This window comes from Electrophorus electricus, chromosome 21, assembly GCF_013358815.1.
Source record: "Electrophorus electricus isolate fEleEle1 chromosome 21, fEleEle1.pri, whole genome shotgun sequence".
NCBI lineage: Eukaryota > Metazoa > Chordata > Actinopteri > Gymnotiformes > Gymnotidae > Electrophorus > Electrophorus electricus.
In genome coordinates, this window is record NC_049555.1 from 8,944,772 (window position 1) to 9,005,719 (window position 60,948).

Genomic DNA, 60,948 nt, shown 5'->3' on the forward strand with positions numbered 1-60,948 from the left:
AGCTCCTTAAGCAGATTCCACAGTGATCACAGTCTTGTATGCGCATTCCAGGCACAGCACAAGGTCTAACACACACACCTCCTTCTCCCGTTCTGGCAATTTTCTTCACTACCCTTCACTGACGTTTACAGCAGAATACAAGAAACATGAATTGTACCAATGCACGCAGTGCTTAGGAGAGGCCTTAGTGACAAGATCTATATAACTGTACATAAATGACTACATCTACCACCATGATACCATTTTAAATACTCTGCAGTGTCAGTATGTCAAAGTCTTCACTAGATCATGCCATGATGGCAGTAACTGCACTTACGTAGGGTATGTAACTAACTGGTACAGGTGTGCTTCAAAGGGACTGCTACTTCCCTCGCCACTCTCTCAATCATCTTCTGAATCTCTCAGGTAGAGGCACCCAGCCAAGGGTGGCAAATGACTACATCAAAGTGCCGCTTTAATCAAACTTAGCTTTTTGATCCTGCCATTTATTTTAATGACTCTGGTTAAGAAAAAGGAAATCAATTTCTGCTCTCTTTTCTTGATACATCCTGAGTGTAGTGTTTAAGGTGTTTATAAGCATACTGTATATGAGCTGACAAACATTTATGGGTCTCACAGTAGGTGCTCTACAAAATTCTTATTTTCTGTTGTAACTGCAGTTGTACCACTGTTTTAGGTGCGGGCTAAATTTCTAACATGTGACATTTGGAGTGCAGAAAACTCAATCAGTGCAATCATAAAACAAATATATCAGGTATACAGCGAAATCAGATGATATCAAACATCTGAATATATTAGACCATTTTGCTCAGTGTTGTTTATGCTTTTATGTGCATTTTTTTTTGTGCTGCAGTACAAAAATGGACATCCTAATTCAAAACTTAATTCAAAACAACGTCTTGCACTATCGAGGAACTCTGTGCGTCCTGTCCCACGCCCTGCGGCACCCGGGCCAGCAGCGTTACAGAATGATGAACACTCCACAGGACGCCTACCCCCTCGACACAAAACGGACTTCCTACTGGAAGGTACTTATGCACGTCCCAAACTGCTGCCAGGATCCCGGGAGATTGGGGAGAGTACTGCGACCGACGTTCGCGGAAACTCCAAAGGTGGAGAGGAACACCCCCTGGAAATATTTTGGGGGTGCCTAGGGCTATCAAGCTGAGGCCAAGGAAAGCCGAGGCGATCCACGAGGACTGTGGTGAGGGCGGTAAGGTGGACTCAGCGAGGTCTCCGGCCAAGGAGGGGAATGCCCGAGTTCTTCCGCTTCTGCAAACTCACCAAGAGAACTGAAAGGGTCTGTCCAAAGTCCTGGAGGGAGAGTTCCTCTGGAGCACTCCTAGAGCGGCAGGTGTAAGGAGGACCGTTAGGGGGTGTGCCACACTCGGAATTGGGGTGGACGTGCACCCCTGTGTGTCCATCGGGGCCAAGGACACATTTCCAGCACAGTGTTCCTTATGTGTTGGTTTAATGGCATACTTATTTGTGTGTATTCGTACCTTTTGTGTGTTTACAGGCCATCACGTTGCGGGGACGCATCACATCTCCCTGGTAGGCAGTTCCTAGCCTGCCTTGTGCTGGGTGGGTACCAGGCATTGCCGTGCAGTGTCTTGGGGTTCACTGTCCCAGAATGGGAGGCATCGGGAGCTGCGACCCTGGGAAGGGGTTATCGTCGAGGAATGCTTCCCCTCCACACATCACGTGGAGCATACTGGACTGCCCCGAGAGAGGCAGGGACTCTGCTTTTCTCCTTCTTTCAGAGAGGTCTCCCTGGCTGGCGGTTTGTGGCTGCCTTGTATTAGGTGGGCACCGGGCATTGCCGTGCGATGTCTGTATGTGTGCAGGGTGGCCTGGGATTCGCTGTCAAGGAATAGGATGCTTCAGGAGCCATGCCCCTAGGGAGGGGGTACTGTCACGGAATGCTCCTCACCCCACGAGTCACGTGGTACGGCCCGCCGTATGCAGGAGAATTCACATGTGTATTATTTGTAACCACGCCCCCCCGGGATTGCATACACCTGCACAGGGTTTAATGTTGAATGTTTGTCTGTCTATTTAAACCCTTGTCAGTGTGTGCACCCTCATTGGTCATTGTCGATACTTTGTGCAACTGCTGATATATGTGAACAACGCTGTAGCCGTAACGTCTGTTTGTGTTATCACCATTTCATGTGTATGTGTTAGTCGTCAAATGTTCAATGTGTTTATCATGTTCAGCGTAGCTAATGTATGTGAGTGCCACCTTTGTCATCTATGTTTATATTAATAAACATCTTGCACCGTCGAGGAAGTCTGTGCGTCCTGCCCCATGCCCTGCGGCACTCGGGCCAGCAGCGTTACAAAACTACAAAATTAAACCATGGACGAGTGTACCCTTTTTAGCACTGTTTAAGTGTAAAGAGTGTCAATGTTACTATAGGCAGTTTTTCAGAAGACTGAATAAATGTCTTTAGTGGAAAAACATTGCACACCCACGTACTTGTGCATTTTGAAATGCTTATTTTCTGACAATTCCTCTACATGTGTGACCTCCGTGAATGCAACCTGGAGCAAAACAAAAAGAGTGACATATATAGATAGATTCAAAATTTCAAAATTGTAGTAAAATACATGGACCTTTATCAGCTGTGCAAGCAAAGTGCTTCTCTTATATATTTATATATACACACAGTATATATACTGTATATACTGATATATAAATCACAAAAATGCTGTGTAGTGCACAATAGAAAAAAAGAAACAGGGGTTTCAGACAGAGATCCTTCATCAGCTGTGCAAGCAAAACTGGGAAGTTCCTTTGGATGTTTATATCACTTGGGACTGCCACATCTATTACCACTGCTGGTATCATAGTGTCTGGATGGTTCTCTGCTATTTGCTTATATGTGGATCTGGAAGTCCCAAAGAATCATAGCCTTGTTGTTCTCCAACAGTAAGTGTCCAGCTCATGTCTTGTGTATGCTACTATATGTGATCCCTGCCACTTGATGGTTGTTCCTCCCTGTCACTTTGGGCATTGGTTTTTGGGTGAGTGCCCATGTATTGTGGGTTTTCTGGTCTTGATGTTGGCAACTTCTATTACATTTATGACACTTAGCTTTTATCCAAGGCAACTTACAATTCTGACTGAACACAACTTGAGAAATTGAGGATTAAGGGCCTTGCTCAGGGGCCCAAAAGTGGCAACTTGGCATATCAAGTAACATATCCATTGAGCTACCACTGCCCCGGCATGCCCATCTTATTTTTTTCTGATGGGTTTCTAATGACTGGCAGGGCATATATGTTCATGGATTTGATCTTATTACTCTTATATTCCCATTATGCTCAACTGGCTCTAGAGGACATGCCTTACACTAAGAAGGTACTTGGCTGTTCTTCTACTTATTTCTGCCTTATGATTCCTGTGTGATTTGAGAGTCCCCAGGTATTTATAATTGGCTTACAGCCTTCCACCGAGTTCTGGATGAAAGGTTTTATGGTCTTATTTGGTTTACAAAGGCATTAGGTATCCAGGTGTGTGGCATTCATTCATATGCTTTTATATAATCCATCCATGCTTAGGTTGGTCTGATTCTTGATTGACAGTTCAACCTATCCGTAGGTGCTGCTTTGAGCCTCTGTTATTGTTTCCAATCCCGTTCTGTACAGAGCTTATATATTTGCAGACATTTTTAATCAGTTTGGTGACTAGAATGCCTGACAAGAGCTTCCATGTTGTAGACAGGCAGGTCTGTCATTGGTTGGTGTTTGGCCATTGTTGGGGTCCTTCATGACGAATAGGAGCTGGTAAAGCAGCTCATTCATTTGAGTTACTAATTAGCCATGCAGAACTGTTAGTTTCTTTAGTCAGTAGATCAAATCAGATCATATCAGATTTAGGTGCTGCCCAGTTCTTCTTGTTAGTGACCTACTCATGGACAATGCTGACAGGTTGCTGCTCTGGGAGCTGTCTTAATCACTCTGAGTTGCTATATTATGTGATGATTCATTCTCCAGTTTGCTCTATTTGTAGCCTATGGTCTCAAGACCTCTTCAGTGGCATATGCCAGTTTGCTGGTTTCATTTATAATTCTGGTTGGGATTGTTCTTATTGCTGCATTCATATATTCTACCATATTGTCTAAAGATAGCTTGCCACTAAATCAGGGGAGCCTACAGCGGTGGCTGACAATAGTTAGTTTAGACATGATCACCTTCCACATGTCCACAGCTGGGTCACACACCATGTCCATTATATACTCTGGTAATCCTGCATTCTTTTCACATTCTGACCATTTTGTCTCAGATGCTGTATTGTATTTGGGCAGTGCTATTTTTCCTATGCTTCATTCATCTCCAGCTGTGACAGGAGGTATCATTTGAACACTTACTAGATGCTTATTTGTGACTATGGATGAAGGTCTTTTTGTCATCCATAGTTCCCTTCTGTGCTTCTTGTAAATTCTTCCATTGGACTTGCTGCTATAGTAGTATTCTATTAATTCCATGTTATCCAACTTTATCCATCTATGGTTTGTTTCATATAGCCCACTTGCCATCAAAGTGTCCTGGTTAATTGACATTCGATGTGGAACTTAATCCAGGAAGCATTATATATGTATATATTACCTGACCATATTTCTTCTCAGATTAGGATCATTTAAATGTAATCCAGGGATTAAAACTCATGTCTGGGCGGACACAGAGGCTGATGGATTTGGCAGGTCTATAGAGTGTTGCTGAATATGAAGTGAGCTACACAGATCCATGAATTATTAAACAACACCTGCAGCAAATCCTGATCTTTTGTTCAACTGCCCGGGAAAGGCTAGAACCAAGTCATTGGGGCTTTAAGATTTCCACCCATAATGAAGGTGCAGCATGCAGAGTTGTCCCCAGCAGACATCCTCCCCAGCAGACATCCGCCCCTCTGGACAAATGCAATAGCTGTTATAACTAATTGAGTCTTCATCCCTTTGCAGCATATATCTAACAGTTTGCAGAGAGCTGTGATTTTTGGGACAGATGGGTGTTTTACAACAAGCTTGCTTGCTGTGGCTTGTCATATATACTTTAACAAAAACTTTGGCTACAAGTGCTGTCCAGTTTTCTGATCAGCTAAGCAGAGTATTAACTTTCATTTGATTTGCTAATAATTTAATAATTTAGTTGCTATCTCACAAATGTGTTCCTAAATAATAAAGCATTAAAATGTGGGAAAATTTCTGTCACATGTCTCTTGTAGTCCTAAGGACGTCTTGTTTGCTGTATATAAATATTCATATAGACATATATCATTTCAGACATGTTTAATTCCAGAGAGGATGATGGTAATATCTGCATTAAAATAATAAATATATGGCCAACCAGTCATGTTGTACTGTACATCGCAAGGCACAATCATTCTTTCCCATCATGCCAAGTTAGTTGGAAACCATGTCCGATCTATCAGAACTTCATTCCGCTCTTCATCATGCAGACAAACCACTCAGGGAGAAAACCCATGAAATGAACTCACAGAAATCACATGAGCCGTGACAGGCTGCCATTAGGGCAGACGCAGCTGGCGGTCCGGTCATTATGAGTCAGGTTCCCCGCCAGCCACCTTTTGTTCCTGAGCTGCCCTGTTCCACAGCTTCAGAGGACGACAAATTACCTCATTACGCATAGGGTGCAATATCTGTATCACCAAACAAAGGTTGCTTCGCACATGTGAGTCTCTTACAGCTCAGGTAATTTATGGATAAAACAGGCAAGTTGGACCTGCAAGTTGGACATTTCTAAAAAGCTTTTTTTTTCTGCAATAAATGCAGGAGCATTTTTTTGGTAAAGGCAAAGGCTAGATTTTTCATTCAAATGAAATGTCCTAATGGATGCTACTGTTCAGTAAGTTTTCCCTTAATAATTAAGACTTGGTTGACACTGAAATCAGATATCAACTTGGATGAAAATTTGGACTTAGTTAAGTGTGTAACAAATACGATGTAGTTATATCCCTTTAAGACAAACATATAGTTTATCTTACACAATGAAAAGGAAACATAAGACTGAGAGAGTGTTCTTTACAACTCGTGTGCTGTGAAGCTCAAGGTTTCAAAGTTTTCCTTCAATACGGTAGAAACCTATCTATCTGGTAATTTGGGGCAAAGCAGTATAAATGCCTTAACATGCACCAAGAGAGACGTTACTTGCCTGAGGCTCTGCACATTGCACACAATTTTAAGGTTGGATAATTGGTATTCTTAAGACCTAGAGAGTCTGAAAACTAGTAGGGGACCTAGAGGGCAAATGAAAAAATGGAAGCCTGTAGTAGCAGATGCTACACATTACAGGTTTGTATGAAAGCTCCGGCTGCGCAAATGTATGATGATACACAGAGGGAATGGTTCATCTGTACTTTCCTACTCTGCCTGAAAAAATAACCCACAAAGTTAGTTAGAGTCAGTGCTAGCTGTCTGCTTTTGTTATACAGTCATGTCAGTTTGGAGGTGAAAATTAACTGAAGTTGGTTGCTGCATATTAAAATGCATGAACTTTTAACCAGCCAAGGGATCTTTCCTAACTTTGATTCTCCTGCATATTTGATGCAAATTGATAAATAGTTATTTTGACTTCAGAAGCAAAGACCAACACTGTTCAAAACTTACATTTATTAGATGCCATATACTTTTTTAAAGGAAAATCATCATATAATTCTAATTTGCTTCTGCCCCTTTCATCAATTCAAAATAACCTCTGGTGCTCTTTAGAGATGAAGCAAAGACTTAGAGACTCTAGCAGGCTGATGACCTGGTAGTTGTGATTAGACTAGAGACTGAATGGCATAATGAGTGCTCAATGAGCACCAGGAAAAAAAAGCAACAAGCTGCAAAGGCCAGGCGACAGGGCTTGTGAACAAAAAGCCTAAAAGTGAAACAGCCACCAGTCAAGCGCAAAGGACTTCTCAACCATGTCCTGCAGAATGGACACAGTCAAGCGTTTCCATTCACTGATCTGCCCCTACATCGCTCTGCTCCTAGGCCATGCCCCCCTACATGAACAGCAGCAATTTATTATAACATTATTTATTATTATATATATACAGTGAAACAGTCATGATGTCCTAAAATAATAATAATAATAATATGTCCTAAAAATTATATTTGTCCCCTGCAGTGTGTCTATACTAGAAGCCAAAAGCCTTAACACATTGTCAATTTGTCTAATTGCCTTATCTTGCAACACTTTCTGTTTGACAATGTCTGATCATATAATTTTTAATCTGATTTAATCTGATGTTTAAACTGAATTACATCCTGATCTAGTGTCTTGATTTGCTGATCTTAGAGCTTGTAACAATGATTCCCCATGTAACGTGTGCCCGAGTGCCGAAGGGCAAGGGGCAGGATGCACAGATTCCAACAACTTGTACACACATTTATTCATAAAGACAACGACACTCACATATAACAAAAATGATGAACACAAATACATTTAACAATGATGACACTAACATAAACCTCAACACGCTACATCAATAATGACCAACAGCACTACATACACTGATGTGGGTTTAAATACACAAAGACAAACAAGGTGCAGATGTGTGCAGGCGTGGTAACAAACAAAACCCTCCCACTGCACGTGGTGGGCCAAACCACATGACTCACGAGAGGCAAGCATTCCGTGACACCCCAACACTCAATTATTAATATGAAGAAGTGCAAGAAATGCCCTGAGGAACTGTTCCACTAAGCATGACTTCTAAGAAATCTACAAATTCATCACCTCTATTTTAATATTAATTTTCTGTCTTTATAAAAAAATATCATTTTGTTATTTCCAGGCTCATGTGTATTTAAAAAAAAAAAAAATGTGTTAAGGGACATACCAAGTTACATACTAAGAAACTCTCATTCTAGAGTCCTTGGTTTTAGCATTCATATTATTGTGTGTACACAATAACGTGTGCCCGAGTGATGAAGGGCGAGGGGCAGGATGCACGGATTCCAACGACTTGTACACACATTTATTCATAAAGACAATGACACTCACATATAACAAAAACGATGAACACAAATACATTTAACAATGATGACACTAACATAAACCTCAGCACACTACATCAACAATGACCAACAGCACTACATACACTGATGCGGGTTTAAATACACAAAGACAACCAAGGTGCAGGTGTGTGCAGGCGTGGTAACAAACAAAACCCTCCCACTGCACGTGGTGGGCCAAACCACATGACTCACGAGAGGCGAGCATTCCGTGACACCCCAACACTCAATTATTAATATGAAGAAGTGCAAAAAATGCCCTGAGGAACTGTTCCACTAAGCGTGACTTCTAAGAAATCTACAAATTCATCACCTCTATTTAATATTAATTTTCTGTCTTTATAACAAAATATCATTTTGTTATTTCCAGGCTCAAGTGTATTTTTAAAAAAAACAAATGTGTTAAGGGACATACCAAGTTACACACTAAGAAACTCTCATTCTGGAGTCATTGGTTTTAGCATTCATATTATTGTGTGTACACTGCCTGCACACAGAGCACTGTGTAGTGGGCTTTGGCAATCATTTGCTTAGACAATTAATAGAAAACCAGATTCTAAAATTAAGATGCTTTAATGTGATTGTAGAGTATCATTTATATTTATGAGAAACTTGGTGATGTCTTTGGAAGAAATGAGGAAACACTATTTATTCATTGCTGTCCCAGTGAGCAGCTTCGTTATGCATCACATTTAAAATGGGGCACATTTACAGGAAGTGGCCATACTGAAGGAAATGGGGAATTAAGTCTGATAGACTGAACCATTTTTCAGCATCCTGTGCTGATGGCAGGGATCTGATTACCCAAGATGATAATGGAGGGATCACGGTTGGCCTTGGCTCCTAACACAGTGATAGAAAATCTCAGATTATACGTTGCTCTATCTGTCAGGTACCTTCGCCTCAGTGCCAAGATGATCAGTAAGAGTTGGATTCATCCAACGTCCTGCTGTGTTGGGAGATTTCCTAATTGTGCATGGATAGCATACTCAGCTAATAGGTTAGTCTTTGTCACCAAAAAAAACTAATTAATTAAATAAAAAGATTGGGGGTTTGTCTGAGAAAATATAATAGTATACCTGAGTATTATCTCCAGTTGACAAACTAAAGCGATAACAAATGGTGCAAACAGGGTTCGTAACATGGCAGACTATTTGTGATCAGTCAGAGCAGGGTCTGTATCACACCAGACTAATTGTGCACTATACACAACCCAGTGAAACGTCAGCATTCTTCATCCTCCTCCCCATTCATCGCGCCCCCCACCTCACACCCTCCCCCCTCCAGGCACCTTCACTTCAAGGCCCTCATACAACTAAACAGCCTCGTGTCTAGGAATGCCCACTTGCAAAGTAGACAAAGTGCAGGAAACAGGCAGAGAGAAAAAAAAAAGGAGTCCCTTGTCTCAACAGGAGCAAACATCATTTCTCATCCACCTCTGAACTTCTGTCTGAGCCAGACACACAAGCAGAGGAGGATCTGAGGACTCCCATGGCTGATCTCATACGAGTCCACATGCTTCTCACGACAGCTCTGTTCACCTGTGTTTCTTGTTTATTGAACCACTTGATTTATGTTCTCCGTCAAATTCTACTGCCCATTTAGAGGATTGAGTCAATCCTTTTTACAATGTTGTTTGTTCCTTAAAATTCTGTGTCAGGACTGAGCATTCTCAATTTTTTTTTTTTTTCAAACAATATTTCAGAGTGCTTGGTTGTTGCCACAGGTGAACTGGGAATCGATGGGACAGTAAGCTTTTAAAGGCCACTGGCACAAAAGAGGAATCATTTGGCCTCTACTGCTTTAGTGGAAAAATTAAACAGATGTTTAGGGCAATCACATTTATATTAATTTGTCATTTTTAATCATTGTGGACTATCACACACCCCCACAGAGCACCAGAAGGTCACAACAGAAGCTACAATGTAAAAAGATGAAGTTTCTCAAAACACATTATCTGCTTGTTGAAAATGCCTCATTCATACAGTAATTGATTGAAGCATGTGAATCAATATTCTATAGCTCTTCCCTGGCAGTTTGCGGGTATTTGCTTTAATTCTCCGTTGCATATCACTAATGCACAAATGGGCACAAACATGGTGCAGTGGTGTCCACAAACAAACAAATTCTGCCTTGCCAACATTGAGACAAATATGGTGCTCCAAACATTAACTAAAGCACTTATTCTCCCTATACCAAATCATTCTTCTTCAGCAGATCTTGTTCAGCATCTTGTTCAGCAGAGAAATGTTGTACAGTAGCACAGTGAGAAACAAAAAACCTTCATTAATAATGCACTAAGAAATGTCCTTGATATAGACTTGCCAAAAACATATGTAATGAATATCTATAGAAGAGCACACGAGTAGAACAAAACTCTGAAAATAAGGTTTGGAGCCAAACAATGAATGACAAATAGATATGTTCTTATTCATGACTCCTAAGAAAAAAAGGAAATGTGACAGACCCAGGAACAGATGACAAACATCAGAACCGGTCAAAAGAAGCAAATCTGAAACATCATGGAAGGGAATGCATCATAGCATGAGGCCCTTGGAGATCATTTGTGGATGATCAAAGAGCAAATGTTCTTAAGTTAGTATGTCAAGTATGAACAGAGGCTGGTCGACATCATTTATGACTGGCATGTTTGTTACTTGGCAAAAGAACTGATCTTGGAGATGCTGACTGAAATCAAACCTAACTTCTATAAATAGCTCGTAATGTTCTTATTATTACAAATTATTTGAGACATGGAAAAGCCACAAGAAGTAAAGTATACATCAGATAGACTTGCATACTATGAGAATACATAACGTTAATAATATAACAGACAGATCAATTCATAAATAAGGGTTTCCACTAAAGTGTGTTGTGAGCCAAAGTTTGGACTGCAGAGCACAATTTGTTTTACATTATAAAACTATTCAATTAGCCAAGGGTCATAGACTTATGTCAGTGATCTTGAACCTCATAAGTGATAATGTAATTTGGCAGAGGACTCAGACTTATGCCAACGAAGCTATCTTATTATGCTATGACAGGGACCACAAGCCATAGCGTTTGCAATTTGTCTCCATCTGCTGATGGGTATGGCAGTTCTTCGCTACTCTCCAGAATTCCCTGGGGATTCATTATAATATAAAAACCGGTGGTGACACGCTATTTATTAGCCATTATAGCTATCTTTGGATTATCAGAAAGATACATTATTTTTAAAAAGGACCTGGTCACCTGTTGTCAATTTCTGTTTGCTTGAAATCACCACATTGGTGATTTAATCCAACCAAGTTCGTCGTCCAAGTCCAATAAAACGATGCATTTATGATTGTCTTATATCCCATCGACCAGAGCCTTTTCTAAAACCTAGTTGGAGGACTTCAGAGACGGATCTTAAAGCTTCTTTTCATAGTAAAAATAATTTAACTACTTTATTATCAATTGTAAACTTTACATTTTAAAAGCAAAACAAAATAGGATAAACTTCATTTTAACTAAGTAATTTTAGTAACCACCTTGTGTGATAGGTTGCAGACATAGAAAATACTCGCCATTCTATAGCCCTAGAAACGTCATTCCATATGCGTCTTAAGCCAGTTAATTCATTTCAATATAATTCGATTCAATTCAACTCAGTTCAATTCAATTCAATTTTATTGTCATTCACAATGTGCAAGCACATGTGTAAACGAAAAGAGGGAAAATGAACATGAAACAGCGTCTTTTAGCTTTTCATTATAGTTTAAATTACAGTAGCAATTACTACATCCGCAGCACATTTATGCTAGGTCCTATTTCAATTTTAAAAGGCACAAAGATGAAAGCAGATGACAAAACGATGCGCGCGTCTGTCCAGTGCTTAAGTTAAACATCTGAACTTGTAAAATACTTTGGATGTCTGAAAATATTTATCACTCTTGCAAAGGTGCGATTATGTTAGTCTTTCTACTCTTCGAGCGAAACTTGTGTAAATTTGATACGAATCTAACCACGAATAAGGTCATAAGGTTCAAATATACCCAATCATGTTGTGGGGGGGGGGGGAGTTACTATCGTCTCTAAGGATACGCCCATTTCAAAGCCACGCCTCCCGTTGAAAAACCTACTGAGGTTGTTTTCCGATGTTAGCCAATTAGCAGCTTAGCATGTAATTGGAGGTCTGGCGCTTTGGATGGATGGTTAGTACACTGTTATTTTGGCATTTAGATTTCAGACTTTACGCTGTTTAACGTTTTAGAACAATTTTATTTGTCCAGATTTTTTGGGGAGTAATACTGGAGTGATTAAACGTGGACTGACTAGGAGACTTTGTTGTCTCAGGTCACACTTGTGAGGTGAGTTTTCTATTTACTAGCTAGCTATGCCATTCTAGATTTTGCTTGAAAGCAGAGCATTATGTAAACTAGAAACAACGGGGTGATCTTTGCCTTTTATTCATTTAGCGAAGACTAATTTACTCTTGGAAAAACAGTAGGTAATACACAGAACCTAAAGATAAATGCAAACTAGAGACCTATTGCTAGCTAGTTATCTAGCTAGCTATCAAGCTAACGCGTTTTAAATTGAGCTTGCCTGAACATATGCCCAATCATATAACCTAGCTGGCTAGCTAATGATTGGCTAACTGTAATTACAACAAGTAATTCCTGAATTACTTTATACAATTGTACAACACGAACACAGCAGTCTGACTGTCTAGCTGGCATTGTTTTGTTGATTCGGTCGTAGACCGGTAAAAGTCATTCATCGGGACTTCCTGATTTTAAAAAACACAGTTAGCTAGCTAGCTGAATAGCAAGCCAGCTAACGTTAGCCAACTAAGGCAGCGTTTCTTGCCCATTTAATTAAGTATATATGTATATACATGTATTACTTGATGCAGTGCGAGGCATTCTTTACCATTCCGTAAAACGCTTGGCAAAAATAACAAGTCACGCTTCACGTGTAGCCAGCGTAAACGATGGTAGCTCAGATAAGATATGGTAGCTAATAGTCGCCTTGTAGTTAGCTCGTGCTAGGTAGCTCGTGTTAGGTAGCTCGTGTGTGCGATTGGTATACGGTGGCCAGCTCGCGGTCACAGCCAGGCCTGGCGCGGGGGGGAGGGGAAAGAAGCGGAGTCAGTGTAAAGATATGAAGCTCAAAGTTTGGCCAAACTTGGTGTATTTTAAATGAATTCTGTGCAGTTTAAAGCGAAGTACTGACAGCTTCCGTTGTTTAAGACAGCTGTAGGTACTTAAAATCGAAGCTGTAGTGGGTAGCTAGTTACCAAGACTGCTAACTTCGCTAGCAATCCTTGTTTTGACATTGGCTATTGCGTTAATGGCAGATACAGTCTAGAGAGCGAGTTAACGGCGCAAAACCGTCTCCAAAAAGATCGGCGTAGCTGTATTCCCTCTCGTGAAAAGCAGACACTTTTTGCAACAAACAGATTGTGCTTGTTGAATATTCGTGTGTTTATAAGGTGATTTCCCTAAATGTCCAAATGTCGACAGCTGTCATAATATCTGAACGCATTATACCGTAACAAAAATAAGTATACAAAGTCGCACTAATCTGTCGTACTAATTTGAAAGGTGCTGCCATTGATTCATTGTCGCTACGTGGATTTTTTTTTATTCTGTGGTTGTTTTTCGGTTTTTTTTTGGTTGGTTTTTTTTTCATTTTCAGTCTGCCTTTGCCAGACGCTTTACACAGAGCGACTTAAATATATTTTTCAGTATGACGGTGCGTGTGCTTTCTGGCTATCGAACCCTTGAGCTTGGTGTTGTTAGCACTTTGCTCTACCTGCTCTACCAGGTGAGCTGTAGCATAAAGTTGTACACAGTGCGCTGCAGTCTTTTTAGTATTTGTTTAAGAACTGATCTGCAAAATATAGATGTTCAGCAACCATGTGACAGGCTTTTATGTTTCTGCATTGAACAGACAAAACTAAACACCATGAATCCGCACAGCTGTTCAGTGTTTTCAGTACTCTGAGTAAAACATTGCTCTTTTTTAATGCCATATTTATGTAGTAATAGATATGGCTTGTTTTTTGATAATGTAACTTACAATTTTCTTGGTAAAAATATGTACCTTGCATTTTACAAGAGTCTCCCTGCACTGTTTGTTCAGTTATTTCTCAGCTGCCTCAGATCCACTGCTTCTTTGCGCTGGGTCCTGTTAAGCCGTGGAGCATGAGTACATAATGAAGCGACGTTTGGAGGATCAGGATACAGCGTTTGGGTCTCAGCGGAGGCTTCCAGGGGGTGCAGAGGGCTTTCAGCACCGCGTCCTTTCCTCTGCATCGTCCGTGTATGAGGCTGCCTCAGACAACATGCAGCCCTCTACCACTGTGCAGTACTCCCCAGTCCCACAGACCTATCAGGTATGTGGCAGTCATAAAAAAGGTTTTAAGTAGCCTTTTCTCTACTTGCTAGCAATTTCATAGGAACAAAATCTAGAATATGTAATTCCTTCCATAATTTATTCCCCCTTTCTAAATAACTGGTGAATATAGTAGTGCAAGAATAAAATAAAAAAACAACTGAAAAGAATACAGCTTGGCATAATGTCACATCTGAGACACAAACAGATGCTTCAACCAGTTATATTATTAAAACTGCAGTTAATGCACTGCACAGCTGCAGCTTATCCATGTGCAAGATCAGTCACAAAAGACTGCAAGATTAGCTTTTCCATAGACATTTTTTGTTCGGCAAAAAAATCTTTATGCTAAGAGTACCTTGGATTTGCTTTCTTTTGTCCATTGCCCTTGCAGGTACCCTTGACACAGAACTCTGGAGGACACGGGCACACAAGCAGCCCCACCGTACATGGTGGCTCACACCACCACAGCCCTGCGGTCCAGCCCACGGGAGCTCCTGTAGGACAGGGCCATTCTCAGGCTCCCCCTGCTGCCTCTGCCCCACCTTCAGGCCAGCAACAATTTCAGAGACTTAAAGTATGACCCCTTTTCCCAGATGTTATCAGTGTAATTTAGGAACAGCACAGTAAACGCAAAAGTTAAACAAACAAATGAATAAATAAGTAACCTTATGTTGTGTCTGACAACGTAAATGGCAGTCATTTGCTGGTTATTTGTGATTTCTGTTTAGTATTACAACCCTGTGTTTGTGGGCTGACAGGTTGAAGATGCCCTTTCCTACCTTGATCAAGTGAAGCTCCAGTTTGGAAATCAGCCACAAGTGTACAATGATTTTCTGGATATAATGAAAGAATTCAAATCTCAAAGGTCAGTATGATGTCTGTGCTGTCATTAAATGTTTTCAAGATTATTTTGTTTAAAAGAAAATGCTATATTTATTTTTATTGCACACCTTTCATAGAATAAGCTATTTATGCTGTACTACTGTGTTAGGAAAGTGGTAAATAGGTAATTACTGTGCAATTACTTGATAAACTTGCACATAGTACACTGTTAATGAGAGGTCATGCAATTTTGTTTCTGAAAACTGTTGACTTTCTTTTTCCCCTGAGTTAATATGACCTATGTGTTTCCAGCATCGATACTCCAGGCGTGATTAACAGAGTCTCGCAGCTGTTTAAAGGCCACCCAGATCTCATCATGGGATTCAACACCTTCCTGCCTCCCGGCTACAAGATAGAAGTGCAGACCAACGACCTGGTCAACGTCACGACCCCAGGCCAGATCCACCACATCACCCCACATGGCATCTCAGTCCAGAACATCCCCTACACACAGCAGGCTCAGGCACAACCCCAGACCCAGACCCCAGCTCCCACCAGCACCGCTGCACTCACCATGCCTAGTCAGCCAACTCCTGCCAAGATCAGTAAGGTAAGCAGTACTTGTACTACATACACTTCATTCAAATGTAGTATTTTTACTTTGGGACAGTGACATTTTTTGCGCTGTTTTCCTGTTGTGGCACATTGATTTTGAAATGGAATCTTTCTAGGGCCTATTGACTCATGTACTAAGTAAAGCGTGCAGGACTTTCAGCCCTTTCTATACATAGTCCCCATTTTACAGAACGATGGTGATGCACAAGCCTGTAGTGAGTGCAGTCATTTTTAGTTCCCTTTTGTTCTTCAGTACTTTGGCCTTTCTTCTTGTCTTCAATACCAAAGACACTTTTCAGTAGGATTCAGGTCAAATGATTTATTTGGTCAGTCAAGAACATTCTACTTCTTGACCTTAACAACCACCAAAGTTGTTTTAACAGTATGCTGGTGCTCATTGTCCTGCTGCAAGGTTGAAATTCGTCCCAATGAGTTATGAGGCATTTGGTTGGATTTGCTGTTGTACACTTCAGACTTTGTAATGCTTTTGCTGTCATGATGTCACGTTCATTATCAGTCAAAGACAAATGAGCCAGCAACACCAGTAGCCATACATGTTCAGGCAATGACATTCGCTCCACCATGTCTTACAGGTGATGTGATGCTATGTACCATTTGTACTTTCTTTTCCTCCATTATTTCCTCTTTCCAACACTTTCTGTGTATTTGTTTAAGAAACTGTAACCTGTAACCCTCTGATTTTGAGGGTTATCAGTGGTTGGTATCTTCCATGTTCATCTTGACCACTTGACATTGCTAAGATCACAAGTTCTTTTGTCTTACCTTCTTAAAAGCTGCCTTTGAAGCACCATATGTGTTGGCCATGACTGTGACTACTTAGACTACATTAGTACCAACTACATAGACTTGGCTCTGGTGTCCCTTGTACATGACAAAGCAACAAAGTAATAACACATAGTCAGCCAAGATCCAACTGAGTAGACAGTTGTCCAATTATTTTTGGAGCCCTAAAATGAGAGCACTATGTATAAAAATTGTTGTAATTTCCACACAGTTCACTTCTTGTATCTAGAGTTGTGCGTGTGCATCTGTTGAAGACTGCATTTGTTTAATTACGTGTGCTGGAGCATACAGGCAGAAATTATGGTCACTTATGGATGGAATTGATGGCAACCGAGACAGTTGTCACATACCTAGTGCTGTTTTAATACTAATATAGAATCTTTGCATTTGCCACAGCCAATGCAGTCTCCTGCACTGACCCCAACCAGCCAGCCCAATCCATCCATACCCTCGTATGCTTCACCCCGCTCCCCATCGGTGCAGTCTCACACTCCGCTGAGCAGCACACCTGCCAGTGCCCCCCCGCTGCAGAACAACCAGCCCGTGGAGTTCAACCATGCCATCAACTACGTGAACAAGATCAAGAACCGCTTTCAGGGGCAGCCAGACATCTACAAAGCCTTCCTGGAGATTCTGCACACGTACCAGGTAAGATACGATGCAGATGAAACGGACAAGAAGCAGCTTTGAAGAAAAAAGACATTATTTATGGGAGAGTGTCCTTTATAGCTTGATGTTTTAAAAAAAATCTTTGCTTATTTAACATGTTGTAGACTCTTCGAACAGATAAATCGGCCTTTGAACAAAGTAGTATACTTGGCCTACCAGCTAGTTTCTGGGAAGGATCTAAGAGAGGGCTTGTTTGTGTAGAAGGAGCAGCGGAATGCTAAGGAAGCAGGGGGGAACTACACTCCAGCTCTCACTGAGCAGGAAGTGTACGCTCAGGTGGCTAGACTTTTCAAGAACCAGGAGGACCTTCTATCTGAGTTTGGGCAGTTTCTGCCAGATGCCAACAGTTCTGTGGTAAGCAGTCTGATGATAAACTTAAGTTGCACTTAAATTGGTTAGAAAAACCAAACATCTTCTAATTAAAATTCTAACTGTGGTCTGGTTTGCATTGTAATACCTTTCTTTGCATTGTAATGCTTTTCTATTCTGTACAGTTACTGAGCAAAACAGCCGCCGATAAGGCAGAGTCTGTGCGTATAGACCCTGGAAGTGTGCTGAAGAGGCCTCAGCTCAACAACAAGCAACGGTTTAACCAGAATGGCTGTCAGATCCGCAGACATACTGGGCCTGGTGCTACTCCACCTGTAAAGGTAAATACTGCAATATGCTTTCCCTTTCCCCCTGCTGTTTGAGCTTTTGCAGAGTAGTGGGCCGGGTTATTTTGGTGGATGCATAAATGTGTGTGGGTGAGTGTGTATTATTTTTATTTATATATATATATTGTGTGTGTGGGTGTGTGTGTGTGGGTGTCATGTTAGGAGTCCACTTAGTTGCTTTGTTTACCAGCTTGAAAACCTGCTGTTTTATTCTTATTACCAGAAGAAACCAAAGTTTATGGGGAAAGAGCATCCAATGGCAGAAGGCAGCAAATATGGAATTGGCACTGAATCGTTGTTTTTTGAAAAGGTAAGTACATACATGGTTGCTTTGTCACTCTGCAGTTTTCTGTTCTTTTGATTGATTTATTGGTGCAGTACCAGTAAAAGGTTGGACACATTCAAATTCATTTTAAATGCCCCCTCAGCAAATAGTTTTCATGCAGAATCTGTCAACCTGCATGTTTTCAGCATGTGAGAGAATTTCTTCAAGACTGATGGAGCAGAGGTGGCTGCCTCATTAAACTAGTTAAGAGAACACCAAACGTGCAAAACAGTCATCAAAGTAAAGGTGGCTACTTTGAAAGAAGACAGTCAGTATTTGTTTAACACTGCACAATCGCATGTGTTATTTCAATTTTATAACCTTCACCCATTTTCTAAAATGTAGAAAACAATAAAAATCACCGAAGAGTAGGTGTGTCCAAACTTGTGACTGGTAGTGTATTTTATTTGTATATGAAAATGGGACCAAATTGAGATGCAGAGGAGCTTAAAGGAGTACTAAATTACAGAAATTTGATTCACGTGAATGGTTATCGCATTTATGGTAATTTATCTCAGGTGAGGAAAGCACTGCGGAGTGCAGAAGCCTATGACAATTTCCTGCGTTGTTTGATGATCTTCAATCAAGAGGTGATCTCCCGAGCAGAGCTGGTGCAACTGGTGCTACCTTTCTTAGGGTGAGTCAGAAGTTGCTAAACATTAGATAAAAGGGCATGTGTTAAAATCCTTACTAGAATGGCTCCTTACATTGAGAAGACACAATCAAAAATTGAAACCATAAACCAAGTGTTAATTCCTCCCCACTAAAACCAAAAAACCAAGTAGATTTTATTTTGTACTGAGCATTTTAACTTTTTAATCCTTAAATTCGTCAATATAATTTATAAATGTAACTTTTTAATTCATAAAAATAAACAAACTAAACCAAACCTTAACATTTTGTAAATAACTCTAACTCGGTGTTGAAGTACATCATGCTGGTGGGGGTTTTTTTGTTTTTTTTTTTCTCTCTTTTTCAAAGTGACGAGCACAATGTGTGCTGCCGTTTCTTGGCAGAATTACAAGTATAAATGCATCTGGAATTTTTTGTCACATCTAGTAAGACTATTGTTTATAATACGGCTATGACAGTGCTGTAAAATGTTCATAAATGGCATGACAACGGTGTGCTTAAGATATGTAAATCAGGATGCAGGGAAACGGATCAGGTCGTGACGCAGTCTGTAATTTTGCTTGTGCTCTATTGAATGTGCCTGCAAAAATAAAAACAAGAGAGAACAGGAAGCAATAGGAATGTTTCTCTCATTACCATTGAAGTCATTTGCAAAGTATTATATTTTAATATGTTACTTAAAAATATAGTATTAATATTAAAATCTTAAAAGTTGGCATGGCTTCATCTGTTTGGTCAACAAATAAATTTTTATAAACTTTTGATGGCAGAAATACCAGCCCATCTGTTAAAGGAGCAAGGAGTCATTTTTCCAATGTTTCCAATCCTTCTTTGCTTTTTGGCACAGCCGTTATACTGACATCTAGTGGCCTGGATGATTTTAAACATGGCTGCCTCCAGTCATGGGGGGGGGGGGACGACTAGTATAGGGAGCATAAATTGTGTGTGGGGCGTGGTGGTTTGTTTGTTGTATTTTGAGGTCTACAGTGCAGTTTAATTCTTCATCTCATGTCAAATGCATTTTATTGTAAAAAAAATTTTAAATAATAATCACTTTCATAAATATTGTTTGCTCCTTTTTGGTGGTAAAAATATTTATTGCTAATTTAATAAGGGTAATCATAGAACCAGATCAATGCTAAGCAAAACCTTTATTTTTGAGAAACATGACCCTGTTTATTTCTACTGTGGTTCTGACATTTGATTGCCAAAAAATTATTTGTTGCAGGAAATTCCCAGAGCTGTTTACCTGGTTCAAGAACTTCCTGGGCTACAAAGAGTGTACCCACATTGAGAGCTATCCCAAAGAGCGGGCCACAGAGGGCATTGCCATGGAGATTGACTATTCGTCCTGCAAGAGACTAGGTTTCAGTTACAGAGCTCTGCCCAAGACCTTCCAGCAGCCCAAGTGCACAGGAAGAACTCCACTCTGTAAGGAGGTGAGGACAGTGATTTATGTGAATTATGGCTTCCTTCCATTCAGACATCTTGTTAAAGAGTCTGTTTTAATATATACTTCCTTATTTGATTAGCCTTGATTTACTTAAATTCGAATGTTGTTCTTTATTGATGTACTTTTTGCAACAATGTTGTTAAATTAATCATCGGAACAAAGAAAGAATCAGGTCATATAATTAATACAAAATGTTTAAATCATCTTAAATGCTGATTTTAATGAATTGATTTAAAAACATTTTCAGGTGCTGAACGACACATGGGTTTCATTCCCATCCTGGTCTGAGGACTCAACTTTTGTCAGCTCCAAAAAGACCCAGTATGAAGAGCACATATACAGATGTGAAGACGAGCGCTTCGAGGTAAGAGAAGGCCCATAATGTCTACCTATTTGCATTGAATGTATTTGATGCCAGGCACTGGTCAGGTTGTACTATACAATATGCGCATGTATATTTTTGGGTAGCTTGATGTAGTCTTGGAGACGAACCTGGCCACCATCCGTGTGCTGGAGACCGTTCAGAAGAAACTGTCACGGATGTCTGCGGAGGAGCAGGCCAGATTTAGGTTGGACAACACTATCGGAGGCTCTTCTGAGGTCATTCACCGCAAAGCTATCCAAAGGATATATGGGGACAAGGCTGCTGACATCATTGATGGTTTAAAAAGGAATCCTTCAGTCTCTGTACCCATTGTCTTAAGAAGGTAAGCCTAAAATAATCAGTCAAAATGAATACATTTGGTTTTACTGTTTTTAGTACCATTTTTTTTGGGCAAGTTTTTCTTCTATTTGATGCTTGGTGAGGTGCATACTGACACTGTGTTTTCAGAATGAAAATGAAAGAGGAAGAGTGGCGTGAGGCTCAGAGGGGATTCAACAAGATCTGGAGGGAGCAGAATGAGAAGTATTACCTCAAGTCATTAGACCACCAGGGCATTAACTTCAAGCAGAATGACACGAAAGTATTGCGCTCGAAGACACTGCTCAACGAAATTGAGGCTCAGTACGATGAGGTGAGAGTACGGAGCTGAATTTCTGTTTCTCTTTTGTCTGTATGTTTGTACATTGTATGTTTGTGTACATGCTCATTCTTTGTCCAGCCACCTTTGGTGTTACTGTGATGGTTAACTGCTGTGTGATCCATGTAGCGACAGGAGCAGGCATCAGAGGACAGTGCCGCCCCTCCATCCGGCCCTCACATGACCTTGCCGTACGAGGACAGCCAGATCCTGGAGGACGCAGCCTCTCTCATCATCCACCATGTCAAGAGGCAATCCAGCATCCACAAGGATGACAAGTACAAGATAAAGCAAGTCATCTACCACTTCATCCCCGACATGCTGTTCGCCAGGCGAGGCGAGCTCTCCGACGTCGAGGAGGAAGAGGAGGAGGATGAGGAGGCAGCAGAGGCGGATGTGGACAGTGCCAAGAGGCCTAACGGAACGGCATCGGCCAAGTCCAAGCTGCTGTTCGGCCCCGGGCCAGTGGTGCCAGTGCAGCAGACGCAGCAGCAGAATGCAAGCACCGTCGACGAGGCTTACAACTTGTTCTATGTCAACAACAACTGGTATGTCTTCCTGCGGCTGCACCACATGCTCTGCTCACGACTGCTGCGCATCTACGAGCAGGCCGAGCGGCAGATCGAGGAGGAGGTGCGTGAGAGGGAGTGGGAGCGCAATGTGCTCGGTCTCAAGAGAGAGAAGAACGACAGCCCCGCCGTCCAGCTCCGGCTCAGGGAACCCAGTAAGTGCGGCCTCTGACGAACATCACAGTATGATGAATACTGATAAATTTAAATACCCTTGTGTCTCAAACCCATGAGCTTGTTGTTGCTAGCACTTTGCTCTACCTGCTCCAGCAGGCGAGCTATAGGTGTTTTGGACAAAGGTTGTTCATCAGCTGTGCAAGCAATTTAAATATATATTTTAAGTTTACACTATCGTGGGGGATGTAAGTACCGGATCGGTAATGACCCGAGACGTGTACACGCATATGGTGAAATGAGCATGTGTTGGAGGGTTGAGTCATTCTCAGCTGTGAACGAGGTTTCCTAGGGGGGGAGGGGGGGTTTCCTGGCTGGAAAACCACTTCTGTTGCATCATGTCCTTCGTTACTCTTTTACAGTGGACATTGAAGTTGAGGACTACTACTCGGCCTTTCTGGAGATGGTACGCAATCTTCTGGATGGGAACATGGAGACGTGTCAGTACGAGGACCAGCTGAGGGAGATGTTCACCATCCATGCCTACATCGCATTCACCATGGACAAGCTTATCCAGAGCATCGTCCGGCAGGTGGGGGACACTCGCATAACCACATATAAATGACAATTGTCTGGGTTCTAGACAGCCCCTCAACAGTCTTCCTACACATCTTCCTTAGTGTTCAGCATGGGCTCAGCTCCTTGTCCTTTAACGCCCTCGATATTTCTGTCCAAGGCGTTGGGCTGGAGCCTGACTTGGAGCTGAATACTTCCTCTCCTCTTCCCCTTACACCCCACCCCCCACCCCCCTCCACAGCTCCAGCACATTGTGAGCGATGAGATCTGCATTCAGGTGACAGACCTGTTTCTCAGCGAATGCAGCACTAAAGCGTCCGGTGGGAGTGTGGCCACTCAGGCGAACAGGGCAAGTGCTGAGGTGGTCTACCAGCGCAAAGCTGAGCAGCTGATGGCAGATGAGAACTGCTTCAAGGTACGGCGTGCTCTAGATGATGGCAGTTTTTTTGAGCCTGTCAGCAGCAGGGGCTACAGGGAGAACTTCTGCTGCACTCTGTAACTGAAAATGATGCAGAAGGTTTGATTTAACACGTACGGTAGAAGATGGAGTTTGAGGATATCGTTTCTGTGTAGGCGATTTCAGTTTGCCCCATGCTACCTGTCCTTCAATTAAACTAATTGTTAGTCAGCTGAAAACACTGTGCAGGCTGTATCTCTGTGTCATTGTTTGTGTGTGTGTGGTTTCTCTGCAGTTACTGTTTCAAAAGAGTAAAGGGAGTGTACAGGTAGCTGTGGAGCTCCTGGATACAGAGGAGGAAAACTCGGACGAGCCCGTGGAGGCCGAGGTTCAGAACACCGTATTAACCCTGTGTTCAAAACACTGCATCACTCTCCCCACTACACTCTCAGCACCGACATCACTGCACTGCTTCTTTTACTTTGTTGATCTCATTTGTTATAAACATTCATTTGAAATTCCCCACAATCCAAACCTATCTTTGGATGTCTTTATAAGGCAATGAGCTATTACTGCTGACATTCTAAGAGGTGTGTCTGTTTGATTCGCACAGCGTTGGTCCGATTATGTGGAGCGGTACCTGAACACGGACTCTGCATCCCCGGAACTGCGGGAGCACCTCTCCCAGAAGCCCGTGTTTCTGCCCAGGTGAGGCTCGGCCCCGACCTGTCTCCTGAGCCCAGAGCCGTGAGCGGCTTTCCTAACCGAAGCCCCTCCTGCGAACCCCTGCCTTCAGCCTGATAGATAGACTATTCAAAACTCCGGCCATCGTTTAGGGAGGCCCTCTGGGTCTGGTCAGAAGAACGTCAGGGCACAGTATGATGTTGCAGTATGTCAAGTGATGCATTTCACCCAAAGTGTAATCACTGTTATGGATGTGTAGAACACCATGCCACACACAGGTTTGCTGGCATGCATCAGTTTCGATGGTGTAATGGAACAGATGCAATGTAGGCACGTTCAGTGGTTATGTCTGCTGTGGTGGAATGTTTGGGGAACCATTTTGAAAACTGCCTCTGTTTATAATCACCTCACTGGTTTCCCACTCAAACACAAACCTTTTCTCTCATTGCCACTGCACTTTACTGAAATTTATTTAAGGGACAGGGGAGTTGTTAGGCTGTTTCTTTTTGCTCAGGGGATGCTATGGAACATTAATATTGGTGTGTACTTTATTTATGAACTGCATTGTAAGTAGAGGAGTGATTATTTATTTCAGATATTTTTGGTCAGAAACATTTGAAACCTTTTTTGGTTTTTAGATACAAACCATGGTGCATTTCATTATTCAATTCTGACTGCTTATTATAACTGTGATGTTGAAAATAACTGACATGCAGGAAGCAAATGCATATGATTTTAATCTTTGTACTTCATATGTAAGTATGGAAAAAATATTTTTTATACCACTACTCTTAATAAGGAATTGTTGGGTAAGCATGTTCCTTTGAAGTTCATCTTTGCATTGGGGAATGAAATGATAAATAGACTGAGATTAGATCAACAGGCTGATTCACTCAGTACCCTCAACAGATCCACAGGTCCTTTCAGTAGATTTTCCATAACCTTTTTTTAAATGGCATAAGGCTTACAGATTGAAAGCCTTCGATTATACTATTTATCAGATATAAAAACATTTTTTGTGCTGTTCTGTTCGTGCAATGACTTTCACATAAATGATTCTGTAGTGACCAGAATTGATCAATGTATGGAAGCTTTTCATGTTCTTATAAATGGTTGTATGGTCTTTATAATTTGAGTGTTGGTCTTTCCTCAGCAGACACTGTGTATTACACATTTCATAGATACAGTGCGCCTCCGGCTGTAGTTTGTGCTTCTGGGTGCAGTTGTCAGTTTACAGGGTGGTGCTGTGGGCAAAAGTGTAACTCTCCACTGTGTGTGACTGACTCCCATACAGCTGTATTTGAGATTTGGGGGGAGAGGGGCTTGTCAAAATAAAATGCTGGTCTGAACTGTATCCTCAAATCTGCGTGCATTTCTTTCCCAAAGCTCAAGCACTTGCACTTGCATGGGAAGATGTTTCTTGGCTTGTTCTCATCAATTATTTTTGTGGTTTGGTTTGGCATGCATGTTTCAGTGTGTGCAGTGCTGGATAGCTTTTACATTGATCGTACATGAACTGGCAACAGGTTTTTGATATGTGGTGTTTGACACTCACTATTGTTTCCGTTCTGTGCATCTCACCACAGATGTGTGATTGGGCGGTTCAGGCTGTTATCCCCAATTTCATATTTATGTTGCTTCACAGTTTGCCCTTTGAAAATTAATGCAACAGACAACCAAGTAGGTTTTTCTTTGTGCATGGCCATATGTTTGAACTGTTGATGTTTACAAAAAGTATCTACCCATATCCTGGCCTTTTAACTGTCATTTCTTATTTTTACTGAGAATTGGCTAGTGCATCTCAATTTCTGTAAAGTGGAGCCCTGAATACAAAATATGATTCATGGTTTCAGTCCCCGTTCTCATCTGTAACCTGTGTGGTAAGTACACTTCTAATTTTAGTCTTTATTGAAGCGGGGAAATTACCTCTATGTTTGTTTTTTTTTTTGCTTTATTTATTTATTTATTTGTTTGTTTATTTATTTATTTATTTTTGCCCTTTTCAAAATCTGGACTTGATGTGCTTAAAAGAGATTTGCCAAGGATATGAGCCTGTTAAAAGCAATCTATGACTCCAAGCGGAGGTGCACTGTACACAGTTGCCTTTGTACATGATCAGCCCTTTCTGATTGGGGTTTCTTCCTTTCTCCTCGCACTGAGGCGCCAAGCTTTGGTTCATGGGTTGTGGGTCAGAAGTAGTGGAATGCATAGCGCAGGTGAAGGTATTTCCTTACATGTTCCTGCACATTGACACGATGCTCCTCTCTGTTAGGAATCTCCGGCGCATCCGCAAGTGCCAGCAAGGGCCAGACTTACAGATGCGGGAGGCGAAGGAAGCTGCCAAGAAAGCCTCTGACCCCGCAGACGACCCCAAGATGGAATGCATGTTCAAGCTGAACTCGTACAAGATGGTGTATGTCATCAAATCAGAGGATTACATGTACCGCCGCACAGCGCTGTCAAGAGCCCACCAGGTATGAGAGGAGCACCAGATTTCATCTGGGTGCTTTGTCATCAAGCTCTGTGCAAGTCAATAAGTGCTAAATGCATATCACAAGAAGCTCTGTTTTTGTGGGTGCACAGTGGACTGTCACAATAACATTAATAGCACAACATCATGCTGGTATTTTGGTCACCTTGCAATATCGTTTTTGGCTGCTGTTGATGTGTCGTTGTCTCTAGTCCCACCAGCAAGTCAGCACACGCCTGCACCAGCGCTTCCAGGCATGGCTGGACACATGGAGGAAGGCTCATGTGACCAGTGACATGGCCGCCGACAATCAGAGGTGGCTGATGGGAGAAGGCCAAGAGGGGCTGCAGCCTTGCAAGACCAGCTGTGAGCCCACCGTCCTCCACTTCCAGACCATCAACAGATACAGGGTCCTGTACAGCACCACTCCCTAACATTGCACTCTCTGGGGGCGGTGACCTTTACGGAGGGGTGTGGTTTCTTTTTAACTTTTTAAGAAGGAAAAAAAAGACACATGACTGAAGCAGCACTGAAATTTAATGCTGGTTGCCATGGAGCACTTTGTAGACTCCTCACTCTTATCAAGATTGTTATTATTGTTGTTGTTGTTGTTATTGTTATTATTATTATTATTAGTGTCTTAAATTTTTAGATGGGAACTTTTTTATTGAGCATAATGGCAAGCTGGCATACCTTCTGGTCTTTTAGTCATGATGGAGTACACTGCAATAACTTTTTTTTGTCTGTTTTATAATTACACAAAGTCTTTTGTGTAAATGTCTACACAAGTAATCAAAATGTAAAGTTAATTTTTATGAGTGGCATCACAGGTCAGCGTGTAGTATACTTCCTTTCTAATTTTTCTCTTTCTTTTTTGTCTTTTGAAATTGAGTCATTGATTAGGGGAAAAAACCTATTTTGGTTCAATTTTACCCATATCTTCACATGCAAACACACACTTCACAGCCAAATTTTACTTCGCATAGATAAATAGGATGGAGAAAACACTGAAAACGATAACGTGTTGGATGCAAGTGTGGTGAGCTGTTTGTGTCGGATCAAGCAGCTAAGCCTTCCTTGATGTTGTGAATTTGTACAGGTGCTGCAGATCTGCGTGACAGCTCTGTGCTCTTAAATATTTATAGAACCCCTGAGCAAGGTAATGATGCATTAATGGAGATCTATGATACCAGCCTCAACATGAAAACAGCAAGAGCAGCAGCCGCAGAATCTCACTGTAAATAACTTGTATATTTTCCAGACTGTTTATATTCTGAAAACATTAAACTGTAGTTCACCTTTTTAGACTTTTCTTATCATAGCAGAGGTGACTAATGCTGGTCTGTATATTAAAACCGATTACGTTTTTTTAACCAAAGGGAGTTTTTCTTTTTTTTTACATGTTTGTGGCTGTGAGTTGTCTGGAACTTTGAAACTTTCGAAAATATTCTGTATGTACATTGCCATTCCATGACACATTTAAAAAATTTGAGATTTGTGACACTGCCCGTGCTACTATATTATGAGTAGAGCTTAGAAACACTTCACTGTTATTGGCCAGTTTTGCCTCCCTATTCCTAATATGAAATGTTGTGAAGTCGGAGCACTTTTTTTTTTTGGTGCGCTAAACATTGATAACTGCTGAATATGGTAAAGCCTATAAAAAAAAGACAATGACAGCATGTTTCTATGGTCTCATGTACAGTCCTTTTGTATTATTTACCATTGTTTTAAAGATTGAAATAAAACAAAGTTGTAGTAGATTAAACTGATGCCTTTATCATTGATTTACTTCCACAACAGTTTTTCCACATTATGACAGCAGTCCAATATTTGTTTCTCATTTTATAACAATTGGTCTTCACTGTGACACAAGATTACACACTGAAAGGTGCATATGGTGGGATTTACATGCTCAAAAGCATGAGAAGAGGTGTTCATCTGCTGGATTCCTTACCGTAGTCACTGAATGAGTAAAGCTCCACAAACTGCTTATCCTAACTAGGTCTCCTGATCCTGTTAAATTGGTTTAGGCACACTGAAAACAAGGCAAAATGCAGATAAACAAGCCCTACACTTCAAAGATGGGAATGAATTCCCATTAAATATCAAAAACACATCTCTGCAATCTGATTAATGTAATTGTGTACAAATGACAGCAGAGGGAGCATTTGGTTAGCTTTGTTGGCTACAGAGACTAATGTGCTGCAACCTTTTTTTGTAATCTAATGTTACTTTTTTTTTTTTTGTATCTGTTCAGTGTACACTGTGCATATGCATTGGTCCTCCCCATTTTATAGATGATGTAACCTGTACAATGCACTTGCTGGCTTCTCTTGAAACATGAATCCTCCATTGTAATCAAACTAAGAGTTAAATTGCTAGCTTAAATCATAAGCACAATAATATTCCCATATTTTTTATGATGGTAAGAGAAACTAGGAAAAACCAGACTAGTGCACTTAATATTGTGGGTGCTGGAGGCCTTTTTTAACGGAAAACGCTGATGTGCAATGTGCAATGCAAAGGTCTTACATAGGCCAAAAGAGCTAGCATTGGTTGCCTCTTCACCCAAACCAACTTTCTGTCTCACTAGTGGGTGTTGTGGCTCATTACTCAGTGAGAAGCCCACTGATCTCAGCTCAGACCATTGTTGCCTTTTCTCTCATGCAACAGCTGAAAGAGGGACCTTCAGGCCCACAGTGGGTAGGCCTCACAGCAGACAAATGACCATGCTGTCAGACAGAATAGTGCTTTTTCACAAATGGGGTGTGGAAACCTAAAGCCTTTTTACTGGGTTGCCCTGAGCGACACTAGATTTGCTGCTACATTTTTTACATTTTATCGTTGCTCACAAAAACGTACTTGTTTTTACTTTCATTTTTTACTTCACTTGTTATCCTGTTTCTAATCATGTTGTCTTTCTACTGAGCATGATTTCTATTGTGCGTGACTGCTTGAATAGCTGGATGTATAAAGAAGATAAAAGATTTCATAATGATACTCTTTGTGTTTTGAGTGGTAAAAGCACAAGGAAAAACAAAATTTTGAAGTTACATATTCATGTTCTTTTTACAAATAGATGTTTCAAGATATGCCAGCAGTTCACATAAGGAACAGTACTCTAAACCAGTTTCAGATGGGACTATGCTACTCGCTTCCTCTTGGTGTGATATATTTGTAACCATAGAAACACAGCATAGAATGCAGCAAGCAGCTGTTTCTTAGTTTTTTCACTGATATCCTGCCCTAGTAATGATGATAGGTTTAAGCTTTAATATTTATTGTAAATCTTTGGTTACATTAATTATTTACAATTTATGCCAAGTCAGCTAAAGTGGGGGAGAAATGTTTTGGTAAGTACACCATCCACTTTTTTCAAAGTGACTCACTAATTTCTGGAGCAAAACGTTGTCACTAAGCTGAGCTTCCATTATTTATTGCATTTCTGTGGCTTAGTGTCAAAGATTATAATTGAACAATGTTGTATGGTGAACATTATGTATCATTATTGCACACTTCTATATATGTACAGTAAAGAGTGCTAATTATAGATAATTATTACTGTGAAATAAACAGAGCCCTTTATTAGTAAGATATCTCTATATGGATCTTTATTATCCACGATAATCTTGTAGTTTTGGTTAAACAAGTACAAAGCAATTAAACATCAAAGCAGAAATGAGGTGAAGACTATCTGACAGGTTTTAGTATGAATAGATTAACCTTGTTACATTCTACTTTGCGCAGTTGTCTGTTGCTCTATACGATGAAAACCTATTAGTTACATGACCAGGAATGTGTAACAAAATAATCTCACAGGAAACTACAAATAGTTTAAAAAAACAAAAGCAAAAACAAAAATAAAAAACCCTGTAATGTAAAGTAGGAGTGAAGTGTCACTCCTGCAAGTTGACAAGTGTTGGATGATTCCGTCATCTGTTCGTCGTGAATCTTATTCCCGTATGTAAATCCTTGTGCACACTACATCATCAGCTCCAAAAATCTAAAGAGTGAAAACACAGAGAGAATTTTTTAATTTGATGTTACTGAACTTTCATCCTCTTCCATATAATCCTGACACATAAGAGAATAGTTGGTTGCCTTGGATTGCCTCGAATCAAGAACATGGCTATCATACTATATGTTCCTCTAGCATGTGCCAATGGAATACTCTTTTTACAGGTCTGTATTTCTACACAGTTGCATATTTGATTTCATGTCCAGCTACTGCACCCCTGGAAAGGCTTGGCTCCACAAGCTGAGACTCGCCATTGTTTGAGAGCGGTCAGTCACATCAGTGCCAGAGGGGAGGAGAGGTGGGTTGGTCTGACAGCCTGATACTGGCCTGCCATATTTATCGGGCCGGAATGGAGCGGCTGTCGGCACCAAACACCATCTGGAGGGGGAGAGGGCTGCACCACCACGTGCGCAAACTCTTTAAAGAATGGTGTTAAAGACAGGCCATCTGCCCAACACGGGAGCGTCCTGGGAGACATTAGCACAGGGAGTGTCAGGGCCACGCACGCCACTAGCATTCCCCCACGTAACATGATCAATGAAGCCCATCAAGCAGCCTGGCCCAGGTCACCCACAGGAGCGCTGCTGCTCTGCTGCTGGCCAACAGAATCATGGAAACGTGGCTCTCACAAACGAAGAGGCATTGCATCCGAATCTTCTGGGTTGGAGGAATCATATTTCCTCCCGATGAAAGGATAAGCAAACAGAAGAACAGGCTGGGCAAAAAATGTCCGGCTGCTTACTCATCCTGTACTAAAAAGCCTAATTTCCCAATCAGCTAGCAGCTATTTTGATATGGGTCACAGTTTTACTGGCAAACAGATGTCATTGACCCAGGACAGAACGCCTTCACTGTGGGCTACACACAGTATCTACATCAGGTACAGTATTTACTTTATTTCCTGGGACAGGTTGAGACAAATCTCATCATTCACTCATAATGTTTGTTAAGAGACGAAGGGGTTTCCCCTTTGTGGTGATTTAGTATGAGTTCATTACTAGAATAGTAGCAGTTGACAGTTATTTACTGTATTTTCATTGAAAGCAGCAAAACTACATTACATTTTATATTATGTTCTTCAAGTTTCGATTCTTATCTTAAATGGTATTTTTCCCTCAGTTTACATAGGTTTGATTTCCTTTGTATTAAGCATCATGCCAATGTTCAAATGCAAAAGGAAACATAAGACTATAATAAATCAGTCGAACAGAATTTCCACAGAGCCTCTTTCCCATTAACTTATGGATACAATTTGTTCTGATATTGTACATAATTTCAGTGGGTAGTCTCATGAATTTCACATTTTACAAGAGTATTCTCCCTGTGGCGAGCCTTGCAAAAAGAAGCTCCCAGTTATTGATCACAGACACTTCATTGTAAGGAGAGAACAGTTGACATCCCTGAGGGACTGCAAAGGCTGTAAAAGAGGAAATCCTCTTCTCCAGTAAAGCCCCTCCCCTTTGGTAAAGCCCCTCCCCTGGGTTATTAGGCCCATTTACTGTTGTCCATCTGGTCTGTAAAACCAAAAGGCCAGATGTTTACTCACTCCACATTCTCGAAATCGGTTGGAAAAAAGGCAATGAACAGAAGAAATGAGAGACGTGTCACTAATGGGGTCTAGCGCACAGAGTGGCATGGAATGTACCCTTAACCACTACCTTATGTCCGAGTCAACACACAGCACGAACGGGAAAGATTAGATCTGCCCTGAAAAGTGACTGAGGAGTACCATAAGAAAATGCCCCGAGACCTGTGCTGTACAGTGAATGTACGATGTATGTTTTACACGAGTATGAATCACATCTATCTTGCATGCCATCCATTTGAGATTGGGTCATCTATCAGAACTGAGCCCTGCAAACAGCACCCAGGATGTGGCAGGCACACCATGCTGGAGCTGAAGACAAAGCGGACAGGAGCTTTCTCACCAGGATCAGCTCGTCGCCCCGAAGTTCCCGGCTCCAGAAGGTCTTTGGGCCATTTCCATCCAGCAGGGTCTGCCTGCAGGCAATCTTGTTCTCTGTCTCCCATGTAGCCAGGCTCTGCGAAAAACCTCAGGTCAGCACTGAACAGAGACAAAGGTTTCTGGTGTTTCAATGAGAATCTGTTGCAAAATCATTGGGAATTGAACTGCCGCAATTATTGCAGCTTAAGAGATTATGATGTCAGCTTAATAATAATAATAATAGTAATAGAAAATAATAATAATAACAACAATAATAATCATAACAAGTATAATAATAATAATAATATAACCATAATAATATGTATCATCATCATCATCATCATCATTATTATTATTATTATTATTATTATTATTATTATTATTATTATTATTATAAGAATTTCCATAGACACTGCCATCAGCACTTTAAGGACCATTAACCTGAAAGTGCTTCCTAAGAATGTTGAAGAGTGTAGCATTGCGGCTGACCCTGCTACATCATCACAATGTAGACATAAGTCACTGCCAGAGTTCACCCTTCCGAAAAGCTCCCCAGTGGCCTCATGGGTTCCACCTGGGGCCTCTGAACTTTCTACAGGCTGGGCAGTCATCGCTGTATGCCTTCCCATAAGTCATTTAACAACACTCTGCAGTATATTTCAAATGCAATTTTATTGTTTTGCCCTTTATTTATTTGTAAAGTAGATTGGTGAAATGAACGCACATTTTGTGAATGAATACTCTAAATAGCAGTTGTTTATTATAAGCCATGGCTGTTCTTGGTTTTACAAAGCCATAAAAAATCAGCAGTCATAAAAGTTAGTCAGTAAAGCTGCCTGCCACCAGTCTGACCTCTACGTGAAGATTTAGGTTGTGACCACCCTATGCTTTCACAGCCACCTCTCAGAAGGGGCCATTCTGGTGTACAGCAGCCTGTCCCATGACCATTGATGGGTGGGGACATGGAAAAAACAAACAAACAAACAATTGAACCCTCAGTTGTGTGGTTGAATGGCAGATACCAAACCCATACCAAAGAATTAGTGAATGAAAAGGAACTGTGCTACTAAAACTGAGTGTGAAAATTATGATTAGATTATTTCCTATTGTACATAATCCAATTTGATCCAGCCTACTCAAATCTAGCAGATTATGAGGAGTTTAGGTTGTCTTAGTTTATTCTTGTTAAGCCTGCAGTATTAGTTCGAGGCACTGGTGATCTATAAAGGAATCCGCTATGGCTCTGTCTGTGTAGCAGCTTAAAGGTAGCTTAAAGCTTAAAGTAGATACTGAGATCTCAATGTTCATTGTGAAGTTCACCAACAGGCCAGAGGATGATCTTATTATGATGGTTCCACACGCGACCTGTTTCTGAGAAATAGCTCAGCATCCTGAGTTAGTCTGAGCCATGTCTTGTATCAACCATTCTTAAACATGTGAATGGCATCACGGCACGATTGCTGTCTGCAGTTACCTTGCATTTCCGTCCATCTACAGTCTCCTCGTTGAATTCCTCACCGATCTTAAAGTTGATCTCGGTGGTCCTGACAGTTGTAGAGGTCTTTATGTAGAACTGCTCCCCATTCTGACGGATCTCCACCAGGGGCTTGGAGGCAGCTGCACAGGCCACCTTCCTCAGCATGGCATTCACCCCTGAAAAACACGCCACAGACCAGGAAATCCGAATGATGACATTAATCTCCATTAAGACTGAAAACTCCAGTAAATATAACTGGGCAAGGAATCAGAGCATTTGCATTGTAGGTACACTAGGTTAACAGATTGTATTTCAAAGTAGATTAAATTTCCAGGAACAGTTTTTTCTTTGTGCCGCGTTTCATCTCTATTCATGTTCAGAGAATGTCTTCACATCTTTCTCCCTAATTTCCTCCAAGGTGGGTACGATTACATGATTTGTTCTGGCATGATTTCTATCTAGAGAGAGGGGATAACTGAACTGTATTTCTGTTACTTTTGTGTATTCGGTGAAGGGGCAAAAATTAAAGCTATGCAATATGATTTACTGACATTGAGCTTCACCAGGGGTCTTGCAATTTTATGCATAAAAAGCCATCAAGCCACCACAGAACAGATTGTTATCAACAGATGTTGCAGTATGGGAATGTAATGACAAGGTGTTGACTGGAAGGAATGTCACGACTCTTGGTTTTGTGTTCTCATCAGAGTGCAGCAGATCTCTCTACAGACTGATTACAAGCCTACACACTCTCGGCACAGACGTCTGGTATAAACAATCGAATGAGTAATCTTCTGGCTTGCCTCCTGTATACAATTATTATGCGTCCCTCAGTGCAAGTTTCTTTCTTCGAAGCCTGTATCTCTCCAAATCCTGCAATGAGCTTAGAGCCACATGCAACAGGAATGTGGAGTTTTCAATTTCCCAAAGTAATCAGTCTTAGCTGGAAAACCCTTTATAAGCATGTGCCGTCAGCACCTATGGTCATCAACCAAGAAGTCTGGGTGGAATAGTTCAACAACTCACTGCTTCCTCTTAATCATACACACAGCACCAGATTCACAACTCTGTCTGAACCTTTTAGAATGCAGACATCATTATTTAAATGAACTACAAAAACTATGTCACAGGGGCTTTACATGATGAACACTCGAACATGAACACTTTATAAAGATTTATATTTTTATATTTTACTGTAACTGACTAAAATAAGCAGGTGTTCATTTACATTATATACCTTAAACCACTTGTTTGAAAGGACTTATTTTTTGAACCCAAATTCCCATGTACATCTTAATTTGAAAATTTGAATAAGAATGAAACACACTGCCAAAGAAACAACAGGACAGAAAATAATCTGTGCAGCAGCCTGAAACTAACAGTGATTTACTCTTCACACCAATTAATGCCTGAATATGCTGCCGTACAAACCAAGAGCACAAGGGATAGCACAGGCGAGGCAGAGGGGAAACAAATGACTGCACGTGATTACGAAGTATGTTCAAAGGATCCTGCTTCAGCTTTAAATAACAGAATGGGGAAAGGACTTGGTAAATTACTTACCGAGAGCTTTGAGTAGCTCTTCAAAATTTTCACTGCTCTTCATTTTCCAGGTACCTGCAAAGTTTGGCATCCTTAATTTTTTTTATATTTTCTTTTACAAAAGCCTTAAAAAGATCTAGTTGGAATTCCTTTCTGTCCTTGTTAAGTCTCTTAATGTCAAAGGAACTATCACCCTTTCCCTCTTTCCTTTCCCCTTTTCTTCTTCTTCTTCTCTCTTTCTCTCTCTTTTTCTCTCCCTCTCTCTCTGCTCATCTGGACCATTGGCAATAGCAAGTCTCTGTGACGTGAGTCAGAGGTCCCGCCCTCTTGCCTTGGCAGATGCACTGGCTTACAGGAGCAAAGTCCCTTACCACCAATACCCCCCCATTCTACTCCCCTCCACTTTAGTCTGATGAACTCTCATAGAAGAGCTAACTATAGAGCAATGGGGGGAGGGGGGGTTGGGGGTTGCATGGAAATCTCATCATGCATGGACATTTTATCAGAGAATTATTAGTTGCATAGTATATACTTGGTTAAATATTTAAATTAAAATCATTCTATCTATCTATCTATCTATCTATCTATCTATCTATCTATCTATTTATTTATTTAGTGTGGGGCTAGGCCTATTCGATGTCTGAAACCATGTTGAAAATTGCCCAGTACCTTTCTGGTCATGTTGCTAATACAGTTGCCATGACAAACAATTTATCCTGTTTCCACCTCTCGGAGCACAGAGGAATGGCCCCAGGAGAAAAAGAAAAAAAAAAGCAGATAGAAAGAAAGAGAGAGAAAAAGAGGGAGAGAGAGAAAGAGAGAGAGAGGCCCACCCTCCTCTCCTGTCTGATTTGTTCCTTTTCTGACATCGTATCATTTATCTCCTTGACAAAGTGCCTTCTGGACAGCGGTTGATAATTAATGTAGAGAGAGGCCAGAGAGCACTTTGTCTTTCCCCCAGGAAGCAGGGGGGGTGGGGGGGTGACCCATCTACTTCCCTATGCACCCTGATCAGATGCAGTTTGTCCCATCAATCAATGGGTTTGATTTGAGACTTCAGATGTTCTGTGTCTGTCCGTTTTCTCCCCTTTGTTTTAAGAAGCGCAGTGAATGTGCTGCGAGTGTGATGTGAAGACCAACTGCTTCGCATATAGATCTTGCCAGTGAGTTTCTGGTAAATATTTTAGTAAACTACATATTTCTTTATTTACAATTTGACTATATTTTATTGTCAATGTAAACACACATAGGACTATTTCTGTATCATTAAGGATAGTCCTGGTCAGAATACCAAATGTGTTTGAACATGGTTTTTTCAAAACTTTCAATCATCTCCTGCCCATTCTAATAGGCCTCAGCTGGAGCTGGCATATGAAATCATCCAATTAAATCACAGCCCAGTCATCAACACATGTTCTGCTAGTGGTCCACATTCATCACCCATGAGGCATCAAAACAGAAGCACTGCCTTCTCTGTCAAAACCTTATCTCCTAATATCATATTTATTTAGCTCTCATGCCCTTTGGGGCATCTATTGGGGCCATTGTCCTTATTTTGTCATTAATAATGCCCCCCCAGTATATGCCCCCCAGCCCCAGGGTTTAGAGACTGTAGATACCCTGGCTACAGATTGATTTAGTAGCAAGCAGTATCTTAAAGGTCCTCCCCATTAGTAATTGCTGACCTTACACTGGTCACTCGCTGAAGCATCGGGCCCCTCGAGGACCCATTTCATATTAATATCAATTAAAATATGAAAGTATTTGTTATTTATTTTAGGCAAGAAGCTATTTACCAATTTCTTTTAACAGCTAACGTTATTTCATATATTATTCTAATACTTTAGACACGACATTCCTTTTCAGTAGTTAAGTGAATTAGCCCAAGTCTGTATTCTTTGTTGTAAATTCTTTTTCAGGACAACGATTAATTTAAGAAATTAATATTCCTTTGTATATTCCTTTGCACTGCATGTCACTGGGTATCAGCAGAGATATAGATCGCTCGAGGCAATTTTGCCCGAGGCTCCGTGGCAAAGCATTTATCCAAGAGCATATTAAGGCTATAACGTCGAGGAAATACATCTGAACTACTATCTTCCGTCTAGCAGCTAGAACCGGGGGGGTAAGAAAGAGAGAGAGAGAGAGAGAGAGAGAGAGAGACTGCTTACGAGAACCTTTGCAGAGAGCCGAGACCCTTCAAAAGGCTGGTGGCAGTTTCATAAGACACCACCGCAAGAGTGTATGCAGAAACGTAGCCGGGGCTCGCTCACTGGCCTCGCTCCCCGAGGATGTTAATGCCTGCGTGGCCAGGTGTTCACTGAGCAGAACACTTTCACGTCGGGCGTGGAGAGAACGCGTCTGCCTTGAACACGTGCTTGTAGTACCCGTGAGCTCCGCAGGTATGCACCTACGATCAAAGGAGTTATTATAAAATAACTGCTTTGAAAATAAAATTAACTCATAAAATGGTGTCCTAATTTAGCAGAGTTTTAGTATTGTATTGGATTGCAGTAGCGTATTTAGTTATCATTATTATGAAAATTACCACTTAAACGTTGGAAATTGTTTTTTAATCTAAAACCAATTTAACCACTAGCGCATACATATTACTCTGAAATGAGCCCAATACTATGCAATTTCAGAGGTTTCAAAACACTTTCAGGAACCTATAAAACAAATTCATTTCATAGGATTCATTTCAGGATGATGAAGGAAGATGTAGATCATTTCAAAGGACTGTGAAAATTGTATAGCAGATATTCAAATCAGTCCTCGCGGTCTGTTCCAACCCTGTTACAGGAGTTATCTAATGACAAAACAGTCCAGCATCATCAACTCTTTCGTTAACTATCTGAATTCTAAAATCCATGACCAGATTTTGAGGTCTGAATTTAAATATCTTTGTAGCTTAACACTGAGAAAGAGGTTATAATAACGTCAGTGTGCATAATATTGTCAAAGTGGTGATGAAATATTTATACAGACAAAATGTCTTTACAGCCTGGCATTTCTTCCCAGTGTAGCCTATATGTAATTTTGTTTATGGTTTAGAGCATGTGACAAATGAGACCAAATCAGTTAAATCTTTGTTAAATTTGTAGTCAAAACTCAGATTTAAAAATGGTATAATCCCTACTGAAACTTGAAAAAGTGCAGGCCATATAAAGGCTGAGGTACAAGAAATACGCACAGCATGTTGTTTCCATCATATGAGTCATTAAATCCTTTGACGCTGTACTATTGTAGTAACTTGAGTCAAAGCTTGAGTCATCTTTCTAACTTCAAATACACATTTCAAAGGTATATTTGCAGTGCATTCAGTCACACTCTGTTTACTTACCAACCTGACAACAGTGCATATTTTGTCACATGTTCTGCGCAACAAATTGCTTTCTTTGAAACAGCACATTTCACTGTGATTAAGCACCTTTACTCCCATCAGAGCCCAAGAGAACAGTATGAGGTTTATATGAAATGACTGGCACATGAAATGATTTACATAATTACATATGACAATTATAAAGAGATTACAGGGAGCACATGATCCAGTGCACTACAAAACACAAAGTGGCAGACAGGTGCTATTTGTAAAAACACTAAAATAAACATTCTGTTTATAACTTCTCCCACATTCAGAATACATCTCGTTGATTACTTGGGGGGAAAAAAAGATATGCCCTAGATTGTAAGAAAGAATAAATTAAAACACACAATAAAAATTTCCCTCTTTCCGATCAAATGCCTTGCCGAAAAGCATTCAAGCATGCAGGCTTCCTGAGCAGGGTTTCCCCACTTACAATCAATACAACATTCAATTAATGTCATGTCATGTTAAGCCATAATATAAAATATACCAAATGTAACTTGCTCCCAACACACTGAAATGCTGCAAGGTTAAATGGCAAAATCTAGGCTGGATGATGTTCAGTAGTGGAGTCACGGAGGAGATGGCTGAGACATAACAGAGCTTCTACCAGTGCCTGGAATCGACGAGCTCTGGCCGAAGGCTCAGTTTTTTCAGGGTTTCGTAGCCAACAACCATGACTATTGCTGTGGGGGTGGAGGATATGATGCGGGCGGAGAGGCCCTTGGTCATCCCCCAGAACCCTTCTTCACTGAGCAGCTGCTTGAAAGTCTCAATCACTGAAGTCCTGCCTTCAACCTGCCAACACAAACAATACATCCCTTTCATCTATGGCAGAGTCAAACACTGCACAGATTCAAACCACAAAACACAAAAGCAACACTTTGAAAGGATTTTGAAAATACACAGGACAGACTATGTGAGCTCTGTAAGTGCAGCTGAGTTTTCAGCACAGATAAGTAATTTTACCATCATTATCATTACTGGTCTTTGGCCTTAACACATTGACATGAAAAATGACAAGGAGGTTAAAGTGTAGAATGTCAGTTTTAATTTGTGAGGTTTTTTTTGTTTTTGTTTTTAGTTTTTTAATATACAGGGTCTCCAAATCATGGAACAAAAAAATATACAGGGTCTCCATCATAGAACAAAAAGTAAAGAGAACCTGAAAGTTTTAAAACTAAGATTTCACTTTGAAAGTCTATATTTACACATTTGGCAGATGCCCTTATCCAGAGTAACTTACAATTGCAATCATGTTACAAATGTAGTGTTAGGAGTCTTGCACAAGGAGTCTTATTGGTATAAAATGGGGGACTGAACACCATTCCTCTATAGGAGAGGGAGCACGGATGCCCACTGCACTATATGAACCAAGAGTAAATGTCTTTTGCAATCGATAACAGTAATTTGAGTCCACAGTCATCATTAAACATTGGGCATTGTTTTGATAGTTTTGTCCAGCCAATAATGCAGTCATTTACAAAATACAGCAAATAGTCTGCACTCTTTAGTTATTATGTCTTCAAATCCAGTGCCCCATTTTTACAAAAACAGTAAGTGGGCAGTTTAGTGCATTACCTGAACCCGGGCTCTGACTACATCCATGGGGTTGGTGACAGTGGAAGCAGTGGCAGCAGCAAGTGGTCCAGCCATGGCTTGAAGCACTAAATGTGGACAGTCACTTGGTGCCATCTTGGATAACTGTTCTGTGGAGAAGCAGCAATTAACAGGCCCAAATGTCTGAAGGTACTACAAAGAACTGAAGAATTTGGTTCCAATAGCTTAGAAGCTTTTGACTAGAAGATATTGGCCTCAAAATCTCACAGATTCCTTTGATACTGTTACAACCACAGGGAAGCCATTTTTAACAAGTTCTTCTTCAAAGTAAACACAGAAGCAGTATACTTGATGACAAACCGAAATATCAGGGATAAAGCTTGTGTGAATTGCTTTCATACATAAACAGCAACTCACAACTTGCCACTTTTTGCCTATGATCAAAGATGTAACTCCTAATATCCATGACTTCAATAAACTCATGACGACAGTTTAGGCAAACTCTTCCTAAATTCCCTGAGAAAGAGGGAATGTCACTCAGAAAGAACCTGTGAGAAATGCTGGCGAAATTATCAAGGAGCCTTCCTGGGTTATTTTGTTAAATTATTTAAAAGGAAGAATAAAATACTTAACTGACAAGTTCTTTGCATTTGGCAGACCCTCTTATCCACAGCAACTTATGTTACATATTTATCAGTATGACAATGTTTTATAATTTTCCCCTGGGGAATTGAACCCACAACCCAGGTCTTGCTGGCACCTTGCTCTAACATCAGAACTAAAGGAGTTTCTTACCTGCATAAAAGTGGTAAAAAGGCCACCAGACTGCACTGTTAGGTATGTATGTGAGGAGAGATGCCACATAACCTCGATAAAATCCGCGGAACCCATCGGCTGCAAATATCTGAGCTATAATGTTTCTGGTCTGACCGAAAGTGACTGTGTGCTTTGCTGCTGCTGATGCTTTGGGTTTGACTTTAAAGCGAGTCAGATGTTCTCCTTGGCCCTGCATCATAAGCTGCTGGGAGATCACGTCTATTGGGACGGTGATACTCTGGGCTACTAGCGACGCTGATCCCCCTGCCACCAGTGATTTTAGTGTATTGTCCTTGGAATAGCTGGACACGTACTTCCTCACCAGCTCGTAAGTGGTGATGTACGCCTGTCCAGATATGAGGGTAAATGTATTGACCACAAAACCCCTGTAAAGTCCCCTAATGCCCTCAGCTCGCAGGATTTTTCGAAAGGCGTCGTAGGTTCCCGTATAGAGGGATTTCCCCTTCTGCACCTGGAGCCTGGTACGGATGAGCATGGCTGGGTAAACAGTAGCACGGATGGTCATGGTCATGAATACTCCAAAGGAGTAGAACTTTCGCTTGTCCAAGTCCTCCCACTCTATGATCTGAATGTTCCTCTTCTGCTGCATGGTTCCTGCTTGGAGTGCCCGGCCCCAGCCTCAGGCTTCTCCCCCTGAGGAACAATTATATTTACTCGGCCATACGTTCACGTCACTGCTTCAAATATAGCTAACGTTAGATGTTAAACTCAAACATGGTTACACACCATGACAAACAGACTAGTATACCAGGACACGATAATGCTCTACATAGTAACTAGCTAGATGGCTGTGAAGCTGCTGCAAAATACCAAATGCAAGTCGGACGTTTAAACACTGTTAGTGACTTAGAACTAGGTTAACCAATCAGTTAGTTTGGGATTGGAATAACGGTTCATAATTTACTGATTAAAGGAAGGGGCTTTAAAAAAAAAAAATCAATCAACTAATCGGCACAGTAAGTACCTAGTCGGCACAGCCAAGAGGCAATGTGCCTTCGCACATTCCAGCTAAGAACGCTAAGACAGCTAAACTTTGGAGACACCACAAAAACTAGTCTAACAGGACACTACTAAACTGACCCCAATTAAAATATTAGCTTTGATCAAAGCAAAACACCTGTCCAGACTATTCAGTTAGATGTTGTGAGAAAAACCCCAACGATAGCCATCTTAATACTGGTTTAGTTACATAGCATTAGCTAGCCAAGCTAACTAGCCAAAGAAAACGTGATCATACTATAAAAATGACAGCTAAGAGTACACATTATAATCTGGCAAATGCCTTACCGTGCAGCAAAGTATGATTGTTAATTAAATCCCATCACAGGCTTATTTTATGTCTTTCCATTAAGTCGTGTTAACCTAGCTAGCAATCTATTTATTGTCAACACACCGGCAGCTTCGAATGTTCTACCTTCCCAGGCAGCTAGCTGGACGTCATGCTAACAACTACCAAACCATGATATTACCAATCAAGCCTTCATACAGGTTAATAGTTGGCGGTCTAGAAACACACATTTAAGATAGCCAGCATCTGCACATGTGCTCAGTGGAGGGATTCCGATACCGTGATGCACGTGTAAGCAGAAAGGTCCTCAAAACTAGCACCATATATGTGTAGGACGCAAACACGTATACACACCCATGTTTTACATATTAATTTATACTGGTACTGGACATTCACTGTTCTTTTGTTCCTGTTTTCATTTAGCTTTCAAATGCTACCCTTTTTATATCGTGTTGTCAAATGCTACAGCAGAAAACTTAGCTTGCTTTAAGGAACACTGATTTTTTTTTTTATACTTTCATTTTCGATACTTTCTTATTATCGCTTCTTTCTTTTTTCCCCAGTTTACCCAGCACAGGTGACACCACAGAGGACAAGGTTCTTTCGAACAGATTGTCCCGTTCACTAAACCCATACCAGGCCTGTGAGACACGCACCCAGTAGCTGGGCATCCTCACGCTGCAGGGCCTTCGTAACGTTAGCCACAACCGGTGCCTTAGGGTAAAGGTAAATGAGTACCGAAACAAGGACATAACACTTAAAAACTTCATAGTTAAAATCTACACTTTATACAGAAAAATATATTAAATGCGCAGCCAGACTACCAGCAATACTACATAAAACCCACCATCCAAATAATGAATGAAGTAGCCCCTTAGGGCTACTTCAAGAGAAGATACTATATTTTGGATTCTGGAATGAATTCAGTTCCTGAAATAAAGCTAAGATGAGGTAATGCATGTCTGTGGTTCACTGCTGGGCACGTGACAAACAGACGAGTCAAGCAGAGCCAGCTCACTGATCTCCTGCAGGAGGGAGTAGAGATTGGGCTTTTTGCTCTGCCTGAACTCCCTGTCCTCCCGGCTCAGTTTGGGTCTTTTCTTCTCCTGCACAGCCTGCTGGGAGGCCTCTTCCCTTCGCACTACCTCCTGGACCAGCTCCGAGTGGCCACGGCCGGTCGGCCGAGACTCAGACCGTGCAGCCGCGTGTGGCCTATTGCTGATAAGCTCCAGACTCAAGCTGTTGGCATGGCAACGGGAGGGCTCCACAGAGATGCGCACCTAAGGTGTGAATGACCAGGAAACCAAAGAGAGGAATACAATGCAAATGAAAATATGATGTTAAATTGTGAAGAGACAGTTACAGGTATGATTCTGAAGTCCGTTCACTCCCCATATCAACTCCAACAGGAACCCTTCAGGTTATCTTTATAATACTATTTGTTGGAGCTTTTGTAAAGTTGCAAAAACATGACATTGCTTCCCAAAACATATCCCATGATATGTGTTGGGTAGCAATGTTACATCTTTGAATCTTTATAAAACTTCATAAAAGGACTATAGGACATCAGTAGGTTTTGCTGGAGTCTGCCTGGGCTAAAGAGCACACCTGCATTGTGACGTTCATATCAATGTGGTTACCAGGAGTATTTGTACTCACAGTGACATGGTCGAACAGGTGAAAGATGTGTGTCCCTGCGGTGGTGCAGGTGCTGATTCTGTCAGGATGCCTCTGCAGTGTCCCCGCCTGCCACGTACACCTGCCCTCATCCTCTATGCTCACCACCTGTCCCTCCCGATTCTTCAGGTACACGGCACCCTTCAAACTGTACCTGCAAGCATTCACACCAAGGGCAAATCTTCCATGACCGTTTCTGCTGTTTACTGCTTCTGCATTATACTGTATGCTACAAATACAGAGTTCTACATTTGATACCAGTATTCTACTGCACTCAAGTTCCAACACTCTAGTCGTTCGTTGTGGAGTGTTATAACAGGTTATTACTGTGGGATGAAGACCAGCATGCCATTCGCCCTGATGGTGTAGATAATGGCATCAGCCACACAACGCTCATCTGTGAGCGGGTCCTTGTCTCGGAAGTAGAGGTACTGGAATAGCTCGATGGACTGTTTCTGAATGTGCTGTGCTGCCTGTGGGTCAAACAGAGAGCTTTACTGTATACTGCTGTTACAGAAGAACACCATTACAGCCAGTGCCTTCTTTTAATTGAAGTCTTATCATTAACTCATTTTGTGTCATGTTTAACATTTGTTTGTGTCTCATCAAATGCTTAGCCCCCTCAAATTATGTGCATATGAATTACAAAAGGGTAGGAAAAGTAATCCCAAAAAATTAATCTTGAGCATCAGCATCGTTACAAGTGTACAAGTTCATGAAAGGTATCATAGTACAAAGATGAACAATAGGATTGTACTATTTAAAAGCTGATGTTGATCTTAATTATAAAAACATGCCTGGGACCAGCCCTACTTACTCGATTCTTGTTGTTGATTTGTTGAGCCATTTCCTCCAGTTCCTTGTTGCTAGCTAAGGTCTTGTGAAGGCAGTCCTCTTTCTCTGATTGGAGAGCAGCCATAAGCAGGCGATGCACAATGATATCAGCATAGCGCCTGATTGGAGAAGTGAAGTGAGTGTAGCGATCCAGAGCAAGACCTGCCAGTAAGACATAAAGTGAGCACTGGAAAGGTCAGAGACATTCTTAAAAGTTCTGCTCAGTGTCCTGTGAAGGCGTTTAAAAAGTTAATACGTAGAGCAAAGGCTAATTTTCAAGCCTTAACCATACTGCTGTTCCGGATGGACACAACTCTTAGCCCCTGTGGTCCTCTTAGTATATTTTTAGTTAATAAACACAGATCTTAATTATTGCTAAGACATGACCTGTAATTCCACTCTCAAAGGTTATTTAAGAGCCCAGGCCCCATTAGGCAGAAGAAGAGAGAATGTACGAGGTAAAACCATTGTACCATAGTGATAGTACTCTTCTTCTGGACAGGACCCAGTAGAGAAATACAGGGCATTAGACATGGCTTGGGTAGCCATCATCCTGAGCAGCCTGTTTACCAGGGGGTCCTGTGGATCCATTGCCTGGTCCAGAGAATCTGCCAGAGCTTTGTTTGACCTGTTACAGCATAGGTGGGCATAAGACAGGCATAAACAACTTTTAGCAAAACTATGGCATTACTGGGACAAGGGCCTTTATATCTGAAATCCAGTTACTTTGTACATTTTAGAGATTCTGTGCAACAAATGTTGTGCTCCTCAGAATAGAGACAGAATTCCCTACCGTGTATCAATGGTAAAGCCACGACTCTTGGCACTGTCAATCAGTTGGTTAAAAAACTCCTGTTTTGGCGGCGGGTGGTGCCTTAGTAGTGCTTGGTGTGGAAAGCGCTCCTGGATCTTACGCGCCACCCAGTGGTTGGCGTAGATCATGCACTCTGCCACCGTCTCATGTACCTCCAGGGGCTCTTTGGGCACCAGAGCTACAATGTTCTTGTCCTTGTCCAGCTGTGCCCTCACCTCCACCCCCTCCAGCTCAAGAGCGCCCCCCCAATCCCTCTGTGCTCGCAGGTGTCGAGCCACCCTGGTCAGAGTCTCCAGGGCATGCAGGAGCTCAGCCAGTTTCCGGTCCTGCTCAGAGCTCTCAAGCTGTGCTAGCTCAGGTACTTCAGGCCCTTCCCCATTTAGCAGGCTCTGTGCCAACTCGTAGTGCAGCTGGTAGGAGGAGTGGATTAGAGTGCGACCATACCACACATTACACACAGCCAGAGACTCTGCATCCAGCTCCCACAGTACACTCATGGCATATCTAAGGAATACAATGAATAAGAGGATAACAAGTAAATGGAAAGAACCACATACCAGCAATATTCCCCGTAAACTGTACAAAAAACCTTCTCAGGGACATTCTAACTTCATGTGGCTCACCTGTCCACTCTTCTCAGCAGGGAGCAGAGGTCAGCACTCAGCACTGCTGGCAGCATGTCATACCTGCGGTCAGCCAGGTAATAGGTGGTGGCCCTGGAAGGAGTGCAGACACATAGCAGTGATTAAAGGGCCCAGTACCTTAGCAGAAATGACCCTACAGCCATCATGCTTCCATTTGCTTGGTACCTGGAACGTGCCTCCAGATCAGTAAGCGAGCCCTCTTTAACAAAGTGTGTGACATCTGCGATATGCACACCCAGCTCCAGGTGCTTGCCCCCTGGCAGGGTACGAATGGACAGTGTGTCGTCCACGTCCTCACAGCCCAGCGGGTCGATGCTGAACACCAGGTGCGTATCCCGCAGGTCCCGCCGTGAGCTGACCTCAGCCGGATCCACCTGCCATGGGTGTTCCTTAGAGTTCAGTGACATCTCCCGCAACTGGGAAAGAAAAATGGACAAGTACACTTAAAAAAACACCTCATAAACACAAAGTATGTATTAAGCAAAAATATAATTCAAATCTGTCCTTTGTAACTCTTATTTTCATATTTACTTATACCTGATCACAAATGTGATAACAATGCAACACTATGTTCAGCTGCTACCATCAGGCTGAAAAGCAAGGGGTGATTTTATCCACTTTAACTGCTGTGAGCCCATGCTCATCACAGCACATTGCGCCAGCTGGAAGCCCTGCTCACCTGGGCCTCAGAGAAGGGAGCCACGTGGATGCTGTTCTCCAGCAAGATGGTCTGGATCTCGGTCTCCAGCTCTCCAGCCTTCCCCAAGACCCTGACACTGTGGCCGCTCGGGTAGAGAGAGGTGCTTTCCCATGAGTCCACGCGCACGATCACCCTGTGGTCCTGTACACAGCGCTCAAACACATTAGTGCTGCATTCCACACAGTACCATTTTCAGTACCATTTTGAATTCTGAGCAAGCTATGGTACACAAGCATGTGGTGTATATGCTATCTAAATTAATAACTTGATATTTTAAGTGATATTTTCAAAAGTTGTCTATAAAGCATTGGAACACTGATTAAAAAAGTGATGTCATATAAACAATGTAATGTTGCTAATTCTGTATATTGAGCAAGGCCACAAATAAAGAGAAAAGAAATTATATATTTTCTTGCTTGTCTAAGACAGACCTGCAGTGTCTCTGCCTGCTGGGTGCTAATCCGTATCTTTGGGATGCGATAATCCCAGGGAATGACCAGAATCTTCTGGGAGTTTCGGCTCTGGGACTGGAGCTCCTCTCGTGGTGGGAACGTTACCACATAGTCTCTCCAGTTCCTCTGGAGGATACCCACCACCCTGCCTACGTTGGAGGGATGAGAAAAGTCACTAGTATCAATTGTTCCACCTTTACACCATCCACTAGTCCTGGTTGGTGACGTTGTGCATACATCTAATCTTATCATACTTTAGGTTTACACGGTACTGTTTTCAGAAGTAAATGCAGATCCTTATTCACCCTGACTGTATCTGCTCACCTGTATTGCCTGGCCAGAGCTCAGTGCTTTCCGACACAGCCACTTAAACCTCAAGTAAAGTTATTCTTCCATAATGCGGTAGCCATGTGAGGGTTAGGATATCTGTAGGTAAGGTAAAAATGTGGGGTTGCTGCATTTACCTGTGGGCATGAGCTGGCTTTGGGCGTCCTCCCCTGCACGCTCTTCACCCTGCCCTGCCGCTAATGCTGTGGTCCGCCCCTTCCACTCACTGCGCGGCAACAGCTCCACAGCAACTGAGTCACCTTGTATCGCACGATTACGATGTTTCATACCACTGATCAGCACATCACTGTTCAGCTCTATTGATACAAGGTCACAGGCTGGGTCAGAGGTCAAAGTTCAACAGCAAGCCCACTCTTTGCACACTGTCACAGTGTAGAACGCAAGCAGAAATTGTGCTTATGATTGCTGACCTGTGTTCTTGTTCGTGGAGCCTTCAAAGCGCACAAAGGCCTCGTTTTGCGCCCGGTGCTTGTTTACATTAAGCATGCCCTTGAAACAGGAATCACAGGAAAGATCACCCTAATAGCAGCTCCTCAAAAAGCCCAGAGCAGAAGTACATGTTTCTAATGAAAAAAACAACAACAACAAAAAAAAAAACCAGGTTCTTTTTTCCTCTCGTGTAGACCTCACCTGAATGTACCTTCCGGATTTGATCCCTGCCTCTAGAACATCTGCAGGCAGGTGCTCCGGGTATTCCTTCTCCACTCCTTCACTCTCTCTCTCCTGCAGGGTCTGAGCAATGGATGCATACAGCTCCCGGGCCGCCTGCAGATCCGGCCAGAAACTTTCCAAATATTCCTACAGATCAAGAGATGAATGATGCAGTGCTAAGTCATGAAGAGTCTACTGTTAGGTAGAATCCATGACAAGACAGTAAGAGGTTAATTAACTCTAATGCCTGATGGTGTAACTACAAGAAATAACAATTCTGCTAAGGGGAAAAACTAAGCATTTAGCTATGAGAGATTAAGATATTAATTAAAAAAAAAATACAAACATACATTAGTTGAGATGACATAAACTCCACTATTTAGGCTGCTGCACGTTTTGATAGTATTCTGGTCTTCTGTGATCATAACAACTGGGGTCAGACCAGCCAGATGGTTATAATACCACACTGCTGCATGGTACACACACCTGAAGCAAACACAATTGCACAAGATCAGCTAGCTGTTCACCAGACGAGCTTATGTCGTATGACTCAGGAATTATAGGCACACATGAATCAGTCACCTTGTGTGCCACTGCTCTTGCGTTTCTCCTTTCTCACGGGGGCAGTAGGAATACTGCTGAAACTCATTGGCGAACAGAACACAGTCATGGCGAGGGTCTTTCAGAAGACCACGTAACCTGTTATAGTGCCTGCAGGATAGGTTCATAACAGCAACACAGTTGCACACCACTGTGGGACACAGAACATAAACCTGGATGCTTCAAATCTCCTAGATTAAAGATCACCAGTGGATTTAAGTAGCCTGATTATCAATGATTCTCCTCTTTTCGATATTAAATAATACACATGCACTATTTTTTGTTGTTGTTGTTTTTTGGGTAGCATACCTCCGGCCACGTGCGTGCTGGGCAGCCTGGCAAGCCGTCTGGGTGAACACAATCCCACACAGCTCCCTGAACTCCAGAATCTCCAGGAAGTCCCGCACCACACCAGCATCCGGAACAACATAGTGGGTCACATCTCCCGACAGCAGCTTGCCATCTATTTACAGCACACTGACAACCTTAGCATTTAGGATTCAGTCTAAACAAAGCAAGAATAATCTGCTGTCTCTCCTCACAATGACAGTAGAGTATTCACTATTCCATCAGGCCCCTGTGTTTTTCCTTCTGTAACTACAAATATAAATTGGAGGAAATAACTGAGACAGAGACCAAGTCTAGTGGATTCCACAGTTGAAATATATAGCTCCTTGCACAAAAACACTTGCCTACATTTTACTTTTAGCTATGATACATTAATAAAACATTACCATAGTATTTTAAAAACACAAGTTAGGTGCCACATGTCTTTGACAGGATCAGTAAAGGAAGCTAAAGTGAATTGTTTTAATTAAACTAGAAAACGACATTTTCTTTTTTATTTTTGTGTCGACAGTAACCTACTACTATCACTACTACTACTACTACTACTAATAATAATAATAATAATAACAAAAACACTGAATGCTAAATTAATTCACCTGTAACAAAAACCTTTTCTGTGTTGTAATATGTAATAATAAACTGAATCCTACATTAATTCACCTATAACAAAAACTGCTCTTACCATTTTCACATCCTGCCTGACACAGTGCGCTGCCGCACGCCACCTGTTCTCTTAAATAAAGCTCTCGCACTACACGCACTTTTCGCCCACGCGAACTCTTTAGATGAAGTACTTTTTCAGTTTTAATCATTTCCAAATCTAGAAGAGTTGCATCTAAATGCCGTGTTCCGTCTCATCAATAACAAGTACCATCGCCAAGTTCCTGCAATCTTCTTCAGTTTGGTAACCTGGTGCACTGAAACGAACTTAAATGTATGTGTCGCCACCAATAGGCCTGGATGAATTATGAAGCCTATTAAAAACATCGGTACAAGTAATATGGACATTATTAAGCATGGGACATAGCTTATTATATGAATAAAAATGCTGACACGCTTTAAAAAGACTTTTATTCTTATATTATTTCTCAGTTATATTTTAGCATTGCATAAATCCATTTTGATAGCAGGCATATAGTCTGCAGTATGCACTTAATGGTGCAGTAGTTAGGGTTTTTCCTAGTAGACAGCTGTTTTACCATGGCAAGTCATTCGCTCACTGGATGACTTCTGGAAGATCTAAAACACTGCATGAAAACAGAAGATAAACACAGTTCTTGCACATTGTACTACAATCCTCCATTTGTAATCTACATTACCAAAAAAATGATTGCAGCTACAGACATATGAGGCTCTTCAGTTCCCAGTTCTCAGGCTTTATTGATAATGAATGGAAGAAAATGTTTAACAAAATGCCTAAGAATGAAGCCTCAATGCAGATTTTATTGTGTTCTGGCAGGTAAAAGCAGTCTTACCATAAAAATGGAATTTAGTATTAAATATGTAACAGTCTTACCCATTACACCCTTAAAATCTTACCACCTTATAAAATGAAAATTTGATGAAAATCTGGTTGTTCCAAAGAATGCCCATATATATAGGAATGTTTGACTAATTTATTTTAATTTGTTATTATAATTCTAATTATTATTTTAATTGCTTAATATTTACTGCCTTAACAAAAAATGTAACAAGTAATGCCTACATAACAATTTCAAAGACACATAATTCCTATAAAACAAATCCTATAAAACAAAACATTTATGGAGTATAATAGTATAACATTCTTCAATATTCAGAAACATCCATGAGGAAAAGGACTTTGTCTAGAGGAATAAAACATTTAAAGGAAACAACAGAAAAGGAAAAGTTTTAATCCCTTACTTATGAGTAAGAGGTTAATTTAAAGTTCATTTGGCATTTACTGATTTCTAGGTAAGGGGCCTTATCATTTTACAGAAGCGGTGCTCCCAGTATTTGCTATCAGTATTTTGGCCCCAAGGACTGTTCTTCATTTATAGTGTCCTTGTGGGAAGTTAGTCATTTGGATGTTATCCCCTTGTAGCCCAGGATTGTAGTAAGCACAGCCATCAAATTTTAAGTCGAGAGGCTCACTGTTGTCCAATCTGAGAACTATAAATACGAAGCACAAACATATATTAGAGCCAATAGGTAATGCATGTAGCCCTATCACTACTATGTTGTTAGTTGCCATCACTGCTGAAACAGAGCGTGACCTAAAGTTGACAAAGTGTTATGAATGTTTACAGTAATAGATACAGGCTAATGTTTAAAACAATAATTTAAGGGTATGGCACAGTGTTTTCTGAGAACTGCATGTTTCTGCACCGACAATGATGTCAATGTTGTCAATGTCAGTCCTGGGAGCTGTTGTAGCCATTCTTTCAGTTTATGGGTCACTGCCCCAAATGCTCTTTGACAACACCTGAATTATCCACCACCTTCTGCATCCCTTTCTGTTTCTCTTTCAGTGCCTGATACGTCTCCAACTTCTTGTATTACTTCTTTTTGATGTTGCACCCCCTTTGGGTAGCTATATCTATTGCCACTGATGTTTTCCGCTGTATCTCACTGTGTATGTTTGGATCACCCTTCTTTCACAGAAGTTCCACAGAATCTTAGTTCTGTTGTTTACCACCATTCTCTGTTACTTAAGAATGTTTAACTCATATTCCTTGCAGATGTCCCTATCTCTGCCACCTGATCATGCTTCATATTGAATGTTCTTGCTGTCTGCTACTAAATGATGAATTGTCTCAGGGCTTTCTTTGCTTGATTTGCACATATTGTCTAATAAGGGCCACCCCCACTCATTGCAGTGGTCATGATACTTTCAAGGCCTTGCTTTCATTCACTTCTTACAGTGTCTGAATGTGGATTGGTCAGGGTTGCTCCACTGCGAGAAGTTTCGGGGTTTCACAATGCCATCTTCCACTTCCTCCCTTGGACAGCTCATTATGCCAGGTGGGTGTAAATATCATGACTGGGAAAGACATATGTCCTGATAGCTTTGATCTCATTCTTCTCATTAAGATGGATTTTTTTAGGGCCTGTCTTACTTTGCGGAGATCAATGGATTTTAGTTCAGCTCCTCTGTCCTGATTACTTTCTCTCTTTTTACCGTCATACAACCACACAAGGACATCCTAAAGTCTTTACAGTGAACAGAATCTGTGGCAAGAACATTGGAATTGTGTTTGGACTGGAGAATATGGCAATTATCTAATAGCGTGATAATAATGAAGATGAGAATGATAAATGGTTTGCTTTTACCTGGATCACATCGGGTATCTTCGACTAGTTTCCTATGTGAGAAGTCCCTGTGGTTCCTCCATTTGGTGATGACATAGACCGCCAGGGCAGTGATTCCCACTGCAATGCCAATACCCAAGATGGCTCCCCATGCATGATTGTTGGTGTTTTTCTGAATGTCTGAAGAAACACCTGCAAAAAGATTGTAGATCATCAGATAATCTGGTGAGGCAGAGTCATTTTTCCATATTAATGTAGGATCTAAAGCCAACATGTTCACAACAGAAATGGCACAAAATGCAAAGAAGAAACACTTTCCTCTGTTAAAGTATACAGACATTAAATCTAACACTTATAGCAAGGTTAGATATATAGATATAGATAGATCTATTGAGTTCTAGAAGAGTTTCCCAACACAAAGATTTCCTTTTCCTGCTAGTTTAGCAGCGTCCAGCACTCTCAAAACCATTTTCAACACTTAACCCATTGTTTCCCAAATACATTTTCACTGGATTGCCAAAATATTTGCCTATAACTATGCGTATCTATACAGGTTTAAGAAACACTGATTTCAGGAAACACCTTGGTACTTTCTGAGAATGACAATGACAGCATTAGCCTAGCGGTAAGGTAGCCCTGCACAGGTCTGCTCCTGACCTAGGAACACACACCCTCACAGACCAGCTGAAAGAACACAGCCCTCATTGTCCTGTAAGGTTAGGTGTCAGTAATCAGAGAGCTCGGTCCAGCACAGGGGACAGCCCAGCCCTGAAACTCAATCCTATGCACAGAGCCAGTGGGAGCTTTATAGCTGAAATGAGACACTAAAAATGTGGGACAGCTTGGGGGTGGAAATAAGAAGATCTGTTCTTTGGCTATGGACACCCATGATGTCTCACTGCTTAAAAATTATGCTGCTCGTGATGACTCATGCCTTCTATAAAATTTCTATTGAAAATGTTGTTATCAGTGCTAAATGGCCTTTTTTTTTTTTTTTACATCTCCCTGATTCAATTTAAAATTGTACTAATTCCATACTCAGCACCATGAATCAAAACTGGGATGTCTTTATATAGTATGTGAGTTTAGTCTGACTCTTAGGGTTCAAAGATAAGAAACAAAATCTTAGGACCACAACTCTGAAGGCTCTTCAAGTAAGAGTGCTATTCTAGGATCATATTTTTCACACCCATGTAATTGTGCTCATTAAGCTTCCAGAGTACAAGACCTGACCTTGTTAAGTTTACTGAGATATTGCCAAGGTAAGTACTCAGAGGTTTGATAAATATGGGCCCCTAACTGAAGAAAATCTCAACAATGTCAATTCTTTTTGAGAAGGTATGGACAAAAAAATCGAGCAGTGTTTCTCACCTCTATCTGTTCCTCCTTTTACATCAAACGATCCCCAAGTTCTATTTGAGTTTGTGGAATACATAGCTGTAGTCTCAGGTCTTACAGTTTCTGGTAACTTGCCAGTTGTCATATTAGTTGTCGGTGACATGGTGGTCATTCTTGAAGAGGTCCCATTAGCTGTACCTTCAAATGGAGTTATTGTAGTGTTTGTCACAGGTGCCATGCTTCCTTTGTCCCCTGTAGATGTTGGGTTTTGAGTGGCCTCAAAAGTGTCATTGGCTGTATTGTTGGAGGGCAAGCTTCCAGGCTGCATTGTGTTTGTGTGATTCACACTCATTTCATTGGTCATCAAAGAAATCAGATGTGGTGTGGGAACAACAGGGATGTCTTCCTGGATCAAGGTTTTGTTGGTGTTGTCTGGCATTTCTAAAAGCTCACTACTGGAATTGAGTGAGGTTGGGGTAGTCAAAAGTAAATCCTGCCTGCTCTCCTCCAAAGTCTGGTTTGAGTTTGGGTATTCATCATCCCCACTGAACATTTCCTCAGGTGAGTTTGTGGCCAGAATTCTCTTCCAGCTGTTCGGTATTTGAGCAGACACTAGCTGGAGGCTGTGAAGTGTCAGTAGTATAGCAAAGGCAAAGCCTAAACCCAGCTTCATTTCTGCTTTCTTTCCCTGTCTAAGAGAAAAAAAAAAACTGTCTATATCGGAGCCATGTGAAATTTTGTTTGTTGTAATTGTTTTAAGACCTTTACTTAAAAATGAGCTTTAATACAGTTTAACCCTGATTTATTTATTCATTTGTTGGTTTGTTTGTTATTTGTTTGTTGTTCATTTTATGGTTTAACATTTAATGGTTTAACATTAATTTTATTTTGAAAATGGTTATAATCTTGTCAGGAGAGAAGAAAACCCACAGTCACAAAGATTATGCCAAATACCTCGTGGGACACAGTAGGCTGCTGTATTTAATGAGTCATCACAGGAAGATACTAGGTCAACAAAGTGCATCTATAATAGAATCCTTTGCATTTCATAATCACCCACAATACATCGCTTCAACGACACACCCAAGATTCTCATAATCTCTCCAATTCTATTGTTGTGTATTCAGTGAAGTGAATCTATGCACTGCCTCTCTGAACTTGAGGTTAACATAACACCCAAGTGAATGCTATACAGTGGAGATTACCAAAACTGTAAATATAATATACATAAAATATAATATACATAGAATTCCAAACTGGTGTTACAATCAATTTCAGTTATATCTTTTCTAATAGTAGTTACAAAGAATGGTTGTTTTAGTTAGAAAAACATTATATAATGTTTTGCCTGATAAAGGGTAGTATTAAAAAGGTTAAAATATATGTTTGTTTGAATATATGGAAACTATTTGTCACAGCATCACAAGGTTCAAATTCTTGTGATTCAGGTTTTAGTGACAAAAGAACAAACTATTTTCTTTTGCCCCTTGGCCTCCCTCCCTCCCTCCCTCTCTCTCTCTCTCTCTCTCTCTCTCTCTCTCTCTCTCTCTCTCTCTCTCTCTCTCTCTCTCTCTCTCTCATTCTCTCTCTCGCTTTCTCGCACACACATGCATTCGCACACACACACACACACACACACACACACACACACACACACACACACACGTACACACACACTCAAATGCCAACACATACACAAAGCTAGCAATAATTCTGTGATAAATTTAAAATAAATGTGATACATTTTAAATAAATCAGCCAGATTTTTTAAGTTTCTCACTACCACTAACAGTATGTTGAATGGATCCAAGCTGGGGTCATTGCTAAGTTAGGGAATTATAGCTATTTCAGTGAATTGCAACACCTACATTTCGATTTGTTTTATTTAATTAATTATTTGTTTAAAAAACTGACCCAAATCAATAATTGTCAGAAAACAAATAAAATAATGAATTAACATTAAAGAATGTTATCCTACCTGTATCTGTCAAGGCTGTGGCAATCGGAACAGGTGAATACAGAAAATCGCCTACTGTTCTCTGTTCAAGAAACAAAATGAAAGTGAGGGGCGGTCCCTGTCACACCTGAGCTTATACAAAAACTGAACGTACCTGAATTTGCACCAGTTGACCGCGCTTCTGCATCGCCTAACGTCACATGAGACGTCACGTCGATGCAACGAGAAGCACTTGTTTATCGCAAGTCTTCATTTCTGCTTCAGCATTCGCCAGCACGTTACTCACAGGTGTGTTCTACTAGCCGCCCTTGACTCTGCGCAATATTTTTACAAAACTGTGGTACATGTGACAATTTCCCAATAGGAGCAGCACCTGCCTAACAGGTTTGTCAGGCATGCCAACCATGCGCTGTCTCCGAGGTAACACGGAGCAACACCGATCCAATTTCTTTCTGCTCATATCTATTCTCTATATCTGATTACAAAAGACAGAGCTTTTTTTTTTTACATAGCTAATGACGGCATGCGTCACAAGTCCGCCGGGATAACCCTCATCTTAAATTAACTTCTGTCTGGAGGGAGAGGAGTATCACTCTTACCATTACATCATGTTTTCATTTTTTTTTTTTGTTGAATAATATGTCATACCCCATGTAGAGTGATTATGAATATATTAGTGGCGGTGGTAGTGGGGTGTGTATGTGTGTGTGTGTGTGTGTAAATCATCTGATAAGAGTCTTATTTTTAAAAGCTTTTAATCCATAATGTGAATACGATCATGCGCACTATAGAATAAACAGAAGAAAAAGCGTAATATATTCATGCAAATAGCTGACGAGGTAACTATGTAATATCTACTAATCCAAGGCCTAAACAGCAGAGGGCAGTGTTTATTGTTGAAAATTTTGTTACAGAGAAAAAGAAAAACGGAAAAGGAGCTAAGGCAGTATAAAAGGCCGTCTAGACGTACGGATTAATGAATTTATAATGATCCACTGCCATCATACGTGTAATAAAAAGGGTCAACAATACTGTGAATTAGTGAATTGGGCTACATATATAGAGGCAGTCAACAAAAGCAGCATTTTTAAAAATGTATCTTTTGTTATTTTGACTTATGAGACCCAGTATAAAACATTTATCCAAGATAGAAGAAGTATTTATTCAAAAGTTTAAACTGCCTAGAAATCTGTAAAGAACAGGTCAGGTTTCTCCTGTGCCATGCCCCGGTGGTCGGTCAGCCGAAGACCCACCAATCACACTTCACAACGACTACTCCATTCCCAATCACCCGTTCATTAGTAATCACCTGCACCTGCTCCTCATTTCACTCTCGCCTTATTTAAGTCCTACAGGTCGCCGGCTCAAGTATTTTGCGTTTGAGCTGCTGCAGCTGTCTGCTGAGGTTGCTGCTTGTCTGTGTGTTTTGCTAGTGCCTTGGCTTTGCTTTTTTTTTCCCTTTCCCTCCTGTTCTTGATATTTTTGGACTTTAAATTAGACTCTGTACTTTAATATATTCACTCTCATCTTGCTCTTTGTGTGCAACACCACATCCTGAATTGCCATTTCTTCTTGTATTTTGGCCTAAATTCAGCAGATTATACAAGTGATTACATACTACAGAAAATGGTAATGAGCATCTGGATCTAGTAGGCCCGATGAAACTGTCAGTCAGTCCAGCAGCAGCATAGGAACCTATAAAAGCCCTGGACAATGTTATAATAGAGGTTGGAGTACTATGGCTGATTTTAATTGAACATTTGCATTTCGATGGCTGAGCGTTAACTGTTTTTACTTTCTTGACCATTTAACGACTACTTACCAAGACTTTCCTTACAACAATTTATGAGTTTTCTGCACAATTACACTGTTAATATTAATAAAATGAAATTGACCTGAGAAATTAAATTGACCTTGAGAAAAGCAAAGCAAAAACATGCCCTTGGCCTGGTGATTAACCAGGGATGAAAATGTAGAACTAAAAACTAAGTGGTTTAGTGAATGTGATTGAAATAAAGTTGACTGAATAGAGCAGCAAAGCTATTAGGAAATATGTGCTTGGGTCATCAATCTTCCTGAAACAGTAATCAGTGAGTATATATTTGATATTTTATTCATGTTTGTGAGTATACGTTATTATAAATGTATGGAAAAGTGAAAAGGTTTGGGGTAGAAAAATTCAAAATTATGCTAAAATGTTCAGTGTGGGAATGCCTGGTGATCTTTCTTCTTTTTTAGTCTCAAGCTATTTATTACACATATGTCCTTCTAACTTTGGTTGTTTCCATCCAGAGAGCCAGATCAATTCTGGTTTTATTTGAGCCTTGGCTGCAGATGACACTATACATTGGTGTTATTCTGGAATTGTGGCCCAAACAATTCACCCATAAACTCACCTATAAAACCCCAGTTCTGGCACCTGTAGGTTTGCAGAATTGTTTTTACATACAAAATGTATTTAATAATTAAGCATGTTGCTTCAGATATAAAGAGCCTTTATCAAGAACTCAATGGGGCTGTGGAAGGCAAATCTAGCAGCCAACTTCAGGCCAACAGCACAAGTCACCATCAAGTGCGGAATTTATCAAGGAGCGGCCCTGTACCTGCTGCTGTTCTGCATAAGTCCGAACCCAGGCAGTGAAATAATCAAGAAGAGTGGCTACAGATACAGGCTCTGGAATGGAGCAACCATCAGCCACCTCCTCTACATGGATGGCATCAAGCTGTATGTATGAATGCGACATTGTCTCATTAATCCATTTCAACAGGATATACAGCAGTGACATCAAAGTGTCCTTTGGACTGGATAAGTGTGTTTGGGTGGTTACAAAGAGAGGAAAGTTAGCTAGAATTGAGGGGACTGTACTACCAGAAGGTAACAGAGCAGATGTTGAGGGCAGCTACAAGTGCCTTGGAATCCCAGAGGCAAATGGGAATCATGAAGAGGCCACAAGGAAAGCAGCTACAGCCAAATACCTACAAAGAGTGAGTCCTGAGAAGTCAGCTGAATGAGAAGTGCAAAATTCAAGCTATCAGCACTTACCTTCTACCAGTCATCAGATACCTCACTGGGATAATCAGCATGCCAAAGGAGGAGATAGAAACCACTGACATCAAGACAAGGAAACACTTCACAATGCATGGAGGGGTTCATCCCAAATCCAGCACTCTGAGACTATACACTAAGCAGGGGGAGGGGGCCGAGGACTAGTGAGCATGAATGCCACTATCCAGGATGAAACATCCAAGATCCAGGTGTATTCCAGGAAGATGGCCCCAAGTGATGAAGTGCTTAATGAGTACTTCAGACAGCAGAAACCTGAGTTGGATGGAAATGAGAAGGAACAGAAACCATCATGGGAGGATAAACCCCTGCATGCTATGTACCACCAGCAAACAGTGGAAGTGGCTCATATGAAGAGCTGGAAAAGATGTGGAACGTCAAGGCAACAGTGGTTCCACAGGGACAGTGGCTCCAGCAAATCCAAGGAACAACATCTGATATCTCTGTCCAAAAGAGTGCAGTCTTGGGAACAGCTAGGGCACTACACAGGACTCTCAAGCTCCCAGGCTCCCAGGCCTCTGGTAGAGGACCCCAAGCTTGAAGGAAAAAGAGACTGCCCGGAGGAGGATGAGTGGGGAATATGGTATATGGAATATGTATTTATATATGTAGGAATAAAACATGCAGGGGGATTCATATTTGTATAATTTGTAACCACGCCCCCCTGGGATGGGTCACACCTGCACAGGTTTTAATGTTACATGTTTGTCTGTCTATAAAACCCCTGTCAGTGTATGCAACCCTGTTGGTCATTGTTGCTACTTATGTGTTAATATCGATCTCTGTGAACATCGCTGTAGTCGTAACGTTGATTTGTGTAGTCACTTATTAATGTGTATGTGTTCTTCGTTTAATGTTAAATGTGTAGTCATGCCACCGTTGTTGTCTATGTTTTATGTTAATAAATGTCATTCACAGTCGTCCTCCGTGCCCTGCGGCACTCGGGCCGACTAGGTTACACACACACACACACACACATATATATACATACATACATACATTTATTAGGTAATAAACATTTGAAAGGGTGTGACAATTTCTCAGTTAAATTAAGGTGATGTGGTGGAATGGTAGTCATTCAGACTTGTACAACATGCATTTTATGGATAGTGGACATTAGATGCTTGCCAAGCTTCAACCTCTGGCTAGCCTCAAGCCTCCCTCCTCCATGACCACAGAAAGACTTGCCTTATTTAAAATTTATTAAATCCACACAGCTGGTTTTCCATTTACCCACATATTACATAAATTCTGAAAAAATGTAGGAGTAAGAGAAGCCCTCCTGTCAAGCACCACTTGATAGGAGAGAACACTGCAATTTCAGATCTCTGCTGTCCTGCATAGCCTCATGGGGATTGGTTCTGTCGATACCAGGGTCGCTTTGGCTAATGAACTGTGAAAGAAAGGACCTGACTTGTTTAGTGTATGAGGTCTTGCACAACAGCAGTGTAATATTTCTGGGTTTCAAATAAAGATAGCAAAAAATAAATAAATTATTGTTGAAAAAAGAGAATGAGTAAAAGAGAGAGAATAAAAAGAAAATATGCATTTTTAAATATATTTTATATATTAATAGATTTTATTTGGACATGTATATAAACGTGATTTCTAGCACATGCAAACTGACTAAAAAGAGTACTGAAATGATTTATAATGGTATTAGTTTTGCACAGGTTAAATACATTTTAAAATAATCTTAATAAATCATGTCTTGAAGTCATAAATCTAGTGTGCAGTGAATCATTCCAGTACATTCCAAGACTCACCTGCCAAGAGCCGCATACCTGCTCAAACCTACAGAACCAGAGAGTCCTAGGGATTTTGAAAGTGACCATGACATGAAGGAGGTGAGAAAGGAGCTTCCAGACTCCAGACAGTGAAGGAGAAGCAAGACCAGCCAGGAACAAGGACTGGCCTTTGAGAAGAGGGAAAGCATATCAGGAGTGGAGTAGCTGAAATGAAGGGAAGTGGAGACAGAAGATTCTTCAGTGTGAAATCTGATG

General features: G+C 41.1%; 5 protein-coding genes across 9 annotated transcripts; 1 reads left to right on the forward strand and 4 right to left on the reverse strand.

Moving 5' to 3' along the window:
- Positions 1-12,170: 12,170 nt before the first annotated feature.
- sin3ab (SIN3 transcription regulator family member Ab) lies at positions 12,171-27,976 on the forward strand. 2 transcript variants are annotated; one of them, XM_027004762.2, is made up of 21 exons: positions 12,171-12,364; positions 14,145-14,397; positions 14,791-14,973; positions 15,158-15,264; positions 15,534-15,831; positions 17,037-17,288; positions 17,511-17,663; positions 17,804-17,959; positions 18,189-18,275; positions 18,809-18,927; positions 20,152-20,362; positions 20,624-20,740; positions 20,845-21,083; positions 21,209-21,392; positions 21,528-22,122; positions 22,504-22,673; positions 22,899-23,072; positions 23,350-23,442; positions 23,668-23,762; positions 26,011-26,212; positions 26,421-27,976. In XM_027004762.2, exons 2-21 carry the CDS (start codon positions 14,218-14,220, stop codon positions 26,640-26,642), a joined length of 3,837 nt encoding a protein of 1,278 aa, XP_026860563.1. In that variant the 5' UTR covers positions 12,171-12,364; positions 14,145-14,217; the 3' UTR covers positions 26,643-27,976. The 2 variants fall into 2 exon arrangements, with proteins under 2 accessions (XP_026860563.1, XP_026860564.1); XM_027004763.2 differs by having other exon boundaries at positions 18,192-18,275.
- Positions 27,977-29,807: 1,831 nt separating this feature from the next.
- crabp1b (cellular retinoic acid binding protein 1b) lies at positions 29,808-35,430 on the reverse strand. Its single transcript, XM_027004779.2, has 4 exons — positions 35,215-35,430; positions 33,649-33,827; positions 32,158-32,271; positions 29,808-30,214 (listed from the first exon to the last, which is right to left on the reverse strand). The coding sequence occupies exons 1-4, from the start codon at positions 35,282-35,284 to the stop codon at positions 30,164-30,166; spliced, it is 414 nt and encodes a 137-aa protein (XP_026860580.1). The 5' UTR covers positions 35,285-35,430; the 3' UTR covers positions 29,808-30,163.
- Positions 35,431-38,610: 3,180 nt separating this feature from the next.
- slc25a44b (solute carrier family 25 member 44b) lies at positions 38,611-42,980 on the reverse strand. 4 transcript variants are annotated; one of them, XM_035520897.1, is made up of 4 exons: positions 42,902-42,980; positions 40,916-41,590; positions 40,142-40,269; positions 38,611-39,358 (listed from the first exon to the last, which is right to left on the reverse strand). In XM_035520897.1, the coding sequence occupies exons 2-4, from the start codon at positions 41,544-41,546 to the stop codon at positions 39,167-39,169; spliced, it is 951 nt and encodes a 316-aa protein (XP_035376790.1). In that variant the 5' UTR covers positions 41,547-41,590; positions 42,902-42,980; the 3' UTR covers positions 38,611-39,166. The 4 variants fall into 4 exon arrangements, with proteins under 4 accessions (XP_035376790.1, XP_026860568.2, XP_026860567.2 ...); XM_027004767.2 differs by lacking the exon at positions 42,902-42,980 and adding an exon at positions 42,474-42,809; XM_027004766.2 differs by lacking the exon at positions 42,902-42,980 and adding an exon at positions 42,245-42,809.
- Positions 42,981-43,014: 34 nt separating this feature from the next.
- Positions 43,015-50,219, reverse strand: dis3l (DIS3 like exosome 3'-5' exoribonuclease). The gene is made up of 17 exons (XM_027004764.2): positions 49,996-50,219; positions 49,275-49,428; positions 48,948-49,076; positions 48,716-48,851; positions 48,345-48,512; positions 48,125-48,203; positions 47,831-48,010; positions 47,346-47,515; positions 46,894-47,055; positions 46,380-46,630; positions 46,194-46,286; positions 45,550-46,074; positions 45,230-45,384; positions 44,740-44,918; positions 44,250-44,395; positions 43,905-44,076; positions 43,015-43,525 (listed from the first exon to the last, which is right to left on the reverse strand). The coding sequence occupies exons 1-17, from the start codon at positions 50,123-50,125 to the stop codon at positions 43,187-43,189; spliced, it is 3,168 nt and encodes a 1,055-aa protein (XP_026860565.2). The 5' UTR covers positions 50,126-50,219; the 3' UTR covers positions 43,015-43,186.
- A 760-nt stretch (positions 50,220-50,979) lies between these two features.
- Positions 50,980-56,179, reverse strand: muc15 (mucin 15, cell surface associated). The gene is made up of 4 exons (XM_027004788.2): positions 56,036-56,179; positions 55,903-55,963; positions 52,608-52,778; positions 50,980-51,446 (listed from the first exon to the last, which is right to left on the reverse strand). Exons 1-4 carry the CDS (start codon positions 56,066-56,068, stop codon positions 51,325-51,327), a joined length of 387 nt encoding a protein of 128 aa, XP_026860589.1. The 5' UTR covers positions 56,069-56,179; the 3' UTR covers positions 50,980-51,324.
- Between the last annotated feature and the right edge of the window lie 4,769 nt (positions 56,180-60,948).

What these genes read in the sequence shown, in the direction of transcription:
- sin3ab (XM_027004762.2), top strand. Translation starts at nt 14,218, where the DNA reads ATGAAGCGACGTTTGGAGGATCAGGATACAGCGTTTGGGTCTCAGCGG. An exon ending in GTACCCATTGTCTTAAGAAG is followed by an intron (nt 21,084 to 21,208) that starts GTAAGCCTAAAA and finishes CTGTGTTTTCAG; the next exon opens with AATGAAAATGAAAGAGGAAG. An exon ending in ACGAGCCCGTGGAGGCCGAG is followed by an intron (nt 23,443 to 23,667) that starts GTTCAGAACACC and finishes TGATTCGCACAG; the next exon opens with CGTTGGTCCGATTATGTGGA.
- crabp1b (XM_027004779.2), bottom strand. Translation starts at nt 35,284, where the DNA reads ATGCCAAACTTTGCAGGTACCTGGAAAATGAAGAGCAGTGAAAATTTT. An exon ending in TAGATGGACGGAAATGCAAG is followed by an intron (nt 32,272 to 33,648) that starts GTAACTGCAGAC and finishes GGTTTTTCGCAG; the next exon opens with AGCCTGGCTACATGGGAGAC. An exon ending in GGGGCGACGAGCTGATCCTG is followed by an intron (nt 30,215 to 32,157) that starts GTGAGAAAGCTC and finishes TTCACTCTTTAG; the next exon opens with ATTTTTGGAGCTGATGATGT.
- slc25a44b (XM_035520897.1), bottom strand. Translation starts at nt 41,546, where the DNA reads ATGCAGCAGAAGAGGAACATTCAGATCATAGAGTGGGAGGACTTGGAC. An exon ending in TTTTTACCACTTTTATGCAG is followed by an intron (nt 40,270 to 40,915) that starts GTAAGAAACTCC and finishes GCTTCTCCACAG; the next exon opens with AACAGTTATCCAAGATGGCA. An exon ending in TAGTCAGAGCCCGGGTTCAG is followed by an intron (nt 39,359 to 40,141) that starts GTAATGCACTAA and finishes TTGTGTTGGCAG; the next exon opens with GTTGAAGGCAGGACTTCAGT.
- dis3l (XM_027004764.2), bottom strand. Translation starts at nt 50,125, where the DNA reads ATGATTAAAACTGAAAAAGTACTTCATCTAAAGAGTTCGCGTGGGCGA. An exon ending in TCAGGCAGGATGTGAAAATG is followed by an intron (nt 49,429 to 49,995) that starts GTAAGAGCAGTT and finishes TGCTGTAAATAG; the next exon opens with ATGGCAAGCTGCTGTCGGGA. An exon ending in ACCTGTTCGACCATGTCACT is followed by an intron (nt 43,526 to 43,904) that starts GTGAGTACAAAT and finishes TTCACACCTTAG; the next exon opens with GTGCGCATCTCTGTGGAGCC.
- muc15 (XM_027004788.2), bottom strand. Translation starts at nt 56,068, where the DNA reads ATGCAGAAGCGCGGTCAACTGGTGCAAATTCAG. An exon ending in GTCAACTGGTGCAAATTCAG is followed by an intron (nt 55,964 to 56,035) that starts GTACGTTCAGTT and finishes TTTCTTGAACAG; the next exon opens with AGAACAGTAGGCGATTTTCT. An exon ending in AGATACCCGATGTGATCCAG is followed by an intron (nt 51,447 to 52,607) that starts GTAAAAGCAAAC and finishes TCGTATTTATAG; the next exon opens with TTCTCAGATTGGACAACAGT.